We start from the raw sequence: 72,089 nt of genomic DNA, 5'->3' as shown, positions 1-72,089 counted from the left end.
ACAAAAGAACATGACTAGTAGTATTTCTTTAAGAACACATGGACGCACTGATATAATGAATTCGTAGGTATGTGGCTATGTGTGTACCAACTGAAGTGGAATGATCGATTATACTACGAGCAAACACTGGATGAAATTAGATCAAGATAGAGTCACAGGAAACGATACGTGAGCCAACAACAGAGAGGTACTCGCGACCGTGTAGTGTGCTGGCAACAACTTATGTAAACAATCACAATTTGTTGAATAAACTATTTTCCTGAAACGGCTAAACAAATCAACATTTGGCCACACAGGTATACTACTAAATAACTATAGCAACCAGTATTAGCGTGTACAATGTACATCATTCTAAATTCGTACACGTACATGAACATTAGAATTTATATGAAAAAAGAACAAATCATTTCTTTATTGGCGAAATGTTACCTGCCGTGTTACACGATGTACTTTTTATTCACGTTGTATTATATTGTATCAATAATTCTATTTTGTTTTATCATCCCAATAGAATAACAATATGGTTCACACAAAGGGAGAATATTGTATTAGGCGGATAAAGAAGTTATGCCGAATATGTGCACGTAAAGATGAAAGATCGCATATCTTCATCAAAGCTCGCAACCACGGAGAGCGTAGGTACGTACCTACGCTACGTGCGCACAATAGATCAACGCAGGTTCTAAGAGAGCGTAGAACAACTTTTAATTAGACTCTTTAGTCACGCGACTTCTCCCGAGGTGCTACGACTTATCCTTAAACAAATGGCTGGAAACTTTGCCTCATTTTCTCTCCATCTTTATCAGAATACGTGTACCCGACTAATGGTTCCACATTCAGGCTAGGATCACATTGTGTAATCTCACCTGAACAAGTAATTTAATCTCATTACTTAAGTTTTTCTGCGTTATTGTTCGCTAATTTTTTGAACAAAATTGCACCAAATTTATGACACATTCTTTTACACTTTTTGCTAAGGATTTAATTAAACCCCTGCTGTGAGTTATTACTAGCTGTTTCTGATTTAACAAAGAACTAATTTAAGCCAACACATGCATGCTCTGCAAAAACTGTACTATACTTAAATACTGAATATTTTGACCAGGTTACAGGTTAGTAAACGAATGCGAATTTTATTTCGCATTGCAGTCAACCACTTCTTATTACACAAAAAATTCGCATAAATTAAATTCGTACTTCGAAAAATGTATACATTTTTAAACATGCTTCAAAGTGTTACAGGATTGCAGAGAAAATACATAAAAACGTGAACTTTCAAACAGGTTGTCTGGCCTTGCTATTAAAATTTAATACGCGGCTAATGAATATACGAACACTTGGCCGCTAGACTTAGTCGCTTCGTTGAATAGTTAATTCACGCTGGGTGAAGTCTGAAGGTGAATGAGCGTGACATATTCCCCTCGAATAAAATAATTAAGTACAGTGACGTGTAGTGCGCGCAGCCCTAGTTTACGTGGCTGCATACGTCGCCGATAAGCAAGCTATTGATTTTTCAATCCCCTATTTCCCTTAACTAACTCCATCCTACTTTTTGCCTCATAAAATTCAACGATTCCTGAGACGTTTCCACTTCAACCACTTACGGTGTTTTGATGTATTTTGAACACGCCAATGTTAGTAAATATTGAAACCTGTAGCTGTAAATGAGCTTTATACGCTCTATTTTCATACTTTCGTATTTTCCTTAATTGGCGTACTAACAAGTTAGTTTTTCTTACCAAAAATTTCGATTTAGCTTCTGAGTGTGAAACCTTGTAACGTGAGGATGATAAATAATTAACATTTTAGTTAGATATTTCTAATAGAAATAATCATTAAATCAATCTAAGTAACCAATCGTACAATAAGGATAATATTCACAAAATATGAGCGTAATTAGAACCATTAAATGAACCGACATCAATAAACAAATACTTTTTTACAATTGACTAAGCGCATATTTATCTGAAAGTGTCGAAGTCGTTAATGCCAGGTTGTGGGGCACAAAGAGATACGAGTTGCCTTTAAAGAAATATGTTTCACGAAATATTTCACCTTATTATTCGAGAACAAAAGAAAAACATCCTATAGGCAACGATTTTCCATATACTTATGTAAATTGAAAGCGGCTCTTTTCACTTGTATCGTACTGTATGCTGTAAGGAGGATGTGAAGGGAACTCTCATGAGGTAAAATACGAATTTAAAACAACACTACCAGGGTGTCATAATGCTTACGATGTTATATGTATACTAACATTTATCCTGCTCGCTGCTAACCCTCAACTAATATAGTGATTAAAAAAGTAAGTTCATTGTTCAATTTAACTTTGTGTCCTACCAATACTTTAAATTTTCTTACAAGTAGGTACGGAATAGAACTTAGACTAATTCCGGTGCCCGGGTGTCATCACTGCGAAGACCGCCCGGAGGACACGGTGGAACACACGGTTGCGGTCTGCCCTGCGTGGGCTGAGCACCGCCGTGCCCTCAGGGAAGTGATCGGCGACGGCGACCTCTCGCGTCCGGCTTTGGTTCAGACCATGGTGTGGAGCGAGGGGGACTGGGATGCCGTCTCCTCCTTCTGCGAAGCAGTTATGCTAGCTAAGGAGGAGGCGGGACGCGTGGGAGAACGAACTTCCTCACGCCCTAGCCGACGCAAAAGACACTCCGGGCGTCGGGGATCGCGTGACGATCTCCGGCCACCGTAAGTGCAGGTCTGCGGACGGCGAGCAAGGGTAGCTCGCCGCCCGACCAGAACCAGACCCGTGCGTGCGGCGCGTTGCGTTCCGCGCGCGCCTCAAAGAGCCATCAGACCACCACAGATGGGGCCCAGTAGGGCTGATGCTTAATCCGGAGCTGCGGACTACCTAGCGGGTTTACCGGGGCTCCGGCTCGACAAGCAGGAGTAGGAACAGGGTGGTTTTTAGTCAGTAAGAGTCTGACACTCCCTCTCGCTTTGCCCTGGCGAGAGAAGTCATTGGATGATTTTCCCCCAGAAAAAAAAAAGACTAATTCCGGTAAGACCGAGGGTAAAAGCTGTTAATATATTATATACTCAAGCAAGCACATAAAGTACACAGTGCAAATCTTATTCCGTACTTGATGTGCTAATGTATCTTTACATAATACGAAAACTATCCAAAGTTTCCCGTAGTTTGTTTTCATACTCTTGACTATGCATTATAAATGATGTTAGGCAGCGATTCGCCCGTAAAATTAATAAAGGTAAGTTTAGAAGTAGGTAAACACGCGCTGCTAGCGGCAGCATTATGCGAAGTAATGATTACGTGTTCACATACACATTCACAGCCATACATATACGTACATGCTGGTTGTTGACGTAAAGAGCTGCTCGTTTAAAAGCCGATGAGCACGATGTTTGGTCGGGAAGCTCCTGTATTTCCATTTTCCATCAGACTTATGTTCGCTTTACTACAACACACGTGCATCTCACTGACTTCAGCCTCATTTTACTTAGAAATTGGAAGGACGAGGGAATGCAGCGCATTTACACAGTGAATACGTAATACGGCAGCTGTACGTGCTAATGCATCAACGTAAATAAGATTGTTATTACTTACAAGCTCTCGACACACGTAACATTTTAGTTTTACATTGTTTCACCACAAAACACGGAGCAAAGTGATTTTGTTATGTTTGAAATATTATACTGGAATTATTTAGGGTTTATGTCCTCAAAACTGAAGTTCATACAATCAGTTGCTGTCCAACTGTCTGACCAGACCCCTTTTCATGTTCACGTTAGATGAATCTCTGTGCCCGGCAATAATAGAAATGAATAAATTATGGTTTAAAATGTTAAATGATGCAATGCTAAACATAGGTACTATTCCTTAAATAAAGGATATAGTTCACCATCAAAACTTCAAAGAAAACTACGAACAAACGATGTTAAGATCAAAAGGAAATAATGAGAACAGAACATTAAAACGATAAAAAAATAAACATGAAAATGTAAAAGCAAAAATCTGTGGTCACAAGTGCTACGGCGTAGCTGACACTGTGCTACGACCGCGTAGACACTACGTCTTTGATACATTTTCCAGACAGCTTTTTATAATAAATTCTATCTCATCAATTCGTGTTCATAAAATTATTTTTGAAAAATAAACAAGTCCAATTTATCATCTCTCTAAATCTGTCTGGATATTTACTCAAATACCTCATGTGTACCATTTAATACTTATTATGTTGAACGGTCCGAATTTGTATAAACCACATTCTAATTGACGAAGGGTCCCTACGTATTCAAGAGTTCTTTATTTATATTTTCGATACGTTCACTGAATCGATTTTCCTACATCTCTTTAAATAAATAAATCCGATTTAACATTTTATTGAATGAGTCACGTCACACGCACCAATACCAAACAGAATTCTATGAGACATTTTTGGAATAAAGATAGGTCATGAATAAATAAAACTTCTTAGATCGCGTGAAATAATACCTACTCGACGAAAATGTATAGTAATATGAAGACATTCTACTCTGTTCGTAGATACCATCGTAAATACAAAAGTAAGAACTATAACTTGATGCTTTTCTTTTTACTGCACATTGTAAAGTTGAAAATGTATTACGGCATGCAACTGCTTTCGGCTGCGTACAGAAAATAAAGATAAATTGTAGTGCAGAGTGGAGTGTTTACGAGAAACGTACCGAGTTTTAACGTAACATTTTTACTTTAGAACATTAACATCATAAAGAATAGTAAGTCTCGCGAGAACGTTATGTGCAATGATATACGCGAGTGGTGCGGGTAGCGCGAGCACACATTCATTTCAGCTCCCGAAGGTACGAATATAACGTGTGCACTTCGCTTTGAGAGATTGCGTGTAATTATTCACTTGTTATTAAAAAAATCCGCAAATTGCCTCGCCTTTATCATTCTGTAGGTACCTACATAAATATATTTTCTTACCTTTATTTTTTCTGTACATTTTCTTATAAAAAAGAATATCAATATCCTTTTCCAATTTAGAAACTGCATCTTTTATCTAACGCTTTATATGCTGGAGCTTCTCAAATATTGGTTCTGTTTACATATTTATGATACTGATTGTACATGCGTGGAGTGCGACGCTCTCACCTTACACGCAACACAAAAGGGATTCGTATTTATTATACAATAGTATTAAATATGCGCTGTGTGAGACTACACCCGCTGTATCGTATCTCAGACGGGTTTATGATATAGATCTCTTCTTTATGAAATGGAGAAACAACAATTGACGAGTGTTGTTCTTGGATCTAATTCTCTTACACATTTTTATAGTTTATTTATTTACATATTGTGAAGCAACTGAATAATAGACACCGAGTAGCTGACTTGTTCTAACCGAAACGATAATTCACAGCGCATGTAAATTATTTTTTCGAAACTTATTTAGTTATTTGGCAATAATTTTCTTCAACACCGAGACTTTACATCAGCATTACTCAGCACATGAACGTGGCTATATATTACAAATACCTATTCTAAAACATGGGCTTCTCTTGATAATAATATGCGATATTTAATTAGACAGTATGTTTAAAACTTGGAACATAGATTTCGCCGAAGAACATAAAACTTTCCAACTCGTAACATATTGAAGTTCAATTTATTTTATAATGAGCAGCGTTTATTGTACGCGTATTTAATTAACAGTTATCAATTAATGACAGATAACGCAGAAGGCAGTGGACCTGTTAATTTCACGGTTCGATCCCAAGTCTAATTACGTAACACTCTCGTATTCGCAGTGCCAATCATTTCGACAGTTAAACAAAGTTAATTGTGTTTGTCCAATGGTCGTGAGGGAACATTTTTAAAATATATGTTGCAGGGAATATTTCCGAAATGTAGAAACAAAAGGTTTATATTGAATTCACGTGTTTTGTAATAAGATCGGTTTTGCATTAGCCAGGTGGCCACGCTCGCAACACTGGCGTGATCTATAAACGAGAACCGTATATTTTTCCAACACGTTCGCATTGTTCCTCCTACAAAGGATTATATATGTGGCAGACATATGTTATCAGTCATTCACGTTTATTTAGTCTTTATGAATAGGATACAGATAATTAAATGAAGACCGACTCATTTATCACGTGCCGCGAGGCGTGACTGTCGGCTATATGGTGTCAAGTTCGATTCCTATATTGTTATAGGCAAAATATTAAAGAGTTTGGACTTTTTCAAAAGCAATGCAACGACACACCTTTTATCCCCGAAGGAGTAGGCAGAGGTGCACATTACGACACGTAGGTAATGTCGCTATACAGTGTACACCCACTTTTCACCATTTGTGCTATAAGCCTATGTACTGCCTACAGATATGATCACAAACAGATTAGCTCAAACTATAGTATCACTTAAAATAACATTTTATACATTATTACTTCCCACAACCCCATTTCATGTATCGATTATGTATAAATTTATTATTCCGATGTGTTCAGTAGTGGACACGAGCTTGTCGGTTTTCCAATCATAAATCTTAATAAAAATCTCCTTTTTAATATTTCTAAAAGCTTACCCGACCACCTTTTTTGTGATTTATGTATCTCTATCGTATTATACACCGTCAAATACGTGGAAAAATTATGGTACGTAAGTATATCTTTAAAATGTGTATTGTTTACTCATTATTCAGTTCAAAAGCAGGTACCTAAAAATTTATCGCATACTTGTGTAGACTCCAAACAATTCAATTAACGAACCAATGATTTATGTGAAAATCTCTTTGCAATGCATTGCAGTTTTAAACCAGTAACATAGATATCGTCCTATTTACATTATTTTTTCTTCACAAACCGAGATGAAAAACATGGTATAAACCACGATTTATATTCTTGATATGAAATGGAATATATTTATTTTAATTAGCGCGCAATAACTCCATGAAAGAACGTCTCTCTGCAATGAAATTAAAATCCTTGGCAAGCAATATTCATACATAGAGCCTTTAATTATAACAGGAAAATAATAAACTACAGACGTCATCTACACCTATCTCATTACAGAAATATTGAAAACGTGATAGTCATATTTATTATTTACGTACCTTCGCCATATCTAATATGTATGTGAATTTATCAATGATAACAATTAATCGAAAGATATCAATAATGCCACTAGATTTTTTAGATTATATCAAAACCTCAAACTTTTCCACAGATGTCATCATAATTAATTATAACTATAAGCCTATAGTACCTAATTTCAATAGATAGCTTTAGGCAGAATTTAGTTCAAAACATTTTCATAGGTAGCATTTCTGGACTCCATACTACTGCTAAATATCTTTTATATTATTCTTATACATTATTTGAACTTAAGTGCAAGTTATTTACGTATATTAACTGAGTTAAATAAAGTTAACACATTGTGTAATAAAAGATTTTTTGTAGAAATAAACTATAATCGCGAAACAGTAACATATGGACTAACAATAAATAAACCATAGAAAACGTAGTAACAACGTAGTATATATCTAAACCTAAATAAGAAAACATGATACTAAGTCAATAAACGAAAGAGAAATTAATTCTACAATATTTTACAAAACAGTAACGAACCACGAATATTTAATGATACAGTACTTAATTTTAAATATGAGCCGCGTCGACGGGCTACTGAAACTCAATATTTATTTTGGATCAAACGTTGTTAGAATCTACTTGTCTGTAAACAGAAACACGCTGTAACTTAATCCGAAAAGGGGTTTTTGTATCAATAGCAATTTGCATTCATATTTAATAGGTGTTATTGTAGGCCAGGCGAGTGGCAGAACAAAAAAAGAGATATTCACTCAATGATGGTAATGGGTACGTCAATGGATTCATTCAACCATAATCAACGTTGTTCGTTGCGCAAATCAACAATGTTTTTGTTGTATTCATAAATGAGTGTCCCGGTCTTGGTAAACTCGTTTGAACAAGAAAGACGGTGCAATCTGTATACCGCTGTGGCTTTAATTTAACAACAAAAACTTGAGACGAGGGATATAAGACGCCAATCTATCTTCTCTCTTAACTGACGCAGACAAAGAAAAGATGTATGACTCGGTGAAGTTTAAATGCGAATTTTCGTAGCGTCATCCCTTTTTTTGGGTTTCGTTTTGTAAACGGTTACTGAATTATCTGTACGTACTTTGTTCAAAATGTACCTCTATAATTAGGATTTTACTCCACTCTGTTATGATAAGGGCATCAATTTGTTACCGAACAAAGCAAAGGGAGTTGGTATAATTTGAATCTAACGAGCGCTTTTGATATGGTATTCATAGTCTGAAGTTGAATGAAATTGTTAACTCGTTCCACAATTGAGGTGGGATTAGTGCACACACTGTCGACCCGCCCCGCCTCCTCTCACAACTGTGACTTGGATACACCACTTTACATTTATAAGCGTAATCTTGAAGCCTGACATGAACACCTATATTTACACCTTGGGATACATCAATAAAAGCTATTATTTAATTGAACCGTAACCATTGGAGATCATTAGCTAAGTGTATACGGACAATATAATCAGCATGTATAAGTAAGTTTTCCGCATGACAATAACATTATCACTGATATAATTAGTCGACATGCGATAGCCGACTTATCGTTACCTATACAAGGAAATATCTGCATACAAATTATATGAATATTCTATAGGTACGTAATTGCCTAATGTACAGACATTCATTAACGAATATGTACAGGTGACATGGAATCTGATAGTTGTGTAAATCACCGTAAACTAACAAGATAACTACATATAAATTACACCTAATAACTAAACTAATAATGTCGAACATCAAAGGCTAACAAAGCCATCAAAAATGTACAGCACCTACTCAATCATTCAGGAAGCTAATTGATTCCATACGTTGGATTTTGGCTTCCACATTGTTCAAATAATTTGTTTAGCATCAATATTGCATTGAGCGAGTTCTAATTCTACATGAGAGATTGCTTATTGAATTGATTACGTGGCTCGCTCTCAATCCCTTTTATTTCGAACAATTTTGTTTCCAGGTGACAACTGAGGGTAATGTATTGTAAATTCAGTTGGTGTCCAAGTTACCTCATTAGAGCTTGGGAAGCGTAAGAGCATGGTGCTAAACAGCCATAGCGATGTGTCGAGAGCAAACAAGTCGTTTGACTCGTTTATGTCGGTTGTTTGCAGGCTCGTTATGTCCTGTCCTGTCTCAATTCGTGGCGAGACATTTCCAAGCCTTCTGAGCGGAAAACTCAGATTCTATTTTTGCCATTGCCGGGGCACTTTAACGTGAATGAATCAATACTCTCACAGATTCAAGTCAACATCTTAATCTACGTGGATGTAGCCATTCAAGCATGTTGGCAAACGTTTACGTCTGGGTAGCTAACGCGTTGTATCGAAGTGTCGATCTAACTAAATGTTAGGTTACATTTAAATTTTGTTTGTATTTTACAATTCAGATTAGGCAACAAAGTGTTTCAAATTATTTCTTAACGGTTCGTTGGATTTAAACAAAATAGGTATCACGACATTTGTGGTATGCTTCAAAAAATCTGAAATGATATTGCGCTACGTTTTACAGCAAACACAAAAAAAATGAATGATCGCACGACTTCATTCGTGTCTCGAGATAGCTTGGGTTCACAAGAGACCATTAAACAATATAGATAAATAATCGATAATGTGGGTTTACCCAATCGAGATAAGACATGAGCATGAATAAAATAGCTGTAGCAAGAAATCGAAGGTAAATCTTATTCTAATAAATAAATAATCATTATCAAGGACGCGACGTTGACAATAATCGACCTTATCGTAAATTAAATAAAACATTCTATGAACTTTGAAACTTCTTATTCACACTTTATTAACAGCATTGTTCATATTTATTGAAGAATAACTAATTAAGACTCGAATAGAGCTGGAATCTACGTCGATTTTCAATGAAAATCAGAACAACTCAAAATATTAACTAAAGTACCTCCAACTATAATAGGGTTTTAGAAATTAATACATATCTTGTACACATTTATGTACAGGTATAGGTACTTATATATATGTCAAGATCAAATTCCTTAAGAATATGCATACATTACTTACATTACGAAACACTAAGGCGTTTGTTTATATGGCATGTATGCATTCTGATACAGAAAAGATAGTAGATCGTGTTACAATTATCTTGTCATTATTATCAATGATTCATACAGAAACAAACCTTGCAATTCTATTTAAATACTGTCTAAAATGACGTCAGTTCTATGTAAGTATATATTATGTATATAGGTATATGTACTACGTAAGAACGTATGATTTGAAAAGACATATATCGATTTACGCGGAGATACGTGTAATAAAAATACTTATAAGCAAATGTTACTATTATCTACTTATTACATTTGAGCTCCTCTCGAGCCGTACCTGTAGTTTTGGAAATTTATTCATTCGGTAATAACAAAATGGCGGAGTTGTTGAAAGTGAATTATTGAAAGAGAAAGTGAATCTACTAAAAGTAAATACCTAGGTGCTCTAGTGGAACACTTCTGTCGATCCTTTTGTGTGAATAGAAGCGTGTCTAATGTCAACTATTCAGTTATAATGACTATTTACTCGTACTTATACCTATATAAGACTAAAACGAAGTCTATAAGCAAGAGTTTAAGCAAAAATAAAAACTTATTGTAAACACAATTTTTGTAAAACCTTTTCTTTCTTTGAGAGTTGTACCCATTCAAACGTTAAAACAACTTTACGTTAGTAGGAAAAAAACTGAATATTTAACAGAATAAAAATGAAAAATCACACAAGTACAAAGTTTTTATCAATGAATTCATTGAATTTAAGAATCATCTCCATGAATGAATTTGTTTCACGTAGACAATTTTAAGCTAGTCTACACGATTCGTGGAAATTTACCTAAACACTTTTGTTACACTCACCAGTGTCTTAACATAAAGGTATGTAAGAAAAATATATTGATAATTTTGTCTCTTACTCATTAAAAACTATTATATGATAATTCTGTATGGATTCCTATTAGGTACATGGGACTTATAAATAGTGAAAAGTGAATGTACATTGTAATGTATAGTGTCATTACGTGCCATAATATGAGCCTTGTGAAAACATTGTACAGGGGTATTACGTGCCATAATGTGCACCTCTGCCTACCCCTTCAGGGATAAAAGGTGTGACGATCTACCTATATTATAAGTTTTATCTTTATCAAATCGTAAATCTATAAATATTATTTACTTATAATAAGTAAATAATAAATAATATTTAAAATTTATTTATTTAAATCCCAATGTTATGTCTTTATGCTACGTGCTAAAAAATGTCACTAACTGGCACGGGAACTGCGCAATTTGCCGGGTTTAAAAACCTTATGTCACTCTGGCTAATAAAGTACGCGCAAAAAAACTCGGAGTTTCAATCTATCTATTGTTAAGGAAAAAAGTACAAAAGTGTACGGTACGGTTTTATACAGGAAAAACTTGATAAATGTATTTATGTGGGTATCTATTTGAAATACGCTATAAATGTCATTTATCTATGCATGTAGTAGTCATAACTAATAGATTTTAATAATAATATTAGTTTTGAGTCTATTTTGATCCTGGATATCGGTATTTATACGTCTTAGCTACGACCAGGAGTTTCCTAGAAACTAAACTACAGCATCAACAAAGATATAACAAGAATTTGGTATTCTGAGCTTAGTGATACAAATAGGTAAATGTATAAATATATCCTTAATGTCTGTATTAAAATCAATATCGGTTTAGGTACTAAAGGTATGTCGTAGAGTCGAAAAACGTTCTCATCACAGGAGCAGTTCACATCACCTCATCTCATCAGGTCTATTAGAGGATGCCCCTTACAGGTGCTGATGGTGGCCACCAGGGTGGCTTTAGTGAAGTAAAAATCACACTCCCTAGTCTTTTATCCCCAGAAAGCTAGGCGCAAAAAAAGGTGTAATAATGAAAAACGAGAGTTGAAGCAATTCATCTGTACGAGTATTATCACGTAAGTTTATAAGTACTTAAGTGGCTGCAAGAATAGCTGCAAAGTTCAAGGCATGAAGTTCAGTAATTTCATACAACAGGTTATATCAACTATAATAAACTTATCGGCTATTTGTCTACTGTAATATGAATTAGTTGATTAATTTCACATACTTAACAAAATAATACTTTATTGTGATTATATTGGTTTGCGGCTTTTGATTGGGGCATACCACTACAGATCGAATTATTTTATGTTGATAATAAATTAATTCAATTTGTGGTCTAGATTGATTTTACATTAATGTCAACTACATTAACAAAGTCGATTATTAATTACTTTGAAGTACGTACGTACATACAACATAATATACATGTGTGTTTATTGTTACTTAATTATTAAAGTAATAGCAAATTTTGAAAGCAAAATGTCTCTAAGTTTTCTATTCATTTTGAAGCAAATAAATTGAAACATAATAAAATAAAATTATTCGTAAAAACAACAACGTTATTTTATAGTCTCAAGGAAACAACAAATGTTACTCATTTATGTAATTAACTCGCGCTGTAGACAGCCGTGGGACTAAATAATTGATCAAGGACGAATACAGAATTAGGGCGGAGACACCTGACCTACGTATTCTAAATCATGATTCACCTGACACAGGGTTGGAACTTGAAAAAGCTTTTTATACGAATCAAAACGTCAATTTCACTTTCAACTTTAATATTAATTTACACCAAAAGGGAACAACGTTTCAAATGTAAATCACAAATTGTTTTTACATTTCGATAAAGCCTTTGACAAAACAAATGGGTGCAGTCAACCAATGAAATAAAAATCCCGAAGCTGACATCGTCCGGATAAAATATAGTGATATAGGAAAGGGTGTTCTTGATAAAAGCATCGTTTTCATCGAAATATATTAGAGTGAGGGTTGTTGCTTCGTCGACCATCTCTTGCAATCTACCTGCACGGATTTACGTACTTATCGAAGCGAAAAGCCGAAGCGAGAGCTACTTTTACTATCTGAAGTGAGCACTCGGTGAGCGATAAGATTCTCGCATTTAACATTGATGATATACTGGTATCTCGAAGATCTTCCGCTTATTGGCATGCTCTATCACAAACAAAATATCAATCAGTGGCTAGTTATCTATCTGCACAAAGACGTTAGTAAATGAAGTAATTTCCTCCTTGTAAAATACAAACAGAGGAGAACAATTACTTCTAAAACTATAAACACTAAATTATCGAATCAGACAGTTGATAAACACACGTGTCGTTCGGTTGGGTTGCATTCCCATAAGCCCTCTACCAAGCATTTATAATTTACGCCGAGCGGTCGGTTTACAAGGCGGTCGGAACTAACATTTGTAATAATGTGTCGTCGCCGTACATAGTCGCCAGTCCGACAGGTGTGTACACTCGTTACTCAACGGGGGATCAGTTCGGGAAACAAACCGACACACGTACCTATTTCAAAGTAAACCACAAAAACTTTGTAGTTTGCTGCGCACTTAGATTTAGTGGAACGGCAAACCTCGCTCGTTTCTACGTTTCGTTTTCTGTTTGATATAACGAAATGACTTTTTTACAGTTTATTGGCGAACTGCAAAAAATCTCCTACAGTAATTACTTTAGTGGTAGCTTGGATATTTCTTTGTAGAATTATATGTAGTGGTACAAGTACAAAATCAATAAGAATTTTCTGTTTTATTTTTGATACTTGCCTTGCATAATTTAATTTCTACTGTTTTAGTATTATTTTCTCCTTCCGCATATATTTATTGATTTAATGTATTTTATAAGCATTATTTTTGAAAAATATTAACGTTCTGCAATTCTCCTACACATAAACTATAAGTGTACAAAATTTTATGCTCCTACGTCCGCGCAATTTTCGTAAAAACTGTTACAGCTTCACTTTAATATAAGATTTCTTCCGCATTAATTACTACTAGATTTAAACTTTTAAAGGTTCGTTTAATCTGATATTAATGTAATGTAACCATAATTAATTCTAAATCACCTCTCTACAGCGACCACGGAAATAATGAGATATTCGCTGACTGTAGCGATGAGCGCATGGGAGCTTTACTTATTGGATGAACCAATTTCATGGTTAATTTGCGATTCTGATTATTATCATCATTCATTTAAGGATCGAACTTTTATCATGATTGCGCTTTTAAAATACTCAAAATAATCATAATACTTTATGTTTTAACATTGTTATTTCAATCCTATAAAGAAACTACAGAACAGTTTAAATAAAAGATTGAACCTACAAGGTATAATAAACTAGATTTTAGAAGAAATTTCATGCTTAAAAAGGGCTTAAAATGCTGTTGTATCTGTATACAACGGAGAATCAGGCGCCACCGGGAAATTCGCCGTCAGACATGAAACGTACATAAGTAAAATTGTTAAGATATATTTAGAGCGGGCTGCACTCAGCTGGGCGAGAGCTCAGTTAACAGCAGATTGAATCATAAAGCAACATTGACGTCATCGCTTGCTCCACTGTATCGACTTTCAGGCAAAACGTTAGCGAAAGTGCCCACGAGATAAACACGTCGCTAGCCAACTATGAATCGAACACAAATAAGTACCTAGCATAATAATGGATTACATTTAATTTATAGTCGAAACACACCCACGTGTGTGTTGCGAAGGGAATAAACAACTATAACATACAACACACATATTCTTAGACGAAGAATATAAACAGAGACAAGTTAATGAAATTATCTAAAAGGCTATAAAAATGTAAGCCTGTACACATTAATTAATACGTGTTACTTATACGCAAATATTGTTTCGTTAAAGCAGCGTGTAGGTAGACTAATTTATGATTTAATTAAACTTAGCACGAAACACTAGAGTCTGTCAAAAGCATTCAAACATGAAGTTAATTTGGTAAAATAGTTTGCCAAACAAACAAGCTCGTAAAGCGGCAACCATCGGCCATCGCCTTGCTTTGTATTCGTGTTCATAACTCGAAGTTATCATTCATAGTAATCAGATGCGGCGCGAGCTCTTGTATTGCTCGAGACCAGTATTATGTTCAAACGATAAAGGAATTGAGCCATTATTAAAATAAAACGTTTCAGTAAACCCTACGCTTTACGTGAAAGAGGAAAGAAATTAAATACAAGAACCGTTTAAATCGACGAAAGCCCAAATCGTTCGTACGCTCCCGTTAACGAATCACATTAGCATGTAAATGTAAAACAGGTAGCAGAAAGAGATATTTTACTACATTTTAATCAGAATTGATACACTGCTTTTCATTTATTTTTAAAGCAATAATAAAGAAAGTAATTATGTTTTAATATTAAATTGAAAGTGGAAAACAGAGAGACAAGACACACCAAAACACATCTGAAAAAGAAGAATGACATAGTATAAAATTGTGTCCAAAATCGATATTTTAGGTGAGACGAGCAACGAAATTGACTTCACGATGGCAATAAAATATTTTTAGAATATCATACCTAAATGAAATAAATGAATGATTGTGAAATAAAGAAAATATTTTACTATTTTAAACCAGTACTATTCAGAAAACTTTTTTCAGACACGTATGTTTCACTGGAGCTGGAAGCACTTTTAGTATTTATCTATAAAGTGTCCAAATAAAGCCGATACAAGTAATTTGTACGAATAAACTGTCCTGTTCAGAGCTTTGCGCAATTTGATGGAGGTGTGGTCTCGTAGAGTTGGCAGACGACAACGCCTACGTGGCACTCGAAAGCCGATATATACGTAAATTGATAAGTCACCGCGTTCGTCACGTATCTCGTCACGCTATTTGTCTCGAGTCCAAAGCGAGAAACAAGATTAAGAGGTAGTGATGTCGAATAAACAAAACTGATTTACAACTCTTTTTTAAAAGAATATCTGTGATAGAATTGTTTATGACTTTAGAATAGACTGATAGTTCAAAGACTACAGAACTAAATCATGAGGTTTGTCTTATAATTGACGCTTTGTGGAGACACTTAATTCCATGCCCATTAGACAGACATGACATGCGTGTAGTACTCTGCAGACAATACACTATACATTGCTTGTATGACACAATGCTTGCAGTTCAGACTCTTTGATAAGTGCATTCTCCCTACTATTTTCATTACTCAAAACGTTGCCAGTCATAGTAGAACCCAAAACAGTTTGAGATCTATTTACTCACTTCGGTACTTGAACACTCTTTACAAATCCATTTGTGGGCTATTGTCATATCTTATCACGTAGATAATAACTACAAAACTGTACAAGTACCTTCTTTATATCTTTGTATCTATCTGTGAGTGTTTTCCGCTTTAAGTGGCCAGTTAAGGTGACCTAAATCGAAGTACTTACAGGTATAATTACGGATTCCTCGCATAAATCAGACGCCATTTCTCGTACCGTTAACAGGTTCCTGTATTAAACGTAATGTAGACACGCTTGGTGTAATATAGGTAATGATTTGTGGCTGCCACGTCTGACGCCAGCGAAAGTTACTGGAGGACGACCATTTCCAATTCAAAGTGACTTTTCATTCCACTACGTGACACACGGGAGAGCTTTCTCGTGTTTTTCTTCGAGTGCCTAATAGTGTAAACTATCGAAGCGACTACCAATTACTCATATATCCTTTCATCTTTACACGACCGCGCCGAAGCCAAAAGTAAATCGTTTTAGCTTTTAAAGTAGATTTAACTTAAAGCAACGCGCAGCAAATAAAAATGGTTTGGTTAAGTTTAACTAAGTAGGTACCACTTGTAATGGTAGTAGGTACAACGTATAACCCTAATTACGAAAGGATATTATCTAAACCATTAAACAATTATGTTGTATCAAATGTAAGTGAATTTAAAATTCTCGATAAATCATACGAGAATCAAACGCTGAATTATAAAAATATAAAAGCTTTTAAGTCTTTAAATGGACGTCTGAGATAATCCCATTAAAACATTCGAGAGTTTTTTAAGAATAAACATTTTAAATTGTCAATATTCAGACTGACTCTTCAGCAAAATACCCGCTAGTCTAATAGAATAGACAGTCTACAGAAGACATTCAGAAAATTTCAGTAAACTTACAAAAACCGAATGATCGTTGTTTTTCACACGCACTTTCCTAGACAATTAGTCATCACCGAATAAAAGTAACAACTAAATATAAAAAAGAATCTTCTCATCATTACCAGATAATTTAAATAATCATAAATTTTAGTTGAAGTAAAATTTAACAGCTGTAGACAGCTAGTATTCTATATATTTATTGCGTCAAGGCTCACGGTGCGCCCGCGCTTTGCGAGAAACGACACCCAGTTCTTAATGTGCGCACACGTCTCGTTACGCACAACACCACCAGTGATTGATGGTAAACAAACATCATTGAAAACATCATCGTAGCTAGATATTTTGATGTGTGTCTTCACAACCAACATCCAACAGATCTTGTATATTTACATTCTCTTTGAAATATTTCTGATGCGTAAAAGAGACAGTTACGATTGTTTGTCTTTATTCATCTGATATTAGATTATCCGATTAACGTGAAACTATCTACGACTGAGTATCCGCGTTGTCATGGTGATAGCTATATTAATGGATATCCATGGAAGCCATTGTACACAGGGATATGATATTAATATAATGACATATTTATGTGCTGGAAAATTGATGATATCGTTTACATTGAAACATGTTTAGCATCCAAGAATATTTATTTTAGACGTTTTTAAACGCATTTATAATGTTTTGAATGATGCCCATTTATTTTTACAAGCTTCTTTTATTTATTAAACGGTTATCTTCTATGTTTAAACATTATAAATCTCAAGTATCGTTGAGTAAATCATTAAGATTAAACGTCGTTGTAAAAGAACCTACAGCTTTTTTTTTAATTTTAACGCGATAACGAACTGGCCCAAGCGGATATCATTTAGCAACTACCCGCGAACTGCTAATGAAGGAGGGGAAATTATCCATTCATCACATCAGAGGGTGGGTTACAAAATTTATTTAATCTCTACGTAACTTTTTGCCTACAAAACCATCTACAGTTATAATTAAGACAAAATGACACCATTGTTTGTTAGCTTGGCCATTGAATATAAAACTAGTTCCAATGTAAATTGTGTTACTTTGCTTAACATTTTCTTTTTCTAGAGAGATAACAATAAAATGTTAATAGTGATATATTATTATTTTCTCAGAAAATGCGAACGATTAACGTTCAGATCTTCGTCAAGATAATTCTAATTATGTTTTGTAATGAAAACGTAAGTATTATTCATTCAAGTACATTGTTTGGAACAGACTTATTCGGTTACTTATTTCCTAATTCATTCAGAGTACTAATCTATATGCATTTTATTGTTAAACTTATTTATTATACCAACTACGATTTTTACACCGGATTGGTAGTTCCGTGTTTCGTTTTTATTAAAGGTATGCAAATGACATGTAAAAAATATAACAAAATACGAAACAATTTAATATCAACATTTTGATTTCCAAGAGTTCATTAATAAGTGTGGCGATTTACCTGCCATGGCAACATGGATTTATTTCGCCCCACAAATTATTTCCGAAATCCGGGGATTATCCCGGTATAAAAACCTAATTGGAGAAGGCTAGTGCGTGACATAAGGCGGGCAAACTGCGCCGAGGGGGATACACCAATCAGACCTTGATACATGCCACACGAGCTAATAACATGGTATTCTATTTTTACGATGCCGGTATTGTTGTATTCGGAGCTCTTCATTACAAAATTGTGCCAGCTCTGTAACAAGCTCGTACCGTGTCCTCGTGGACCTCATTTCGTTATACTTCATACAAGAGAAACACACCTCTCTGTATTGAATTTCAAATCGATATCAAACCAACATACAAAACCAATACCTCAACACACACGATTTATGTTTTTATTTTCATAAAATATAAACTCCACGCAGCTTACAAAAACATTCCTGTATTTTTAGCTTTTTTCGTCCTTTCCAGAAATTGATGGAGCTAAAAGGTGACAAGGTATACTCGTAGGTACTGCTTTATTCCAACATTGATTGAATATTTTTATAAGCGAGCCACTTAGTGAGTAGTAGGTGTAGGCCGCGGCTCATTAGCCATCTGACGTATTGTGCTATCATTTTATATCGTAAAATATAAAAACGTTGAAAACGAGCATGTTTAGAGCAATAACAACGCATTTTTAGTTTAGCGTAGGTAAATATTTAGTTGAAACGATGTTCGTATTCTTTCCGGTGAATAACTGAGTTATATTCAGTTTTATAGTCGCTTAGTTATAAAATGATCTGTAGCTACATCTGCGATATGAAACGAGAATAGCCATGGTGTTTTAATCTATTGTTGGATGAGTACCTATTGGAAATTGTGTAGAGTTTGCTCTGAATCTGATCGATTGACTAGCTTTCTGAAGTTCAATTTGGTTAGTTAGTGTATGTCAATCCGCCTTATAGCCACACTCGAATAGTATTTGTCGAATGTGTGTCAATGTTCATTGGGAGTGCGGTAGAGATTAGCATTTGCTGGGTTTATGAGAGGTGTTTCTACCTGCCTGCCTGTAAGGTACAATCTCTTTGAATTTCATTTGTAAAAATGGAATAATATAAATTCAACCCCGCGGTAAGTGTCGCAAGTAAAACACAATAATTGATTACTTTACAACTTTTCAAAGAGGTCTCCCTCCTCAAATACCTGGTACAGGTAATGAATATTTAACCATGTTTAAATAAAAGGAAAAGGCCTTCATTTGTCGCCTTAAATACCTTCCCTTTTACTTATATTTTATTACTCTGCTAATTGAAGAAGTTTTGGTGTCTAGGAAAATTATTAATACAATCAGTAGGTACCCTGAGTATTCAACTACGGTCATAACACAATTTTTTCAAATACATGAGGCTTTATATTGAGGAGATATATGTTTTATTTGACCCATATTCAATTTACTTAACCAAGATTTTAATTTAGTGTTATCGTAACGTCCTCATTCAGTTTAATTATCATACTAAATTATTCATCTACCCACCTTTTTGTCTTATTCTAATTTCTAAGGAAATTTTATGAACTTAACAAGTTGTTTACACGAGTTTGATCACAGGGGCATTTTATTAACTTTATTTAACCAAACAAAATATATATTGTGTACACTTACCAAGACACGTGGAGTAAGTAGCGTGCAAGCCGAGCTGTTAGCCGGCAGCGGCGGCCGCATGATGATCACCACACATGACGCCGCACCATCACCAGTTCGGTCCAGGTGCACCTTACACTCACTGTTCAAATTGTTAGTCTAAATCAGATTTTAAAATTGTCCTCTGGCGGGAACGGGAGGGTAGTAGCAACGCGTACGCGAACTGTTTACAAGAATCGCGCGAACGAGTGTCGGGAACGACAAGGAGAGCGCACGCCGCCGCTCGGAGGCCGCGAAGCCGACTGTCGGATGGCAGGCACGAGCCCGCGAGCCGCGTGTACAGGGCGGGCGGCCGCGCCCCCGCCGCTCTTGCTCCGCGCCCAATGCCTTAAATTCCTCGCATACCGTCCCACACTTTTAAGCGCACCTAAGTGTTTATCGAAGCGCGTGCGATCGCGTTAAAAGATGTCTAATCGTTCTCGACACGTACGCCGACGTATTTCACGTTCAACACTCTCCGTTTTCAATATATTCAGGGAATCAGCGTTAAATATATTGCACACTATTTTCAAAGGAACGTTAACATATTGTTTTGTTGTTACAATATATCATATGAGGAAACCACATTGACCTAGGCAATATATTTATATTGTAGGAGCTCTTTCAACACAACCAATTCAACCAAAATGTACAGAGAGCTAAATTTCCTTATGATAAGATTTCTGATTTAACACCAGTTATAAAATGTTTCACCCTTATTCAATGAAAAGTACTTTAGAAATTAAAACATAATACCGAAATATTACAAAAGAATTCTCGAACAAATGGCCAACTTCAACCGTTAACATGCCGCCTAACAATTTATTTCTAACGCATAATTTTGTAACTCATTTGCAATTATAATCGCCCCGTACAGAACTCGACACCATAATTAAAATATTCAAAAAATACACATTTTAATTCCAACACTAATTATTAAGAATTATTCATAAGATAAAGGAAACATCTGAAGTGGATATTATGTTTATAACATTTAAGAAACTAAACTTTCTTTTTTAATTTGTCCTTCTTTCAAAGAACATAATCGAATGGAAAATAAATAATTATTTGTTTATTTTAAAACACGCCTAATACAGATGACTGTAGGTCAGAATTACAACGGTCTGGGAACAGAACCAGGGCCGGAATATCCCGGACTTATTGCTGAGCGCTTCTCATAATAAAAGGGGAAGCAAATTACTCCGTGCGAGCTGGAGGAATGTCAACGACATGCAATGAAAGCCTGCGTCTGAATGTCCGGTGAAAAAATACGAGCCAACAAACTTTTCTTGTTGTACACTAAGAAAATAACAAGAAAAGATGTCTGTCGGCTCCTTATTGTTAGTACTGTTGTCAAAGTTTACCTGTATTCCGTATTGTATTCTTTTTAAACTGTTGCTTTAATAAATGTGTTAAAACGAAATTTTGTCTTGTATGTGGTTCTTAAAATATGAATACATGTATGTAGGTTATGGCCTTTTTAAGTTTTAAACAACACTAACTTCACTATTACAGGTACTCCTTGTTACTATTTAGTCATAGGTACTAACAATACCACCGTTTAAAATACTAGAGTAAAAGAAAAAGTAAATATCGCGTGCCTAATGTTTGTAGTAAGAAAACGAGGTCCCTCTAGTCGCCTGATAACAAATAAAGCAATACAAGCAAACCAGTTCCAACTTGTATCTACATACGTATTTATCTGACTTCTATTTTATCGACCTCATTTACAACAAAAAGGTTTTCAGTACACAAAGTTTCAACTTTGTATTTATCTTACAAAGTCAATTAATTCAACATACCCTATTTACAACTTCACTTTAGTTAAGTAAACTAATTAATAATAATATGTTCAAAATCGTAGTTGAGGCAGCCGCGTAACAAAACCAATTAGAACTATGTATTTGGTATAAGCGACGCGTCGCGTTGCGTAGGCTTGCTACAGGCTACGGGCCTGCAGCCTACGCGCTACGACGCGGCGACGCTACACCGCGCGTAGTTTAAATTTCGTAGAATTTGCTACGCTGAGAAACATTCAGAATAACTGAGTATTTCGAAAGTCATACTACACCTACACATAGGTAATATTATTTTGATTGATTTACTTGAATAATACTTTTTAGTACATTATACAACTTTACATATTACGAGTAACTGTGAAAAATAACTGAAGTTAAAAGATTTGTGTTTTAGTAAACAAAGAGTCAACTTCAACAAAGTTGGTAGATGATGGTGATTTTTACTGAATATATTGCTTACTTACCGTTTCCACGACGTCGCATCGATTTCACATATGAGTTTCTGAACTCGTAGGAAGTTTGCAAGCACTTACCTGAAAGGAAATTCATTTCACATTATTTAAATTATTTATGTTTTTAGTTTACCAAGCATTATACCTAATGTTGGTTATGGTAGGGTTAACAATTCTGAGTCATATTGGCAAAGTACTTATAATGTGCTTTGTTTACATCGATCACCATAAAATAAGTATTATAATTTCTTATCGATAAATAAATAAATAAATAAAACTTCATAGGCAATTCTAGACAAAATATTATTTCAGTATAAGAACACAAAAACTTGAAATAAACAAAAATACGACAACGGGGAACCACCCTATTGTATGCGTAGTACAGGGAGGATTGTTCAAACAATGGAGGAGGGACTGCAACACGAACACCTCAGACTCTTAATGGAGCAGTATTTAAAAAGGACTACTGTTCAATGACGTGTTTACATGTCGTCTGCACCCCCCGCCCACTACCCTCCCACCACCTTCATCTTACAAAGACGTTAAGATATTCTAGAATTTGTCTGTATATTTTATTGATACGTGTCACCGTCGTAGTGGCCCCGAGGTTTAAGACGTCCGTCATGCATGAGGGTGTAGTTTCGTAACCTACCAACGGCAAGTACCAATGTGACTTTTTCCGAGTTATATGAACTTTCTAAGATTATTTAGACACCACTAACAAACGGTAAAGGAAACATCGTGAGGAAACCTGGGCTTATAATTTCTGATTATAAGTTTGAAATCGCATTGAGCAAGCGTGGTGATTAATGCTCAAACCTTCTCCGTGTGAGAAGAGGCCTTTGGTCAGCAGTAGCCACTTATACGCTGTTGATGTATGTATGTACGTGTCACCGTTACTTTCTTATTAGTAAAGTCATTAGTAACTATTACCTCCATGACTATATACATATACACATAAACTAAAGCTTAAGTCTCTAAGTGGTAGACAGAAACCACAAAACAGGAAGTTTCTTGTATATTTCTTTGGCTTCTTAATAACGGGTGTCCCAATAAGAACGCAAGATTTAAATTTGGCGGTATTCGAAGTATCATTGTTAGACATTTGAACACGTGTTATTTTTTGTTAGTATAAGGTACGAGGTTAGTAAAAATGGAGCGCTACACGATTGAAAATGAGCCAAGTCAAGCGCAAACAGTCAATCATGGTGTTCGGTATCGTAAAATGATAACCAGTCTTTTCGTACCTCGAATTGAAGAAATGGATTTGGAAGGCATGTGGTTTCCACAATATGGCGCCATATGTCATACAACCAGAGAAACAATTGATTTGCTGCATCAGTCATGTCCCGGTCGTGTTATTTCACGTTTTGAAAACCAGAATTGGCCACCTAGATCATGTGATTTATCACCATTAGACTTTTTCTTTGGGGTTTCTTAAAGTCGATGGTTTATGCGAATAAGCCGACGACGACTCAAGCCTTAAAAAGAAATTGGACGCTGTATTAATGAAATACCGCAGCATTAATGCAAAACGGTCATTGAAAATTTCATTGAAAGATCGCGTATGTTGCAGCAAACCAGCGGCAGCCATCTGCCCGATGTATTGTTCCATAGATAACCTCATCCTCTCTACTTTACGATATTATAAAGCTTTCACGATTCTTTTAAAAATATCTGCGTTTTATTTAAAATTTAAATCTTGCGTTCTTGTTGGGACACCCTTTACATTCGAACATCCGGATAAACAAGGTGCTGTTTTTAATGTTATCATAAAACCATACCTTATTTTGCAAAGAAGTAAGCTATGGTGAATATACCTAATACAGAACTACTTTCGACCAGATCTCTGATTGGCCGACTCCAATGAACCAACCAATCAGAGCGCCGAACACGCTGTCATTTCGATCTTGTTAAACGTAAAGCAAACTCGTACTAAGACCCCAGTTATATTACGACTCCTGTAAAGCTTAAGCCTTTTCTATTGTACAGGAAGATTAAATGAAAATTAATCGTATTTAAAGAATTCATTCAAAAAATAAGAATTCAAAAGCCGTTTAACGAAGTAAAAGAATAATTATCTTCACATTGTGTAAGGAGGTCGCGGTGGTCGGGCTTCCTAATGTCAATGCGAAGACCTTGCAGTGAATTTATCGGATTAAGCTGATACTTAAGAAAGATAAATAAATGTTTCCTAAGTACCTTTGTATTTTGTATTTGACCAGAAAGCGAAAAGATCAAAAAATAATTCTGGGTAATTTTCAAGAAATTACGTTTTCGTTTTATATTTTTGAATACGACAGGAGTTTTTGAAGTTTGGTACTGTATTATAATATACCAAAGATTCTTAAAAAAAGTCTGCATAATTTAACCTATTCCCTTGAATAATGACTGTTGCTCTTAAATATTTAGGTACTGTTTTTTTTTTCAAATGATTTTGGAAAAATGTTATAATCCCCATGCATTATGCAAGACAAGGGTTTCGTGATGCAACTATGTAGTCGTTTGCATAACATTGTTTGTTGTTTCATGGTTTTGTTCGACGACTGACTGATATTAACTATGCTGTCTGAACCTGAATTTTAATCTGAATGTTAACCCGAAAAGGAGAGAAAGACGTAGATTTGAAAATATCAACCACAAAATGAAACTTTACTCTCACACTCACAGAGTTGGTAAACACTTAAAATACGCATTTTCATTTTGCGCTCTTTTCACAAACATTGAATGGCGTTGCAACACAAAACATTGTGAAGTGGCTCCGGAGTGCGTGCATTAAGCTCGGCCGTGCATGAATAATCGGAGTTATGAATGAGTGATGCAAGCGAGGCTAGTGCGTACAGATCGACGTCAGAACGTGATGGGGACAGGGACAGGGCATGACGTCACGGGCAGCACGCCGCCGCCAGGTAACCTGGCTGACTTGCTGCCACTAAGTTAACTCACGTTTCTCTTATGACGTCACTCGGGAAATGAACACGGCAGCCCAGTTTGGGATCAATGGCCAATCTACAAAATAGAAAAATCTGATTCATTATCGTGCGCTCCGAGTCGCTACTTCGCTTGCAACGCTGCGATCACTCAGCTTACTTTCTGCGTTCCTAGTACTCGCTTTATCAGGACTTCGTGCAATAACATCGCATCGGCGGCGCGTGCGCAGGTGCGCACTGTTCATAATAACTACTCTGTGTGACAGCGAGGTGCGTTCTGCGTTCTACACTGGGTAACCGTGGAATCAATTAAGGAGTTACCTTCTGCATTGTTTGGGCTCCTAGTACTAAAGGTTCATTCCAATACATACCCTAAACATAATTGCCGTCTAAACTATATTTAAATATAAAAGAGTGTCGTGAGAGTACTTCTATACTCAATTAACCGTAGTCTACACACAGTACCTTAAGGTTATACTCCTGTCGCAGCTGTTGTCCTAGTACAATACAAGAATTAGTATGCCGCTAAAACGCACTCCACCAGTTTCGCCCGTCTCAAAAACGCCCACAGAAAGCACTCGTAGTGCAATTTTGTTTGCGTCGACGAAGAAACAAAGTGAGTCACCCCTTCTACACTGCGAGTCAGAACCTGATCTTCATACCCTGTCGGCAAACATAACGGAAAGGAATAAAAAGCGGAAATTTGACGGGGAAACATACGATAAATTGGTAATACTTAAAGAAATGTTCTCTTCTTTCTCCAATGAACAAGAAAAACGTTTCTAAGACTTGCAAGCAAGTATAGACTTAATGTCAAATAAATATGACGAGTTTTTATCCAAAATTGCTTATCTTGAGAAGGAAAGACAGTCGGACAAATTAATTATTAAAGAACTGGAGGACAAACTTGAAACCTTGGAACGAAAATCTCGTGGGGTTGGGATAGAAATTCGGAACATACCAAAACAAAATGGTGAAACTAAGGATACTCTTGTTGGCGAGATTTCTAAGTTAGGAGAAATTTTAAATGTAGATTTTAACACCAGTAATATAAAAGACATTTACAGGCTAAAATCAAAATATTCTTCAGATCCTATCGTACTCGATTTTACTACAGAAAAAGTCCTGAAATCTGTAAAAACTTTTAACAAAAATAAACAAAAGGGCATCAAGTTGAACACAACCCATCTAAGCTCAAGTTATAGTCAAAAACCGATATTCATATCAGAGGCTCTCACTCATAAAACCCAGAGACTGTATTACTTAGTCCGTCAATTCCGGAAAAGTCATGGGTACAGTTTCTGCTGGACAGCTAATGGTATTGTTTACCTAAAAAACAACGAAGACTCCTCACATATTCGGATAAACAACGACGCTGATTTAGAAAAACTTCGCAATACCGTTAAACCGCTGTGACGAATTATTGCTGTACGATACATACTTTGTATCATTATTATATTAACTATAAGTCTGCATGCTAATTATAAGTTTGAATCTATAGACTATTCTTACACTTACAAATTACAACTCAACGACCATATTAACCTCTCATTTTTACTCCGAGAAAGCCAATATCAATTAAAACACTTCTCAATCATAAACATAGCACAACCTAACACTATCTCATTAATACACGAAACTTACTATTCAAACATACATCGACTACACTACTCATTTACTCTTCAAACAACAATCTCAAACACTTTACACCTAATTCACACTCATAAACACTGTTTTACTATTTACATACAGGCTCTTCTCATAACCTATTCACCTACCCTGACCACACCTCCTGTCTATACTTACACTCTTATTAATCATTCGATAACGTAACTAATCTATCAGAAAATATTGACCAGTTATCCGTATCTCATTCACAAACCGCGAACCTGGAGGATTGTCAAAATATTTTTACTCTCACTTCGGCCAACCTACTTATACTGACACAAAATATACGTAGCATAAATCGAAATATACCCGGTTTAGAAGTTTTACTACAAAGACTAAAACTAAAATGCGATATAATTATTCTGACAGAGTGCTGGCTAAAAAATGCAACGTTAATCCCCTACCTCTCAGGCTACGTTCATGCAGCAACAAATATTAATCCTCTACAAAATGACGGAGTAGTTATCTACTATAAAGAAAACATTAACCTAACTATAATAGAACCTGATTTTCAGGAAAGTAATTGCCTAATAGCCACCGTTGGAAAACAAGTTGCCATAATTGCCCTATACAGATCCCCTTCCTACACAAAATTAGAGCCGTTCCTTTTGTCGTTAGATAATATGTTACAATCAGTGTCTTCTTTCGAGCATATCATTGTTATAGGAGACATGAATCTAGCAATAAACTCTAACAAAATTAAATCAGAAGGGGAACGCTACCTAACCCTAGCTGCTTCGCATGGCCTACTTCCAGCGCACACTTTAGTTACACGCAGCGCTCGACAGACATGCATAGACCATGTCCTTATAAAAACTAAAGCCTCCTCCATCACCATAGTCCCTAACGCAACACTAACAGATCACCATCCCGTTTTATTTTGTTTAAACTTGGAAAAGCCACGGCAATATGCAACTACAACAAAGACCATAACTAACGATAAAAATTTAGCACAAGACATTTTACATATTAATTTTGATCCCATTTATCAAACAGAAGACCCAAACACTAGTCTAAACTACCTAACACAATGCTTACAAAAAGTGATAGAAAAGAATACAAAAAGCGTAACACTTTCTAGACGCCAAAAAATCATAAAACCCTGGATAACTCTAGGACTATTACGCTGCATGCGAAACAGAGACCAACTACACCAAAAAGCAAACTCTGATCCGGATAACGAAGTCTTGAAAATTACCTACAAACGTTACAGAAATTTCTGTAACAATCTATTACGAAGGTTAAAAAGAGCATATGAAAAGAACCAAATCCTGGACGCACAGAACGACAATAAAAAGTTATGGAAAGTCATCAAAAACATCACACATACAACAAAAACAACACAACACAATAAAGACCTACTTACTCTCTCATCTTCTCCTGAACGATCACTTCACGAGGTAAATAGCTATTTTACACATGTGGGTAGCTCACTGGCGGATAAAATCTGTAAACAAATTAATAACTCCCGGAATCTACCATCACTAAGTAATACTCATGATGAATTACCTAAATTCCCTAATTCTTTCGTCTTAACTGAGACAGATAAATATGAGGTTGGACATCTTATCATGGACTTAAAAACAGACAGTGCACCAGGATGTGATAACATCAGTAGTAGATTCCTAAAACAACATAAACACATTCTTGTACATCCTCTGGAAAAAATATTCAATGACTGCTTAAAAACTGGAGTGTTTCCCTCTTCCCTAAAACGATCAGAAGTGTGCCCGATTTATAAGAACGGAGACAAAGATCGTATAAACAACTATAGACCGATATCCATACTACCCGCTATATCCAAAGTTCTTGAAAAAATTATTAACACACGTCTTGTAAATTATCTTGAGAAAAATAAACTGCTTTCGGTAAATCAATATGGGTTTAGGCACGGAAAATCTACAGAACAAGCGGTGAATAAGCTCATAGAATTTATTAGTTCTAATCTAGACAAAGGGAAAAAATGTCTCTCTATTTTTCTCGACCTAGCCAAGGCATTCGATACGATCTCTGTCTCCCTCTTACTCAACAAATTGGAGGCGCTGGGTATCAGGGGCACCCAGCTCGATCTGTTCAATAGCTACCTCTCTGGGCGGACTCAGTGTGTCCGAGTGGATAAACACAAAAGTACACACCTTCCAATTACACACGGCGTTCCTCAGGGAAGTATTCTGGGGCCCACCTTATTCCTCGTGTACATAAATGGGCTTACAAATCTAAAACTTACCAAGGGTGAAATTATCTCATTCGCGGATGACACCGCGATGGTGTTTGCGGGAGAAAGTTGGGATGAGGTATTCACAAACGCACAAAATGGTTTCGACACGACTAGGGGATGGTTACAGAAAAACATACTTACATTAAACACTGACAAAACTAAGTATATTTGCTTCAGTATTAGGCAGGCGGTGAGCATTCGTGGCGACCTGCGAATTGTTTCACATGAGTGCATCTCCTCGGATAGTTGCGTATGTTCATCTCTGGAACGCGTTAGTACTCTAAAATACCTTGGTATTACTTTAGACAATAACCTCAACTTTAAAGAACATGTCAAAATTCTTTGTAATAGAGTACGAAAACTAATTTACGTTTTTAAAAACCTGCGTCATGTTGCGGACCCTGCACTGCTGAAGCGAATATATCAGGCCCTGTGTCAGTCGCTTCTCACCTACTGCATTTCATCCTGGGGAGGTATCTGCAAAACCACGCTAAAGGCAGTTGAGGTCGCCCAGAGAGCTATACTGAAGGTTAGCACATTTAAACCGATGCGTTTTCCTACTGCTGAGCTGTTTCAGTTGTGCGAGGTTTTGACAGTAAGACAGCTATTTATTCTAAAAACTGTACTACAAGAACACAACAACCGGCCCTACAACCCAATGCCTTTACAGAAACGTCGTAAACATCATGTATGTTGCAGATTAACCACATTTAGAACTAACTTTAGTAAAAGATTTCCAAGTTTTCTAGGCCCTTTCCTTTATAATAAGCTCAACAAAACATTACATATATACCCCTTGACCAGAAAACTATGCAAATTAAAAATACATCAATTTCTACAGAAATTAAGCTATATGGAGACGGAACAACTACTACTCATACCACACTAAAAATAAGCACAAAAAAAATAAAGATATGCTCTCTACCCATTACCCACACACTCTCCACATATTTACCTACACACACTTACATATACTCACATGCATACCCCACACCCACGCCTACACATCTCATATACCTACACCACAAACTCACACACACACACACACATACATACACACACATTCATTCATATTCATACTCACACCCACACACTCACCACATATTTATTCACTCACACCTACATATACTCATATACATACACCACACCCACGCCAACACTTCTCATATTCATACACCATACACTCACACATACACACAATCACTTAATAATTAGTTTAATAAAATTTAAATTTGTACTTACCTACTTACTATTACCGTTTAAAATTTGTACTTACCTACTCATTGCTTGGCGCCTATTATTTGTATTATAAATTCTCGAGGGGAATGGTGCTGATAGCCGAAATACAGGCTATGCCTAGTTCGGCTACAGACGCTAATCTCAATGACTTAATTGAAATGTTGCCACATTGCGTTTGTAAAGTAGTTCTAAGTTTTTGGAAATAAACATTTATTATTATATTATTATTATGTCTGTTCTTTACATAATCTCGGGACCACAGGGTCCCGGACCTTTGGAAGGCGTACGAGGAGCCGAAGCCAACTCGCAGAGGCCCGTTGAACAATTTTGATCTAAATGTAATGGGACATCAACCGGCGATTATCCCTGTATGCACTATGGAAGTACACCAAAGGACAATCCCCGGTTGATGCAGGACTATTGCGAGATATGGTAAAAGGAAATGATAGGGATATGGGTGTGGGTGGCTGTGGAATAGTTAACCGGTTAACTATGGGGACTATGGCCCCTGCCCCTGACCAATATTGAAAAATACGGATAAACAGGCAGGGGGTGACTCGCAAACTCAATAGTGGGCCCCCGGAAACGGCCGCTAGCATGTAGCGACAAGGGAAGCAACATCCGTTGAGCTGCTTGAGGAAGGATGGGCATCCCACGGCTATCAGAGCAATCCCGGAAGTACGGTCAAGACCCCTACCAGCATCTTACTGGGATACGTCCTTCCCCCAAGTGGAGCTGAAGGCAACTCCACTCTTGCGAATCTCCACTCAAACCAGCCGATTAAGGCAAGAGTGAGGTAGGAGAGGCCACTCCGGATAGTCACGAGTACCAACCGGAGTTAAAAAGTAGGGCCTCTCCCGGGAGTCAGGTCCGTGGGGTCGCCACTGCCCAACAGCTCGCCACAAGCTGCCTTGCGGACTTATTATTATTATTATTATTATCGCACTTTTTCAAGTGCTGTCTAATTAGGTACATTTTTGACTAAAGTTTGTTTATTTTATTTTCCTGATACCCTAAATCCTGATGAATATTTGATGAACACTTTCAAATGAAATTAGCACAAACCAAACTATGTAGAGAAACTATTTAGCTTTTCAACTTAGCTGAAGTTTGTCGGATAAGTTAGAAGTATCCGAGCTCTGAACTATCTACCGCAATCAGATTTGCTACGTACCCGTCATCTCCGTTCTGGTTCGCCTCGTCCGTGGCCTCGGCTTCAGTCTCCACACCATTGCAATGTTCCACTACCACTTCGGGAACCTCACTCATGTCCAACGTGCACTACACTGTAGCCGGCAGCAAGTCACCCGGCCGAGCCTCTACGAACCAATATCGCAGACTACCATGTCGCCCTTGGTAAAAGATTACCATTAGTACAAGTACTATTATTAAATTAAGCGCAGGTAACTTACCTACAGACTACATTTAACAAAATGGTTGAGACTTCAAACTTTATACAAACAGATGTTTATCGCAGAATTGATGACTGAAAGTATCTGAAACGGTTAATCTAGTCACACGTTTAGCAACTGCCTGATTAAAAATTTCCAATTTCCTCTAAGGTGATAAAGGATACGAAAAAGGTATATTTCTGTAATTTTAGATGTGTATTTGCATAAAGGAAATTAACCTGAGTAATAAATCATAAAGGACTGGTAGATCTTGATAATTATGGCAGATTCAGAAAAGTTTTTTGATAAGAAAACTTTTTGTAAATGTTACAAAATCAGGCAAGTGAAGCCACGGGTCCAGTTTAGTATAGCGATGTACCTAAGCATGCGCGGTGGATGGCAAACGGGTCACGAACGCACACTTAGGGCTTCAGCTAACGTAATCCCTTTAAGGAGTAGTTTACCTGTCGTATTCAGAATAAAATAATCACGTATGTTGTTAGAACTACATAATTAACGTAATAATAACTTGGCGAATGTTTTCATATCTCAAGTTGGTTTTAGTATCCCATCAGCCGACGTTTAAGTACTTGCTTAGGTACTTACTGTTATACAGATAAGGGTTCTCACAGAGTTTTGCAGGTGAGATGGCGGTTTATTTGTTAAATGTTGAACATTTTTACCTGCAGTGTTATTCCAAACTGATTTATGTAATAAATAATATTAACCCTATACTTGACCATGTGCACTGTAATGCACACATTTAAAAAATAAATATAGCGACCAGACACAGCAGTATTTATGTTTTATTTTACTACTACTGTATAGATAAATGTCCTAAAATGTCATAAAAAAGAGAATCAGTGTTATTTGGCAACACTGGTTGTCAGTCGGCTTCAAAATAGCAGCGCGTGCGCACACGTCGATGACTAACATGGTAAAAATCGATTATAATACTTATTTATAATCGCTTAAACTTACGTTTTATAATGTTAATCTACTCTTGAATGTGTTTGCTTGGATGATTGCTAATATTTCAAAACGATGGCGGTAATTTGATATCGTAATATTTGTTTATTTCTTGATGTGTCTGCAAATGCACATTGCCAGCTTGCTTGCATTTCTACCTTCCCTATTCTGTGTGCATTCAAATGCACATTGCCAGATCACTTAGTAGGTACTTATAATTGTAAATGGAGGAGGCTTACGTTCAGTAGCGGGCTGCAATAGGCTTATTGTATGTAATTAATAATAATGAAAGTCCATAGTAACATTTTTATTTTCCGTACAAGATCAGAGGACAAAAAATATTAGCGTTAGTCCCCAAAGCAAGAGCAGGATCTGGCGCAGAGAACATTGACGAACTAACGTTTCATCGTAATATTTCTAATCATGGCCGCAGACGTGACTCCGACACAAGCTCAGGGACTCCATCCTTACCATCTTCATTAGAAAATCTACATTGTTGTGGAGATGGGATGGCTGGTTGATGAACATGGGTGGTTTTCTGATTCAAAGTTATTGGTCCAGACGGAGAGTCTAACGTTGTAAAAACTTCACAGAATTCATTCTCTTCATCTGACAATAAATGCCCAGGCACCTATTCTCCGCCAAACGGAGTTAATTTCCACTGGCTCCTACTTTCCGAAATGTACCCGTTCCAATATCGGATCATCTTGAGCTTCTGGGCGTAACTCTCTCGCCAACGCTAAACTTCGGCTCTTATATAGAGTCGAAGGCGCATCTGGCTGGTAGGAAGCTGGGTATCCTCTCGAGGGTGAGACGGTACTTCACACCGAAACAACTGCTGAGCCTGTACCAAGCGCAGGTTCGGTCATGTATGGAGTACTGTTCTCACCTTTGGGACGGCTCGGCCAAATACCAGCTGGATGCGCTCGAACACATTGAAAGGCGTGCCAAGAAGCTCATCAATGATGATGCGCTTGTGGAGGCCCGGCTTCAAAGTCTTGAACACAGGCGCAAGGTGCGACCTTGCGCCTTTCCGTTTTACCGGATACATTTCGGAGAGTGTGCGGGGAACTGCATAACTTGATTCCTCCTAGTCCTTTCCATCATCGAACCACAAGACAATCGGCGAGGCGTCACCGCTTCATGGTAGATATCCCACCCACTCGCACGAAGCGCTTCGCTTCAAGCTTCCTTGTGCGAACTGCTAGGGAGTGGAACTCCTTGCCGGAGTCTGTGTTTCCTGGTGGGTATAACCTGGGTGTCTTCAAAGCCCGAGTGAATAGGTTGCTTATGGGCAGACGTGCTTCATCGTAGGCCGCATCATCACTTACCATCAGGCAAGATAGCGGCCAAATGTCGGCCCATTTAACATAAAAAAAAAGATTATCACACAAAGTAAAATTATATTTACTTTGTGTGAGTAACTGTTGAGATTATCACACAAAGTAAAATTATATTTACTTTGTGTGATAATCTCAACTGTTACTATCAGATTTTGTAGTAATTACGCGACTGCGACTCAAATTGTGATCTCAAATATAACTTATGTGATTCTTAAAGACTTGTTAAAATAATTAGTGTTAAGAATATTATTCCTCAAACATTTATTTTTATTATAAACTTTTTATTTTATTTTTCATGTACTACAGCAATGTGCATTCTGGGACACACACGCTTTTTTCCATTGTTATTCAGACCCCTTGGCAATGTGCATTTTAAGACACATGCAATATTACAATAACTATAGACGTAGGATTTTTTTTATTATTTTTTACAAGTTACTTGCCCATGTCAAAAACAGGGTAAGAAAAAAAAATTAAAAAAAAACACCTAAAATTCTTTGCCAAGTATAGGGTTAACAAGCTCATATGCACGGTATTTTCGAGGATTCATTAAGTTTTCCTTTCCAAATTCTTCTCGAATTTAAAATTAAACCATATTTTTGATTTCAGGAAAATCTTGCAATAAACCTTGTTTTAAGAAACACTTGTTAGATACATAAAAATGTACACAGTCGGGTAAAAGATAGTTCATAATAAATACCACCTTGCAAAATATTCGTAGTCATACTTTACCCTTTGTATGGTCACGATGTAAAAGACTACATCGCATATTTGACTATATCGTCACAGAGTAGAGACCATAACTCAAAAAGTTTAAACTTTTTGCCTGGAATTAAATGTAAATGATTTCGAAAAATTCACACGTTTTTCTGCAATTAAAAAAAGTTTGAGGACTTAACTTCTCTGATACGTAATTAACGATATTTTAGATGGAAGATACGAAAAATTTCCGCTAATTAGACTAATTCAGACTCGAAGTGTGTGAAACAGCGGGTACAACGTGTTTTCTGTCACTTCTTGTCATATTCGCAAGACGTTTTATTACATTTATTCAACTGTAGTTTCGTTTAACTACCCACTCTCGCTGGGACCAGATATTTAATGCCATCAAACTACAGAAATAAATTCAACAGTAAGACACCTTAATGATCTCTATCAAAACTTTAAGAACCAACTTCACTCCTTGAATAATAAAAGTGGCTACGAATGAGGACATAGTCTCTAAAATACACATAAAGAAATGCATAAAAGTCACAGCAGTTGCAGAGAAGTACTTCGGACGCATAGAGTAAATAAAGTAAGCTGTTCAATCAATCTGAACGGTCGGCTGTCCATAAACTTTTAATAGATTGCCTTCGATCGTCCCAGTACTTACCGTAATAACCTTGTGATTGTTTGCTCGCATACGGTATCTATTGGCGTAAGTCACGGTAACTTCTATCATAAAATTGCTATGGCGAAATATTGTGCACGTAGATACTAAACTACCTCTAATTTCTCATGGGACGTGCGCTTAGATGGGACGGTTTATTACCTAACTTCAAGCGCCTGGTGCCTTCCTTGTGAAGTCTGGCGTATTGTGCCTCGCCAGATAGCTATTAATACTAAGATGCTTTTAATACTTAGTATTGAAAATGTATCAACTGTTTACAAACTGAAATTCTATTAAGGTTTTGTTCCTTTTTAAATTCTGACATTCGGATATAAGTAGCACAAACTTAGGATACCTATCTTATTTCACTATAAATATAGATGTTGTAAATTTGTTATTATAAAACGGCCACGATTTATTGTCTTAAGTTGGGTAAGCACGTATTACGACATTTACGACCCCCAAAGGTTGAAAAGGTGATCGAATTATTATTTTCGGAACTCAACTTTCTTTCAATGGCTTTTCCCACAAGTCCCTCACAACCCTTACCTTTATACTTACCTAAGAAAATATTTTCAGTTCTCCCGTGAATAAATAAGGGAGTAAGGAAAAATTAAACAGTGTCTAGATATGTACTTGTGTACCACGTTTAGATTATAAACCTATTAATACAGGAATTGGTAACCTGGAGGAATGATTATAAATAACATTTTTAAAAACAATCATGATTTAAGAAATTACCAAAATTTATTTATAGCTGCTATTTTTCTTTTCTGAGGAATTTAGACTCATAACTTCTACACTTTTCAGGTAGGTTAGTGATCATAGTATGCATAATCTCTGTCAAATGTGTAGTCCCCATATTCGGCTCTTACGATCCACTGAAAAAGTATGGGTGGCGACAAATACCTATATATTTTACTCCATTACCAAAGGGTTTAGTAAGTATAATCTCTGTTAATACTAAAACACAAGTCTTCAATTGTTATGTCTGTACTCTGTACATGTTTGTACAAGTTGTGATAGGTTGTTAATCCTTCGCCGACGGCAGACGAACACCAAAACAACTCATTTGTCTTGGTAGTCCCAGTTGATTCAGGCAAACTTGTGCGGAATAATAAGCAGCCACGCTCCCGTATTTCTATCAGATCATCGATGTAGATGGCTGTCTCAGTTTTGTATTTTATGAACTTTCCTTATTTTTATTATTGTCCAATTATTTTATTGATTACCCGTATGTTTTTTGAAGCTTCAAGTGATTGAAGTGCGATTTCCGAATAAAAGCGTTTGGCGTAATTTTATGTCGTGTTTATATTAGGTATGCACGTAATGCACCTGCCAAAGATTTAAAGTGCGATCGCTTGTAATTCTAAAACATATATTGGTAACTAGGTACACATTAGTCATATCTACATAACTCGTAACGTCACGCCTGTGATTCTCCGAACGAGTGAATTCATAAAATGTTATTGTTCCTACATAATAGATAACGAGCCGATTACAAACATTGGTTATTGAACACAATTTCGTGATACTAAAACCTCACAGAAAACTAGCCTGAAATAACGCTTAGGTACGTTATGTTTCGCCGTGTGAGTGAGGTTACCGGAGGCCCAATCCTCTATTACATCTACCCATCCCAAACTCCCAAAAACCTGTAACACACCTTTATATGACCTATACCTGGTATTATGAGTGTCTAAGGGCGTCTCCATAGGTAGACAAGAGCAAAAGACTAAAAAGTAGAAAATCTTAAACCACACTAAGGAACAAAACACGTAGACATTCTATTCCTATACATGTATCTATAGGGTAGACAGGGCCTATCTATAGGATATTAGTCAACATTTTCGTGATAAGAAGTATATTTTTTTCCGTAACCTGCTAGCAAAACGTTTTTGCAATGTTTACAAAGTACCTACCTACGTGCGTATTGGAGTACCATTTAGGTAGATAATAAATAGGTACACCTACTGACTAAAGAATGAAATAATGATATGAATGTAGATATGATTACATATTTCATCGCATAGTCATTCAGTTAGTTCTTCGGTACTTAACCACAACTTAATACTTCCCTATGTTTTTATCATTAGGTATCTAAGTACACATGCACCGGTGTACTGAAACTCTCGTTGACTGAAATTGTTACGATTGATAAGTTCCAGGGCGATCATGATTACATACATGCAAACGCGTACATTTGTCGATTTTAAAATACTCAAACGGTGGTGCGGGTCCTGAAATTGTTTCAGTCATTTGCAGTTTAGTTATAGAGTCACTTCTTATACGAAACTAATTTTATTAGGAACAAATGCTGAAAGTAGGGAACCAGTAAACCAGGAAACCTTACCTAAGTGATAAATTCTCGGGATATGACCAATGACGTGGGCGCTTTCTATTGGGACCAATCTCAATGTCAATCCAATAAAATCTCAATAATTATTCAATGTCAAAACTATACAACAATCGTAGCTGTTATAATAGCATTCAGAGTACGGAATACAAAGTCTAACTCAATACCATTTACTTTACTTAATATATCCACGCAATATGAATGCAAGGGGGCGCTAGTGCTGCAACTCAAGTAGGTACCGTACCTAAGTACGAAATTTCACAAAAACAATGGCGATCGATCAGAATTTGATTCAAGAGTAAGCCCCCTGATTGACCATAAAGTAATTTTGTTTATATTAAATCAGTCCTCAAACAACATGGTAGTATTTACCTACTGCTACCCTCTTTTATTTTACTTAAAGAGATTCTTATTTTAAAGAAATCTGTTCAAATGATTCCTAAAATCCAAATATTAACATATTACACATTGCTCGTCAAAGTTGTAATTTTTGTGATCATTCCACCCACAGATTGCCTTGTCGGTGAACTATTAGGTAACTTTTAACCTCTTACCGCCGTACTCAGTCTTTTAATGGTTACTTAACCCAGTCCTTAGCAATTGTTTTCTATACAAAATTTCTAAGGAATTCTAAGGAATAAATTGAGTATTCATTAAATGTCTCTGAGTGTGGCAGTAAATCTCTTCAGAAATTATTAGTTAAATACATACCTGTACCTCTTATCTTATCGTACACATAGGCAAAATATATATTAAATATGTTGTCCTGTAACTCATCCGTCTGCAACTATGATTCATTTTCACAGCCAGACTGCAATGTCTCAATAATTTCAATTGAAAACAAAAATAATGACAGATTGTGAACGTGTCGGAAGTTGACTCAGGCGACGATAAGGTTTTACGTACTTTATTGTATTTTTCCTATTATACCTAATCAGACCTTATACCTGGAACTTAGTTCCGGTTATTGTTTTCTTGATATGTACCTATAAATGTTTTTATTTATATCAAAAAACTAACTAACATTAACAAAATATTAAAGTACGGAACAACCGTGCTTCGGCATGAATAGTCGGCTTGACCGAAGTTGCGTTGTGTTTAATTGTTTGAGTGAGTCCTGGAAGCCCAAAGGCCGGCAACGCACTTGTAACGCCTGTATTTCGGGTGTCCATGGGCGGCGGTAATTGCTTACCATCAGGTGATCCGTCTACTCGTTTACCGGCTTATACCTACCATAAAAAATATTTGGTAAGGAAAGGTAGATAATATTTATTAGACTTTGCAAACGGGAGAACCATGCTCCGTTAAAAAAACTGTCTCGTTTGTCTAGAGGTACTGAGCTGGATTCTGGTGTCAAGTTCAATTCTCGCCTGCTAATAAATTGCTATCTGTATGGGTAAGTACCTATTCTATCCTATTGATTCATATTTTTTTCCATTCACCAGCAATGTAGATAGCATACATCTATTGTTATCGAAGTTAAAACTGAATTACTGTAGATATTAATAAAGATACAAATGCAACACTTTAATTGTAACATTACTTCGGCGGCTAGATAAGATCGCTAGCCCGTTACCTATCTATGGAATTATGATAACATACCTTTTTACCTACTTGCAATATAAACGTGTGGCCGGATATCATATCGCATTTAGTGTGCTTATTAGGTGCGTACACGTGACATTTATTGGATGCCTCGTCACAGAGCCTCGTGTTCAAGTTCAGGTACAACCAAGGAAAAAGTCATACGTACGTACTATGGTATGAATTTAGAGTACGCTTGTACTTTTGATTTAGAATTGTAGAACAATATACTCCACTGTAAGATAACTAGGTAGGTACATCCGTAATATAGGTATGTAAGGCATACACTAAGACGACCTCCAATGCTATTTTATTTTCAGTGCAACACCTATCAGCTAAAAAGTCATACCACAAAATTATGCTTATCTACACATCGTGTAAAACATTTCTAGACCCATTTAGCAAATTGATAGTACGGATGCGTTTGTTAACGTTGATGTATAAAAAGCAACCCGGACTAGACTATTGTCAACGGCGCGATGCAACTAGCGTGACGTTATTATAACAATAAGAGAAATAGTTTATCCTGTTTAATGTTCGTAGGAGTTAGTTTGGTGCTACAATTGAAACTAATTGCAAACAGGCTGACTGGCTGCCACAAAAAACATGAGGACGTAATGATGCACGCTTTTTGTGCCGGTCAAGGTCTATAACAACAAGCTACTATCTTGATTTAGACACTTATAACTAGTGGAGGTAAAACAAATCAAGGAAATCCCATCATTGTTTAACTTTATGGGTTTTACGTTATGTTATCCGTGTCTCACAGACGTCAGTAAAAATAAATTCACCACTACAAACAAGATTACCACTTCATTATACCAACAATATAATTAATCGATGGCCTTGAATTGTTGGTCATTCATTTGATAATAAACCGCCACATATTTTAGATAATATCAAGCACTGAAAAGTAATGAATGGTGTAGAAATTATACAAATCATTGCATGCTCAAATTTATTTTACGTAACTAAGTGTTTTGTATGTACAAAGTGAGTTTTAGGTACATTATATTATCAAATTTAGATTTAAGTTCGTAAACATACATCCATCAATCAATGACTATAAAACATTATTCAATCAAATAGAACACAATACAAAAATATCAAAATTACAGTGGTATTCACTTGTGACTAATTTACAAAAAACGTCGATGGAACTTTGAACACAGCAATATACAATAATGATGCTATACTGCTCTGTTTCATGCGTAGATAAAATAATAAGAGACTCAATTATTATCACGACAATAATGGCCACATAATGTCTTTTGTCATGAACTAATATGTTAATTAACAAAGGTAATTGCGTAACTGAATACTAAGACCATCACAATGGGTTGAACAGAGTTGACCCCTGACTTTTGTCTATAAGAACTAAGTAGATAGAGACCCCAATTAACACTGGTAATTACTTATTCGTCTACACTACTACACATTACAACTAGCTATTTATTCATAAATATTTACATGACTAGTCAGATGCAGTGTTTTAAAGCAATAACATGTTATCTGATTTACTGATAAACTTAAAATTTACTGGACAGAATACTGTGTGCATCTTACTTCAAGTAAAAAAATTCTGAACTCATTCTATAACACTTAACAGAATTTAACTACTATAATAATAAAATTTTAATAACCTATATTTGTGTCCACATATTACTATACTTTTAACTGTAAGACATTGTACTTTTTCAATCAACTTGAACCCTATGTGCTTCTCATACAATACATCCAATCATTACATAACTATTAACAATTTAGAACAAAAACATGCATCTCTCAAATATTAAATCACACACATCACATCATTAAAAAATAACAATATAATAGAAAATAATAAGCTGTTGATACATCAGTTTCCAATTATTACTTGCTTTAACACATAAATAAATTATATCTATTTAACTACTTCAATGTTGGTTAAGTACACCTAGTGGAAATTGTTGCGATCTATCATTAACCATGAGTTTTTCAAATAAAGTTTTCAACTGAGAAAACTAAGTTCAACAATATGTTCTTTTAACTTGATACATCTAGTCAGGTGCCAAAAATAATGTATAACATGTGTGCATCCTCATACCTGCACACAATCTACTTGTTGAGCTCAAATTTATAAATGTACAATTGTACATCTAACATAATGTTGATAAAACTAGAACAGTATGAGTAAGAACGATTGTTTCATCCAATTGACACATAAAACATTACCTATAAACAATCAATAAATTATTATCTGAGTCTTAAAACTCTATCGAGAATATAATTATAAAACTATAAGCAAGTGTTGCCAACAATCCGAAGCAGTGATATGACATACAAACCTCTCATTGAATTGTATGTATTTGCAAGATAATGCAAATCAATATTTTTAATCATAAATGTAGTGAGTTGTAAGTACAGCAACACAACAAATTCTGCATTTAATATTGTCAAAGTACTAACTAAAATGACACTAAATAACAATGTGGCTTACTGTAAACCTTCACAATATTTGAGTAAAAAGAAATATAACTGTTTATTATGAAACAACAAGGTCTCCAAAAATAAATTATCTGTAGAAAGGTATAAAAGCAAAGCTATTATTATTATTTTACATTTAAATATCAATATTGTGCTTAGTATTTAGTGAAGTTTCAATTTACAAACAGAAAAATATTAAATTTAGATACTTTGGTAACAAACATACACACTAACTAACATGTTGGTAGATACCATGTTATCTTATCTTTGTGAAAACAATCATAAAATGATTCAGTGTGTTTGAATGATTCATACTTTAAAGTAAGTGCAAAATGAGTCCTTCAGTGTACTGTGCACTTACTATTGTAAAATCAGTAAACCCTTCAAAAGATATGAAATATATTCATGAGAAATCATACAGTCACTGGTATCTTAATTTCCTTGTTAACTATATAAAATTTGTGCTTTTTACCTAACACTCCCCAAATCACAGCAACATTTTCAATAATAATATTAAATGGGATGGTAGCTAATGCACCACCAATAAGCAAAAAGAACCTTACTGGACCAAATCTATGCAATGGGAATGATTTAAGCACACCAAAGATATACATATAAATATTCACAGCACCTATAAACCCGCATATGATGTCCAAAACCTGTGGACAAGGTATGGGACACACAGCTGCTAAGAAAACATTGCTTGTTGATAGTGGCAAGGTCACCCACGAGTAACAGGATACTGCCAGAAAGATTTTATGTAACACAGGAATTTCTTTAGAATGTACTACTAAAAGAATTCCTTGAATCCATCTCTTTCTTTGTTGCATGAAATCCCACAGTGAAAATGGTGACTTTTCCCACATTTCTCCTTCAATAAAGTTAAAAGTATAGCCTTCTTTATAGGCTTTCATAGCAAAATAACAGTCTTCTGCTACAGATCCATCAAGCCCATTGTCAAAAGACACCTTCTTTTCAGCGCTTACCTGTAAATAAATAAATACCATATATGTATTCAGAATGTTAAGGAAATTAATTGAATGCTAGTAAATGGCAATGGGCAAACCCTTTTTATATGGGATTTATAACATTTCTTGGGAAATATGAAGCATAATTATTATTACATAATTAGTAGAGATACATATTGTCTATTAAAAGTATTATGTAGTACTACTTACTTGTGTTACAACATAAGAACCTTTCCAACTGAAGAGTGGCTTGTGGAACAAGTAGAATTGTAGCCTTAGCTTTCCCATGTCATCAGCAACACGGAAACTATCAGCTAGAGTAGTCAGCCAGTTTACAATGTGCTCATTAGCATATGTGATCAGTCCTTGGCCAAACTGGTGTTGGCCATCCAGCACAAAGTTTAGTATACCCCTCACACAATTATCAGTCAACAGTGTTTCCTCATCTAAATGCACAATCCAATCATTTTCAGCAAGTATATTAACATTATCTTCCAAACAATACTGCAATGCTCTTGATTTAAATAAAGCACCTGATTTAGTCTTATATTCGGCTGGCACAACCACTTCCCTTACTCTTCTGTGCTTTGGTAAATTAATTGCTTTGTCAGTCACAACTTCGATCATGAAATTTTCCATTCCCACATCAATGCATGTGTTCATATTTCTAGTTACATTATCTCTTACTAATTTTGGAAAGTCTCCTCGTGTCACAATCCTGATACAGATGAAAGGTGCAAGCAATGGAGACCCTTTCAGTTTCACATTTCCAGGGAAAGCATTGAATAATGTCAATCCCGCAAAATTGCACAGGACTTGAGGTATTGTTAAAAGGGTAAAAAGTCTCAATAGGTATAAAATTATTGCTCCATGTACTCCATATCTCTCCAGAGGATCGAAATTTTCCTTTTCTTTGTCATCTAAGCGTATGGCTCCAGCAAATACAAGAAAATTGAATATAAATAATATGAAAAATGTGCAGTGTAGTAAATGTTTTACTCTTCCTCTTAACATTCTGAAACAAATTTATATATCATGTTATACATTTCTTGTTTGGTTGCCTACAATGAAGAGGTAGAGAAGCTACTATATGTATTTATGACATTGGATTAAGGTCATGTGTCCTTAGCATACACATTGTTTTGTTGTTATGAAGCATACATTTATATTGATATTAAATTGTTCTTATGATTGAGTAATTTAGGTTCTGATTAATCAATATCATAAATGCTGTAAAAAAAATTAAGTTTACAATTTGTCAAGGCAACTTAAAAAGAAAACTTAACCACCTTAATTTACTATCGGATAGCAGTAACAGGTACATTAACTTTCGCGAGTAAAACACACCCAGAGAAGGAAAAATACATTAATTTCTTTCCTTTAGTGGTTAGGGCAAGTCCGAATAATTCGGTGGGAGTTATCACTCATCACCTCCTCGTAACAACAAACATTTTGTTCTAAAAAGGTCTCTTGCCGTATTATTGTCCGATAATTTCGCTAAAATAACTAATTCTAGTGATTAAAATTTTTAACTTACCTTGAATCTTGTGAATTACTATGAAAAATCCAATTCCGCCAATATAAACAATTGTTAAATTGTATTAATTTGGCAAAGAAACTGAAGACACTACATACATATATTATGATATTATAAAAAAACTACACAATAAATAACGTTTTATTTTAAACACTACAAACACACGCCCCGCTCACACCACCGCTTTTGACAAACAAAGAAACAATTCCATTCATTCAATTTCTTATCTGACAGATAATCGTTGAATCATCGATCGACCTACATTTTCTTTAAATTCCAGCACCATGTCTTTTAAGCAGGATATTTTAAGTTATCGTGTGGTTGAAGAAAAAATATTTATAATTTCCAAATAATTAATTTTATTAAAAAATAATTAAATTAATCAACTAAAATCATTTAGTCTTACTTTTGAAGTTTTTAACAAATTTTGCGATAATTTTCACCATAAACAATGAACAACAGAACAATGTTTAGTATCTGTGACAAAAGGGGCGAGGACGGAGGTTGCGGGGGAGGTTTACGCAATTTGGCAGCTGTCTGATGAATGTGTTGAGTGATGTGATGGCGTGAATAGAATATTTTTTTCGTTTACAAATTGATTTGTTTCATTATCACTGAAAATTTTACATCAAATAAAAACATGTGAGCTAACAATACTAATCGATTGCTAATGAGAGTCTAGTGCTAGTGTACAATGCTGAGACAAAACCTTCGCGCAGTCTGTAAGAGAAAGTGTCTCTAATAGTAAATAACGGGTCGATAGAAATATGTCTGTCTCTGATTTATCTGTTGGATGTCGTTTTGCCGATTATTTTGCGATATGCGGCCTCGACTTTGACTCTGGATTGGAGCCTGATAGACTTTGCGGTAAGTACTAAATAAAACTGTTACGTTCTTTTTTTGTTGAACTAAAAGAAACGACAATAAAATTGTGCCTTCATTTTAGGTGATAATTTACATGTATCTCCTTTGGATCGTTCCTACAAAGGCAAAATCCTAGCCCACTATCCTGAAAACATAACAAGTAATCCATTTGATGAACATGCAGTTTGTATGGTGAGTGCTGTAATAAATTGTAGTAGGATATTGCTCATGACGTCTTTGTTCTTCTGAATGCAATATCAAATTAATCAAAGAAACAATATTTCAAACTCATAATAAATATTTAGTTACCTCTACAGTTACATTCCTTCATTTAATTTAACCAGTTGTTAATAAAATTGTAAATTAAAACTGGTGAATGTGTATGCTTGCAGCTTTGTCTACCAGCTGGCCTTCAATTTAGAACACAAAAACATTCTTTAGAGCCCAAGTTTCACAGCTTTGTAGTCACAAGAGAGAATGCATCTCGATACTATGGATTCAGTCTTATTTTTTATGAAGAAGTTAGGAACAGAAACATCTGCAGTGCCATGCATACATTACAGGTAAATATCTATTTAATTGTAGTAATAATACTCATTTATACCTATATTCAAACAATTTCATAAACTTCTGTTAAACTTTTAGGCAATGTATATCACAGAGTTATCTAGTGGTCAGACTCCTCCTGGCCACAGAAAAGCTTCAGGCAAGGAAAGTTCCCGGTCGCTTCCAAGATCTTTCAAACTCACGCCTCATAGTGGTGCCGCACTGACATATTATGATATTGCCAAAGACAAACTGTATGTCGCCAAAAGTATAGCACTTATATGTCAATATCCGTATGTGAGAGTAGCACAGTTGTTTTTAGAAAATTTATTCAGGTGAGTGTCTCACAAATATGTAAACAAGTTATCTCATTAAATAAATTGGAACCATTCGATTTTACAGCCAAAACTTTCATTTAAACCACTACATTAATATGTTAATAATTTTATTCTTATTCATCTTTGAAATAAAATTTAATATTGTTGATTTATTTATTACCAAAACATTATTAAAAAAGAAATCACAAATATGTATGATATTTATTTGATCTTATGATTTTCTTATAAGATGTGTGTAATAAAACCTTAATTGTTGAACTTCTACATATACCTTTAGTTGCATAGCACCACTGGGACCAATGTATTTTATAAGTTCAAAATTGAATATTTACTGTTTAATAACAATAGTGACTTTTCACAAATCAACAGCTTGTTGCCAAGTATGTAATTAGTTTACTTATTTTGTTTTGTAGATCTCTCCCAAGGCAGCCCGGCCCAGGCCTCAGTCCTGAGTCTTATGTTTATAATTTATTATATGAAGTACCTGTGCCACTTCCCGGTCAAGCTTTACGACTATATGTGCCTCCCTCTGAACCTCATTTGGATCCAATTCCTGTTGTAAGTATAAAATGTATTCTTATTAGAAACTCGTTTTCACTTATAGCAGGTCAATAGACTTGCTCCTAAAACAGGCCAAAAGGCTTGCATTTATTTTCAGATTAGAAAATCTGAATTTCAATAATTTTGTATTGCTTATTAAAATTATACTATTTATTCCAGGTGATAAGAATGCCAAATCTCCCTGAAGAGTTACCTCTTTTGGATTATCCACTACGCGTTATGTTTTCTACATTAGGAGTTGAATGTGTTGTACAACTTTTTACTTGTGTTCTACTGGAACATCAAGTTTTACTCAGATCAAGTGGTAAGTGTTGTAATAGTATGATATTTAACATCTATGTATGTAATTATTTTGCATAGTAATAATAACATTATTTTTAGATTACAATAAACTAATGCTGGTAGCTGAATGCATAGTATCCCTACTACTGCCGTTTACTTGGGCGCACGTGTATGTGCCAATACTGCCGGCCCCACTCTACCACTTCCTCGACGCGCCAGTGCCATTCGTCATGGGTATAGTACAATGCACTTTATTAGAGGTCAATAGGCCACACGGCTAATTCACCGCTGCTTATCTACTTTGCTAAGAATTAACGAACACTTATAAGATTGTGTAATGAGTGTATAATGTGATGAATAAAATGTTACTTACTTTGTAACTAATGTATGTGTTGTTTATATGTATGCTCATCTAGGTGTTGAGAATTATTCAAATTCATTTACATATTCATATGCATAATTTGTATAATAATGTGTGTTAATTATTTAATATGTCTAACTTCTAACAAACAGGCCTCCATGCGGATAGTGGGGCGATGAATATGGGACCAAATGGTCCCCGAAGTATCGCGCTCGGCTCTGAGGCAGCTCTTTGTTTAGTTGATATTGATAAACCGGACATACAATTGCCTGAAGAATTGCCTATATTCCCACATAGGACACCCTTCATTGAAGAACTCAATCATGTTTTAGATAAACATCAGGTAAACACACATAACAAATATTTTAAAAATGTAATTAACTTCATGCATCTCCTTTTCCAAGCACCTGCAAAGTATGTATTAATTCATTTTTACTGATAACGACATTATCAAAAGTCTTTTAAATGGATTATTTAATAATTATTGTGCATCTGATAATTTGATTCCGATTTAGATAATTTTAAGTGCTTAATCATGTAGTTTGATAAATTGCTTTTTTCCAGATTCAAAGACCTGAAACTGAACCTACAAAGCTTGGTGTGCCTATAAATGGAACATCATACAAACATATGGGCGATAGCATGAGCAGCAGCTGTACTTTGCCATCAGGTAACGGTTAATTACCTTATTAATATTTATAAGAATAATTCACTTATTGGCAATCAAAGAAGTAGAATTTTAGGTATCTGTTACCTATATGGTTAATTTTATGAAGAAAATAGGTTCTCCCAGTATCGTCATACCAATATAATATTTGTTCAGAAACCGATTCGAATACAGCTATTTATTTTGCCGATCGATGAGTTAAAACGTAAGACGCGCAATGTACGCCACGCGTAAGTACACTTGTTCTAACAAGATTATTCTCAAGCACCTCAATCTGTAGCGTGCACACGGCAACACAATGCCATTATCTCACGTTTATCATATCATAATCCGCCGATATTATTGATATATTTGACTACAACTTATGTGTTTCGTTCTTTTTATTAAAAGAACATTATTACATCTAAATGGTGTGGGGAAAATCTTCGACACGCTCGGTGATCTGGTTTTTTTTAGTTAAGCTACCTACGTTATTTTTATTTGGTCATCCCCAATATGGAAAGCCTTCATTATAGCGCAGCGAATGTTAGAATAGGACTTTTTATTTATTTCCTGCAAAGTTACATAATCATCATTATAAGGTCTAGAACAAAGTGGATTAACTGTGTTTTTGAACTTAATTGATTTTGTATTATAATGATGTATTGCTGGTTTCAAAGCCAATTGCAGGTCTTATCAATTTTAACCATCCGTTTTTAGATAAATTCAGACCTGTAATTAAATAATAAATCAAATGATTATTAATCTTAATCATAATTATTATAAGAAGCCTATATTAATTATTACAAAGGTCAGAATAATTGCAAACTTTTTGTTCTCAACCTAATATTAAATAATTTTCATCAGGTGGTCTACGTCGGAAACACTCATTCCACGATGTATTGGAGTGGGAAGAAAGCAGGCCGCTCAATGCATCGCCTCCTGCATCACCAACACGTCGCGCGCCGCTCCGAATGGATGCTCTGCAACGAATTGTAGACATCGTCAAACGCAGTGGTAAGACACGATTAACTATAATATAAGAAAAACAAAAGATTTTCCATAATGTGATCTAACTAAACACTCTTAACTCGAGCACCATATATCATCCTGTTTAGTTTATCAATATTTGACTGGTATCATCAATTTCAAGACCAGTTTGCTGCAGTTAATCTGAATTGAAAAGACCTTGTACATGCATATAAGAAGATATAATTACGTATAGTCACGTTCTGTATTAAATTAATTCTAATTAGACGAACATCCTTATAAAGTAACTTGTTTACATTTATTTCAATTTTTTTATCTGCAGGTGTTAACATAGATGACGTAGATGCGGACACAGTAATGCCAACGACAAAGAAGAAAATTCTCAATGATGAGGAACAATATAATGAAGACATAAGGTTCAATGTTGCTATAAGAGAAACATTCCTTAATAGATTTGTGCACATATTTCTCATGTACGAGAATTTTGTTATTATGCCTGATCAGGTGAGTGACTTTTTACCATTGACTGTAGATGTTTAAAGATGTAGAAGTTATTGGTTCGCGACCTCCAAAACTGTTCAAAACTTAATCCCATTTTATTTAGGACCGTGAATCGTGGCTGTCGTCCCGTGAGTCGATGGTGAACTTCGACAAGGCATCGTTCCTATCAGACCAACCGCAGCGTCACAGGCCATTCCTCTCGCGGTTCCTCGAGACACAAATGTTCGCCACGCTGATCGATAACAAGATTATGGGCAACTGGGGAGAATATGATGCCAACCTACAAGTCTTCGAACATCGGATCAAGACTGTCAGGTATGATAATTCAGTATAGAGCGAATCACAATAACAAACAAGAATTTCTAAAATGTTAAGTTCTGTTACTGTGATTCTACCAACAATGAGTGTCCAAAACGCAGCATGTAGACTGGATTTAGCATGGGATCTGGAATAATGAATGTTGGGTAATTAATGACAATTAAGTGCACCAATCGGGCACATGCCACTGCGTACTAACATCATAAAGGAGATTATTTGAAGCAATTAACAACATTAGTCTGTAACCAACATAACATTGCAGATGCATTTAATGGGGTTTATTTCGTGTGATTGTATGACTAGGTGCACGAATATTGCGGGAACTAATGATGTATGCAAGGATCATAGTAGGTGATGCTCTAGATTCTACCCCCCTTATGAGATAAAGGCGTAACTTTATGTATGTATGTATGTTAATAGCAATAACACTTCTAGAAAGGACCAAATCGACTGTTCAATGTGAGTAACAATATCTTGTATAAGAGTCCTGACAGTAATTGGTGTATGGGGTATGAGTAGAGCGGGGCGAGGCTGCAGGCGACAGTGTGTAGTACGGTGAGCGTGTGTTGCAGGCGGCGCATCGGCGAGGGCGGGCTGGGCACGCGCGGGTACTGCGTGTGGGCGGGGGCGCAGCGGGCGCGGGCGGCGGCGCGGCCGAGCTGGAGGTGGGCGCGCCGGCCGAGCGCCTGCCGCACCGCGCGGCGTACTACCGCGCCTTCCCCGCGCGCCTCGACGCGCACGCGCTCACGCGCCCGCCCGCGCCCGACACCAGGTGCGCCCGCGACTCGTGACCTACTGGCTCCATGCGCCATGCGCCATGCCTTCACTCCCCGACCTCGCTTCCTTCGACTAACGAGTGCAGCTTTCGTGATATGATATCGTAGATTGTCGTACGTGCGCCGTATATCGACGACCTGGATTGCTGTTGAGGCTTGCATGTTGCCCCGTACACGTCATGCACCGAGCTAACAGTTTCGTTTGAAATGAACTATCTCAGTCTTAATATATATTCCAAAAACAGAATTGTCTTCCGACATTCATTTAAATTATTAAAAACCTAACATAGTAATGTTGCAAAGAAATGATAGCTCAGTGTATAAACGGCAAATTTTTTATCGTGTTTTATTTTCAAACTATTTCAATGTGTGACAGTCTCCGTCTTTGACAAGTAAACTTGCTTCATATGGCAGCATGCGACTGTACAAGCCTTGTAAAATGTATGTTATATGTTCAGCAGACTACTATTAACACTACCGTGTAGTGCGTCTTATGTAATTATTATATTGCTTCAATATAATAATAAAAGCTTTTATCGCAAAAAAGTATACCAAATATAATTTGGTAAGTGAACGAATCTCAATAATTATATTTCGTGAAGACAGAACATTTTTGAAAACCTGTGATGCAAATGCTCATACAAGAGTTCACAGTGCTTATAAACGTTGTTGGTGATGGCCATTGTTTTAAAATATCTTACCCAATATAAATATATAAAGTAGAAAAAATACTACTTTTCACCTACTCAGATATAAATAATTTAGTTTAAAAACAACAAATTTTTTTACCTGCTAAAAATGGCAGGTGTTTAACTTAACCAAGTGACTTAAAATATTTTATTAGACCTTACCTACTACATGAGGTGAGTATTGTTAAAAATTAAGTTAAATTTTATTATTATCGATGGAATATTTTACTTCCACAATGAGATTCAACTAAGAGAAAAGACTTTGAAAACATTTCAAGAGATTAATATCAAGACAGCTAATAGTAAACAACTAGTTCTTGTAAAGCTTTTGCTATAAAAAGACTTCAAAGTTTCAAGTAAATATGTTTTATGTGAAGCGAGTTTCTGACCACATTTTACATTATAAACCCTCAAATTCTTTACTATTTATCTTTAATACTGATTAAATAACAATGGTTTTATCACATCGTAATGTAAATTGATATTTACGATTACTTATGTAATATATAATCTGTAATAAACCTTGCCATTTACATTGAGAACCTTGCTCTCTTATTTTATTACAAACTGAGTAATATTAATTCTAAATATAATACTATTGTTTACTAGAATCTCGCTTCACGTTCATAGCTTAGTAAATATTAACATACATAATAAATCTTATTAATTTTAAAGTATTATATAATTGTTTTACTCGTGTCTGTAAGGATCGTATCCGAATTATTGAACATTTCATAACAATGTTGGGTTTTTAAAGGCTGGGACATAAAATGTATTGTGTTGTAAAATTCTATATCAGTGGGACAAGTAAATCAATACAGGAATATAATATTGATTGTCGAAGCCTTTAAAAATCTGACTTCATAATATTATTTCTGAATGTTGTGATAGTCAATGTGTTTAGTACTAAAAGTGCATGATTTTGTTTATACTCGTATTGCATGCAGTATGAAATACGTTCATGTAATAATTTTATGTGATTTTATATGTTTATATTGTGATACTCGAACCATGTTTTGTCCAATTCTATTTATTCATTTATATTTTGTTTCGTTGTTATGGCATAATTAATTTTTATTTACACAATTATAAAGTTTTATCATAGTAATAATATTGACAGATCTTCTCATAATGAGGTAACTCCATAATGCAATATATTGTTTGTTTTAATGTAGGCTCTATGTAAATAAGAATAAGATATAAAATAAAGTTATTTATGTGTAATACTGCGTATTTTTAAATGTTCGCAATCCTGATCCTTTTTGTAGTTGAATGGCATGCAATGTAAAAGTTGTAATAGTGTGCGCGAGTTTTGTGTTGTCTTAACTTGAATGCTTTCTATGCCTTCCTTTCTCATTTGCCTGTAATAGGTGAATAAAATAATTTGACTCTGTTTAGCTGTTGACGAAATCAAACTCGTGCATATATCGCATGTAATGAAACATCGTGTTTGCATGCAACCCGCGCGCCTACTAATACTATGCATTTTCGACACACATTCCAACTGCTTTTTGCTATGCTAGCTTTTCATATTATGCAATTAGTATAATTAGGAATTTTATACTAGATATTTAAATTCATATATTAATTTTCAGGACGAACAGTTTGAAACGTATAAAGAATGCGAAATGGCAAGTGAAGGATTGTCCTCCGGAGCTGTTGCTAGGGGACATCAGTCGGAGGCTGTCTACAGAAGTGACGCCGGCAGCTATAGCTCAGAACAACAGAGCCTTTGTAGAGAAGCTTCTGAAGGTAAAAAGTTTTTAAATAGTTATTGCACTAATACTGTTAAGTAATCATAATCGCACAGACAGACCCTCAGATTCCCTAGGTACCCTTGATTAATTATAGATATGTATCCAATGTTACTACAGACAAGTCCATCATTTGTTTTTTACCTGCCACATATTTATAAACCTATATATATAATTCATTATTTTATCATCTTTTCAATAGGAATGCAAAAGCAAAACGAAGAGGATGCTGGTGGAAAAGATGGGTACAGAAGAATCTGATCTAGGTTTGGGGTGTGAGGTATCTATAACTGGAGTCGAAGAAAGTACAATGATAGCTTCACTATGCGACCTTCTAGAGCGGTTGTGGTCGCATGGCTTGCAACACAAAATGGGCAAGTCAGCACTTTGGATGCATCTCACCAATTACCAAGAGTTAGAGCAGTGCAGCAATTCTACCAAGCCCATCGATCCTAACTACCTTACTCCTGGTAAGAACAAAAGTTATCTATTAAACACGCATCACGCATTTTCAGTATTTATTTAATACTAAGTTTAACTCTACTAATATAAATTCCAACCAATTTTTATACTTTTCTAAATTATATGGTCCATAAATCATTTTTTTTCGCCCCATTACATTACTCCAATTAACGTTTTCTCCAAAAATTTGGCTACTTTAACTATATCCCAAAATTTAATCGCAATACCTTTTCTTCCCCCCAATTGTTCGTTGTTTAATTCCCATCACTAGCCATATAAGTTTATGTAACCAACTAATATTTTGTCTGTGTAATAACTCATTATCATTGTGCTTGGAACATGCAGCTTTGGCTTGGTGTGTGTTGCGTAAAAGACTGGACTGTAAGTATTTCTTCTTTAACATATACAAGCTTTGAGTACTGATTGAAATTAATAAAACTATTCTCAATATAGATCTGTCGTCTGTGGGTGCTGAAGTAGAAGCTCATCAGAGTACAAGTTCCGGGAGTCGCTCCCGAGATAGTTCGCGAGGAGGGTCACGGGATAGTTCCCGGGATCGTCTCAGCAACTCGGGGACTTTGGAAAGAAAGTCTTCTCAACCTCCCAACCCTTTACGTCCGTTGCCAGAAAGTTTGACCTTCGATATGAGGTAAGTCGTCGTTTATATTACTTAGTTGCTTTATTTCTATTACGCTGTTCATGTTTTAGTCGTTCCTACGTAAATAAAAACTTTCTTATTTATATGATGGGTAAACAACGTTTGAGTTTAATATCCTTTTGAAAGCAATAGTTTTGTTTATCGAAAACTAAACATACCCAACATTTATATTTGCTGTTACAGAAACGTACAAGCGATGACCGACATCAAAACAGAAATAGGGTACGCCCGCGCTTGGGTGCGACTATCCCTAGAAAAGAAATTGCTATCCAAACATCTTCGAGAACTCCTAGCAGACACTACGCTACTTAGGTCTCAATACAAAAGGACAGCTTTTCTTCGCTCTGAAGAAGAAAGGGAACAATTCCTTTATCATCTACTCACATTAAATGCTGTCGATTATTTCTGCTTCACCAATACTTATCCCACCACAAGTAAGTTATAATTCTTGTCGTTACAAATCTCATTTAACAAGTTAATACATCTTGCACTTATATACAGATATTTGATCTTGTGAAGTGAAAGCGAATAAAGCAAATTTTGTTTGCAGAATTGCCGTATCGAGTCCTCATCGTGCCATCTCGTAAAGCGAGCCAAACAACTGCCAACTGTTGGATCTCAATATCCGGAGCCAATGGCGAATCTACGCCTAAAATACCTATACCGCGTAACACTAATGAATTTGTTTTCCATGTAAGTTGTTTTACAGTCAAATTGTTCATATATAATGCATTTATCCAGATTTCAGTCGCAATAAGACTGGCGATAACAACTAATAAGACATTACTTTTTTAGCATAAAAATCTGGGAATTTTATCAACGTTGCGCATTGGACATGACAACTCCGGACTTTCGCCGCGATGGCTACTTGATCAAGTCTATGTGAGGAATGAAGTTACTGGACATACTTACACGTAAGTATTAATTTATAAATCAACTTTGAAAACTGAATTCCTGTGTTCTTGAATCTCGTAATAACCGTACAAACTGTGTTAGGGTAGCGAATATATAGGCGAGCTCAGTTAATCGATGTGTATGATCATATCCAGATTCCCGTGCAACCGCTGGCTGGGTACGGGCGTGGACGACGGGTCTACGGAACGACTGCTGGTGGCGGCGCGCATGCGCAGCGCTACGCGGGGCGGGGCGGGGGGCGCGCCGTCCCCCGCGCCCGCCGCCACGCCCACCACGACGCACCTGTCCACGTCCACCATCCAGCACATGATCGGTACTTGCTACCATTACATGCGCCGCGTGTTCTTTAGCGTCTCCGCGGTAACGCCAAGTGATAACCGGGCAGCGCGGCCCCTGCACTACACGGTTATGCTACGGGTCATCGCAGGAACAAACATACATCGGCAGCTTCAAATATCCCCTTCCTATAAATAACGTTTTGCAACTAACTATTCTAAGCATTTTTGAAGCACTGCTATTAAACGCTTTTGTAAAAATACTTTACAAATATTAGTGATTTTTGCTGTTAACGCAACGCGCTGCTCATTATTTTCAGATATATTTTAATAAACTTTAAAACAAATAAAATTAACCTCTATGATGTATGCAGGTGACTGCGTAAACGCGATAGTAAAGTGGCACTATCAGTCGAAGAGAGAAAAGGACGCAAACTCACTCAGTGTTCTGCTTTGTGGAGAAAACGGACTGGTTAAATGCTTGGAACAAGCGTTCCTATGCGGATTCAAGTCTGTGAGACTCTTTGGAAAGAACCTTTTCATTTGGGATTATTTTGGTAAGTTTAAAACATTATGTTATTTATTATGGGTTTCTAGCGATTGTTTCGCAGGGTTCTAATCAAAATAAAGAGCGTAACATCGGTTTCATTTTAAGAAAATGTAGTTAGTAATCATAGTCATCATATAGTTGGCTCGATTAGATTATAACTCACCATTCTATACCCTTTACAGCTAAGGTGAAAGACGAATTCAAAATGAGTCTCTGTGATGAGCCAACAGCACAGAACAACAAGAGCTGTGGCATGGCGTACAACTGCCGACAGGACCAGGAACACAGAGCCATCTGGCGATGTTACTGCCACCTTATGGACGAGATCAATTCCGTCGGCCGTACTCTTGGCAAAGACGGGAAATTCCAACTTTTCATATGCCTCAGTTTACGGTAAGAATTATATTGATTGATAAAACTAAATGTAACGTTTCTTGTTATTGTACTTACAAATCATACAAGAAGTGTAATTCTATTTGCTAAGTATACTAACGTAATTTTCTTACATTACAGTGAGCACTGGCTACATCGAATGCTCGTACCGATGTCGATGACGCGCGTTACCATCGAAATGTACGAGGAACAGAGCTTCCTACGCAAACGCGGTCTTCTTACATTCCTCAGGCAAATACTCGAGCCATTGGATGAATTCGATATTGTACTTGAACATTCTCTCACGCAAGGCATTTGAATTCATTCTATTGTACATTATTTTAAAACTCGTGGTTAAACCAGTTTTAATGGAATCATTCAATGAACCATCAATTTACCACTACAAAATATATTTTTATATGTAAACACAAATACTCACTAATCTGTTATCTTTATTTGATATTAGCAATCAGGGTCTGATTATTTTGTAGTTTTATTGTTAAGTTTTAATGTGATTATTATTTCTGTTAACTTGCCAGATCAATCCAAAGATTTTATTTTTTATAGTAACGGTGCTTATGTATAAGTTCTTATTAGTAGTAAATTTATTTTTATATCTATAGTAACTATTAGAGAATACTCAAGGCTCGAGTTATAACGAGCAATTCTGATAAATTACACTGTCAATGTTAATTTGCTAATAATAAACTTTTGTCTTATTTTAGTTGCATATACAAATTTAGATTTGTGGATGATATTTGCTGCGTATGTAGCAATGCTGCACAACCTTATTGCAGTAGCTCATTGTGTACTCTGAACATCTTGCAATGAAAATGTTGTTACAATTTCACTGAATATGCTCAGAGATGAGTTGATTGTTGGTCAGTGTGAGCTTTATCGTATCTTACTTTTACGTAATTTAAGAAGTAAGCATCTGTAATATGATGTTAAAGTTTATTCTTCTATTAATCGTACTTCAGGTATACATTAAAGCACACAGTAAACTATCCACCGCATAATTTTAAACTATGATTGATACTTCGTATGTGATTAAGTTAGATGTAAGTTGAACCATTTTGTAATGTGTGATTTTCTAAGTCGAATCTACATAGCTAAAAATGGTTAAACAATAATAATTTGTAAGTTGTAGCTACATAATATTCTATCAAATTATCAATTATATCATACATTTGCTGCTAGTGGATTCGACAGAGATCTCGAAATATCTAGATATTAGTGTGTACCCCATTATTTTGTCATTTGTTTTTGAATGCTCTTTTCGTCATATATTATTTAGCTGCAAAACTTTTTTGGTTACACGCGTTGCATAGACTCAGTGATTACACAGAGTACTAGACTGATTTAGAGACGATTCATATTCGTCTTTAAATCAGGATTTAGGATACTGATAAATAGTGGGTGATCTATCAAACTTAAATGATAAATGATGATTATCATATTGCTTGTATATTTTATCATCGTTATCAATGTTCAATTATAACACGTGTTAGGCCCGGCCCCAGTTGTAGCGCTGCGTTACGTCGCGATGACGCTACACGCTATAAAAAATATAATAGAAATCGAAGCTGCGACGACGCAACGCAGCGCAACAGACAGTGGGGCCGGGGCCTTAGTTGGCTGTGCTATAAAATCACTAACATCAGCTTTCACCCTCATTAGGCAGCTTCATTTATGTTATCCTCAAGCTTAAAATTCAATCTATGTTTTCAGAAGCTCTCTTTTATGTTAGTGTCAAAATTTATTATGAAAAATTAAAAGATATTATATATTATGTAAAACATTCGTCCGGAATAAAAGATATATTTCTTAAATTTTGAACCTAGTTAATATAGATGTTGTGCACTGTATGTGAAGCATAAATATTTCAACTCAATTGTAATATGTTAAGTTTTGCTCCCTTTTAATGGTTGTTTGTAGTTCCTGCCGTCCTGCATGTTCATAATTATCAGTATAATATTATGCTCCTTAACTTTTACAATATCGCATTATGAATAATTATTACAATGATGCATATTATATACAATAAGTTTTATTCTACATTCATTAAAACTCATGCACGGAAATTTGTGCCAAACAACTATTCAGTAGTGATAAAAACGTTCGTTTTTATTTTTCTTTACCGTATTTGTATCTATATTATTGTCACTTACAAAACAAATCAGTTCATAGTTGCAGATAGATGCATGTAAAAGTCTGACCATATCTTTCGATCATGTATACCTTGTATGTGCATATTAGACATAAAAAGCTGTTGTCAAACAAGATTTTAGAAAATAGAAATAACAAATTTGGAAAAACTCAAAGTAAAAAGAAATATTTTTCTGTGAAAATCTGTCATTTTATGCTCAGAGCATTAATAAATTGGTGAATAACATGAAATAATAATTATGCGTTCGAAGTATCCCATTATGTGACTATTTCTTCTAGCATATACTAGTAGTAGCATATTATCACCATGCAAGAATTTGATGTTTTTGTGTATTCATGAAATATGAAAACTTTACATCAATAGAAAATATACTAGTTCGACAGTTTACCAACTCTTAAATTACATTAGTGTAACTCAAAAACGATAAGGATTTTTGTCTGCAAGTCTTCCTGAACTGATTTAATAAAGCAAACTATTACCAAAGAATTCAAACTGATTTTATCTCTTACTGAAAAATATGGTTATGTCTAATAAACAAAGTTATTAAACTCCAAGTTTTATTTTATTTATACTGCTTTAATTTAATTCATAGATCACAAAACTTCCGAAAAGGCCAAATCTAGCGATACCGCTTCATTCTTGGACGGCTCTTTTTGCTTTCCATCAGATGAGCTGTCAGCTCATTTTCAGTCGTCGTTGCTAAGTCAGTGAATATCGCGGAATTTAGCCAGAAAGCTTAAATGAAGTCTACTTTGCCTCATCAATCTTCCTGCTGTAACAAAGTAGACTACGAAAATTCAAACTGATGTTTGTGGTGCAAAATCCACATTTTTTTAACTATACTAGCGCCTGTGCGGTTTCCCGCTGTCCAGCTCCTACTAAAATTGTAGCGTGATGTTTTATAACCCATAGCTTTTCTCGATTAATAGACTATCCAACACAATTACTTATATAATCAGTAGATCCGGTTTCACCGTGTGAGTGAAATTATCGCAGGCTCGAACATCCCTCATACTTAGTAATCCCTAAAAACTTTTGGGGGTAGAAAATCAACCAACAACCTCCCGCCATGGGTGAAGCGAGAGAGTGTCAAGACTCTTACTGACTAAAAATTACACCGTTCCTCTAGTTCTGCTTCGATCCGAATCTCCGGTAACCGGAGACCGTCCGCAGCTCCAGCTCCCCAAAAGGCTGGCAACACACATGTAACTCCTCCACCTCAAGTGTTGCGGGTGTCTCTGTGTGGCGGTGTCGAATACTAACAAATGGCCCGTTTGCCAAGAATTCGGTAGAGGAGAAATTGGACTTGGGATTTCGGTAACCGCAATCACCCTGCAAAACTACGCAAGCATAGTTTCAAGCCAGTTTCCTGTGAGGTCGTATAGTATCTCTTCGGTCGAGCCGATCTATTCGTACCGAAGCATATAATTGGTTAATCTCAAATATGTATCACTTATCACTAAGATAAAACTTTAAATTGAGAAATGGTAGGCAAATCAAAAACTTTAAATTGATAAATGGTAGGTTACCTGATAAACCGTTTGTTATTGTTATCATTTTATTCATTTCAAAACTAGTGGTAAATTACATATAGAATAATTACATTCTATGTTGTACACCCGCCTTAAATAGTGCGGTTTTTTTTTATAAATTATTTCATTCATTATTTGTGATGTGAACAATGGCAACATTAAACGTAAAAAATCATTTTCTTGTTTGAGTGATGAAACAAAACGTAATTCCCATTTCATTTGATTTAATTTAGGGGTCTAAAGAAACATTTTTAAATTCCAGCATTTTTATAGGAATAATGATTTACAAGATGTATATTGGATGATTTACGTCAATGAAACTATGTAAAAAAATAATAAACAGTTTCAAGATATTCGATTTCAAAATCATAGTGCATTGAGCAGATGGCGCTGTACAGCTTGTTTTGTATGCGGTCGTTCGTTCGTTCGACCGACAGATATTCGACAAGTAAGATGGCGGCGATTAATGTGAAAGGCGAAACGTTGTCGTATTTCCACTTGTAAATAAAGTTATTGGTTTGTTGAAATATTATTATCAATATAGCGACAACAGAAGACTTAATATTGTATAGTGTTAAACAGGAAGTGATCTGTTGTGAAAAACGTGAGACTTGAATTGCTTTTCATTTCACAATAGACAAAACCCGTCGCAACGAGCACTCGACTAGTCGAGGCCATATTTATGATGTTATCTGTCGTGTGAGCGTCCTCCGAAACCACATTGATAAATGGTTGTGGAAAACTAAGGCGATGGTATGTTTCTTTATGGAAATATATACTTTACATTAGCTGACACTATAAAATATGATTCTGTATTGTTCCGTCACTCTGACGCTTGTGTAGTGAAGCGCCGGATTATTTTTGTTCCTGAGGGTCGATGCTTTATTTTGTAATTATAGTTATTCTTAATCATAACTAAAGTTTAGATTATTTACAATTGTTATTCAAAGTTCCAATAAAGGTTATTGTTTTCTTATAGGATGTTTTCTCTTGTTTTTATGTTGCGTTGTTTTGGTCTAACAACTTTTTCTTTTATTTTCAGGAGTGTTTTCTATACAAGAAGAGTATGTAAATACAAAATGAGTTCCAGTGTTCCAAAATAGTGCTAGTAACTATACAAACAGATTGTGTTACAAACTATGGATAAAAGTGTGGACTTCTATTGACATATTACATACATTGACATTTGAGCAACACGGAGGTGGTAATGGATCCAGTAGGACCATGGTCAGCATATTCATACAATCGGTTAGCAGGGGTTCAGGCTGGTGCTGCAAGTGGGGATTTTCATCACCACCTAGCAAGTGGTGGCTCTGGATTAGGCAGCCAATCTGTGCCATCAACTACAAGTCAGTTGCTTCTCCAAGCAGCTCATACAACAGCATCATTAGCAGGACAACTTGGCTCATCAACTGCTTCACCTTTCAATCCTGCTGGTTTTTTGTCTCCACCAGCAGTAGGGTATGACGCAGTGTTTTCACCACTCTTTCATCATGCAAACCCCAAACCTGCACACTATAGTTCTTCTCTTCAAGCGCAGCATCGCCAAGTTATAGCTCAAGCTCAGGCTGCAGTTGCCTCCAAGCAATCTTCAGTAGAATCTGAACTATCAAGCTTAAGAGAAAATTATTCACATCAAACATTGGCAGCACAAGGAACATCATTCTTTGATCAATCATCAACTCCAGGTGGTACTACAGGATTGAGTTGGCAAGGAAATAATCAACTGCCAAGTCCATTTGGAATTTTACCTCATGAAAGTGTTGTACCTTCATCTCCAAGTCCAGCAACAACAAAAGCATCCGCAACATATGAAAACTTCAATGCACATTTTGCTGCAGCACAAACTTTAAATAATCATCTGAATTCTCAAATTTCAAGTACTGGTAAACAAACAAACAGATCTGGTTCACCGGCAACTGCATCCAAACAACCAGCAACCTCAACATCATCAACCTTTTTCCAATCTCCATCATCTTTTGGAAATCAGACTGATAATTCATATAGTACAAGCAGTGCAAAAAGTGGTCAACTTGCATCACAACAGGATTATGCAGGAAGTAAGTCCTATTCAAGTTCTGCAAGTTCAACTGCTCATTCCCAGCAATCGTGTATAGTGTCAACTCCACCAGTCACCTCTTCCTCAACTCCACCCAGTAAAGACTACCGATCTTCTTCTAGTACCACACCCAGGCCATCAGCTTCTATTTACAATTCTCAATCACCTAAAACTTCAAGTAGTGAAAAGCCATCTAGACAAATCACTAATAGCATAAGCAATTTTGTGTCTCCTACAGTCAAAGCACCTCAAGTACAGACAAAAGCTCAAAGTAAAATATATCCAGAATTAAGTAGTGAACAAAGAAAAAGTTGTGATTCTAATGAAAAAGTTCAGCCTCAGTCATCCCCAATAAGTTACTCTATTATGGATGCCCCAGGTAGACTAAATTATAGTAGCAGTACTGGAAGTTCTTCAAAATCAAATAGGATTAATAGTTCACAGTATTCCAGCACACAAAGTTCTAGTTTTAGACATTATCAAAGTGGAAATAATATAGAATCTGATTATCATGTAAGAGCTAAAAGTAGTTCAAGTACAGATACGGGTTATTCAAGTAGTAGTTCTCAAAATGGCCCAGATTGTGGTGTTGTTGTGCCAAGGAGACAGAGTCCCTCCCAAGCTGCACCTCAAACTTCTCCTCTGGACCATGGGTCTAGTCCTGCTTATCCAATGTATCACAGTCCTATGAACTCAATCAATTCTCCCCAACCACACGGTGATCATTACAATAAAGTTAATAGTACTGCACCTCGATCTCCATTAGATGCATCTGTCACACGTTCTCCATCTCAAAACACCCAAGTAGCTTATCCTTCTGTAATAACTAGGGCCTTAGGACTTGAACAAAATAAAACTTACAGTGAAAGCAGATATGAACGAAATCAAACCCAATCAACTGGTCAAAGTTGTTGGGAAGGTGACCGACAAGGTCCTAGGAAATATTCTAGTAATAGCAGTAGTAATAGTTACAATAATGGTGTAACAGAAAGTAATACTCATAATGACGAATCTGTTCCTCAGAATCAATCTTCCAGTAGGGTGCTAAATTTACCAGATAAACAAAACTATTTTGATGGTAATAATGTAGCTTTACAAGATCTCTCTAGTTGCCGGGGAGATCCTATGAGTATAGTCAAAAACTTGCAAAGTTTACAACAAAGTTGTCAATTACAAGAAGTTAAATCCAGCAAAAGTCAACCACCAGTAACAGTTCCCCCAGCACCTAACAAACTACCTTCAAGAAGAAAGAGTGTGGAGAAACCTACTCCTCATGCAAATATGAATGAATTATCAAATGTTGTTATGGCTGATTATTTGGCAAATAGAATCCCCCCACCTGCACATAGTTCCACTAGCAATCAGCAGCAAAATGGTAGCTATTTCGATTTTGAGAGGTGGAATCTGCCTCCCCCTCCACCTAAAATGTTCCCTGGTACTTCAGCATTCGGTTCACAAGCTCCTTTACATGCAACTAATTTTACGAATCAACATCAAGCACTAGCCATGCCTCATGGACACACATTAACTTACTTCCCACCCTTCCACATTGGTCCTCATCCTGATTTCCAATCGTCTGTGGAGTTAACACCACTTTCGTCTTTTAGCGAAACTCCACCTTCGGCTTCCTCATCATCTTTTTCGACGCCTGAAACACGTGAAGAGGAACAGCCTAAGGTGGTAGTACCTAATATAGAGGAAGAACTTGGTTTCCTTGCAGAACAACGGGCAAATACTGCATCATCGGTAGCACCCTCTTCACAGCAGCAGAACATTAACAGCACTTCACAAGACGCTACTTCAAAAATTATGGATAAAAAATTTAATGTTCCTGTCACGGGTCCCGGCTCAGGTTTCATGGCTTCTTACTTGAAATTTTTACAAGGAGAGCGTGATACCTCTCCTCCGCCGGCCGGCAGGGGCGCTAGAAAATCTACGTGGTCGAGAACTAATACAAATAATGCAACAAATAATAAGCCTTACACACCAAATGATCATAACAAAAGTCAGTGTGATACAAATGTCTCACAGCAAAGTGCCAATGGAGCCATGGCGTCAACAAACGTAATAAACGCAGGTATGTCACTGAGTAATCCAGTCATGAGCTCCTCTGCGAGTATGAGTGCAACAGGCTTGTTGGGTGCTAATCAATTACATGGGGCATCGAGTCTCCTTACCTCACAAACAAAAGAATTAGAGGATCCTCGATATTATAATTTAAATAAGGATAGAAAACGAAAATATGACGGCAGCGAGGAGACTGCCTACGACGCAGAGGAAGAAGCGAGAAGGCTTAACAAGCCAGTTCTCAATGTGCCTAGTACACCTCTGAATGACAAAGGGAAGAACAAAGGTCGAACAAGTATGAATAAGCCAACGCCATCGGCGGTAGTGGCGCCTCAGCCGGCCGCGCCTAAGAAGCCACGACCTCCTGCGCCGCCGCCCGTGACGCTACAAGCAGCTCCACAGCAACAATATTATTACCAACACCAGCCCGACGAAGGTGCGTTCAATTTACTAGATTTCCATTTAAGAAGTAGAGCGCGATGGTGAAGAGCTAGCCCTGAAGCTTGTATGACAGGAGCAAGCTAACTGCCTTTTGAGCAGGATACCGTGAAAACTTGTTACATTTTAACTGTGATAATGTAAATTTTTATTAGATGAAATCTATGATTATATTATTTGTAAATATTTTCTGTGAAAGAAATGTGATGTACCTATCCTAGTAACGTCGATATTTTAGGGTTAGTCTGTAACAAGATTTCACTTACATTGTTGTTAATGACACATTATTAGTGCCATTTTATTGTAAATTGTAGAATTTGTGACTCTTGTCATACTCGCTATTGAAGGGGTGCTACCATTAATAATTCCAAATTATGGTATATTTTTTTATGGAATTCATACCAGTGGGTGTCTGTTGTACATAAAATAATAATGTATTGTATTTTACAGTATTTGAGATTAGTTAGTACTTACAATAGTGTATGCATATTCTATATAGCTGAAAGTGATTTTATATTATAAGGGAAAGTAATTGCATAATACATTGACAGCTATAAGTAAGTACGAGATAATGTATTAGAAGGCCATGCCCTGAACATAAGTTTTTTGTATTTCTATTTAATTGTTATTTGTTTATGCACAACTCTCAATATTTTATGTAAATAATTTTGTATAATAGGAGAAGACATAAAATAAACATGAGTATATTACAGATAATGTGTTAAATAATTTTAATTTGTAATTATTCCTGGTAGCACCCCTCACTTCGCCAATTAGGGATAACATGTACATTAAAAATCAAATGAAAATTATGTTGCTACTGAACTGTAAAACAATTATGTAGCTATTTTGAAACAAGAATCTTATTTTAATTGTAGATCAAGTACTACTGTAATGTGTGTACATGTTATCGCAATGATGAATTTATTCATCAATTGGCCATCCTTTTCCTTTACCTATCCTACCTTAATCATAATATTGCTATTGGTAGCCAAAGATATCAGTGGTCTTCAATCTGCAAGGAACGCCAATAAGTAGAAAGTGACTTATTGGAATTTTCCTTACTTTGAAATTAGACTAACAAATGCAATGAGAAAATGATTAATATACCTCTAAAAAGGGAATATTTTTTATCATATTGCACATTAGTCTTTCATAGTGTCTTCTAGATAACTCGTTTTCACTTTGTTGGTTACTATCGAAGTCTTATAAAGACTGAAAGATGCAGAACCCGAAGGATAACAAGTAGGTACCTATTATTATAAAATATGGCGGGATCCTTTAGGTATAATACTATACTATTATATCATTTTTCTTTTACAATTCTTTAGCATGATTTTTATGTGTTAGTTACAGCACATGGTGCTAACATGGGTTATGGTTTGTATGGGGCAACAGACGACAATAAGGCAAACAGAAATATGCAACATAATATAAAATCTCACCATCAAGTTTCCAGTAGTGGCCAAGTAGACAACACAAGACAGATAGAAGAAATGCCCTATCAGGTAAGAATATTTTTTAAATAAAAGACCTTGCCAACTCTTAGTAAATTATAAAAAGTCGCTTTTAAAAAGATTCACTGCTAGTTAAATGCATCTGCATTAAAATTCCTACTATTCTTTATTTGCAGTCTGGTGAATTTATAGCATTAAAAACCGAATTGAATGACATGTGGCCAGCAATTTGGAGGGTCGATGGCAAAACGTTATTACAAAAATACGAACCGTTTGAAGAAAATGGGAAAGTGTTATATCGTAATATATCTACAGTAAGTATACACAACACCACACAACCAATACATCCACTTAGATAATCTCAATATTCTGAGACGCTCGTCAGTCGCTCTCGCCCCCGCTCACCCAAATTAAATATCAATCGTAGTAGGCATGTATGTTTTATATGTGTCTGCCTACTCTCATGAGACAAAGTTTGTAAAATTATTACTTTTTTGTCTATACAATCTTATTTACAGTATACAGTATGGAATCCGGAGAACAAAAAATTATATACGCAAGTCCCTGTCAAAGTAAGATCACAAACACATTTGGAAACAATAGTCGAATTAATTAGAAGTGAACTGCCAGCTGATGATTGTGGCTTTATCGAAAAAAGAATGTTGGAAACGCAAATGTACCAGGAAAACTTTGAAGTGTATATCCAGACATTAATATCACACGCTTTGGATCCTAATTTTCTAACAGAAATATTTCAAGAACAAGGTAATCGTTGTGTTTGTATATATTTCTATATTACTAGCTTCTGCCAGACCTTTGCTAGCGTAATTGAGCTATGAAGTATGCTAATAATGCACTTATAAAATGCATAATTATGACGTAAAATGCCTAATAGAATAACTAATTGACTATCTTAGTGTACCTAGGTAAAAATAGGATTTTCATTATTTCGGCGACCATTTTACAACTGCACAGTTTTACTTTAAAAGTCTCTTACTGCTTAAGAGGGACTGCAAACAACAGACAACAGGCATGGCTACAAAATAGTCTGGATAGCTATCAAGTGTTGATATTGATGCTTTCATTTAAGCCATTGTTGCAGCTAAACAGCAGCACAACTGCACCGAGCCACGCCCGATGCATAAAAGTTTTATTGCGTTCCGTAACCGCAGCGCGGCCGTAGCGCAACTGTCGCGCCAACTCCCACCGACGAGTGACGACCCTCACAAGTCGTCGCAGTCGTGCGTGGCCGGTCGCCAGCCTCACGCAGGCGGCGAGCCCTACACCTACTTGCTTCGTCACATTTCAGATGAATACTTTCTGTCAAACGTGAAGACGGTGGACGAGGTGACGGAGAGCATGCGCGCGCGCGTGTCGGGCGGCGCGGCGGGCGGAGCGGGCGCGGCCGGCGGCGCGCGCGCACTGGACGCCGCCGTGGGCACGTGGCCCGGCCTCAGCGTGGCGGCCGGCGCCGGCACGTGCCGCGCCTGCGCGCGCGCCGCCGTGGCTCGCCTCTTGCTCTACGGTCAGCCCTATAACCCCGCAACGTTAGAACCCGTCCAGCCCGACGCCCGCCTCGCCTACGAAAAGGTAAATGACTTAAGAATTTTCAATGTGAAACTACAGAATGAACTGGCTCGAACAAAACTAGTTCAACAAGATCAATTAAATCTGAAATGCTCAATTTATTGGAGATATTTGTAGCATCAAGTAATCTTGTCAATACGTCATTTATTTCCAGGAATTCCTCGTTTGTGCGACGTGTTGTAGTCGAGTACAACTTTATTCGAGGATATCACATCAAAAGTATCTAATGTATGCAGAGTGCAGTAAACGAGTAGCCGAAAAAAGAATGCAAAATCCTAGCAAAGACACAACTGTGATCCTGAACGAATTGTTAGCTGATGAAGTATGGCTTTCACAAGTAAGTGAATTTTTGATAGTATTTTTAGGGGCTTGTGCACATGCTCCAACTCCTGGCCGTTAAGAGCCGCGTGCGCGTGTCAGTATTTCAAACCTCAGTATATAATTTTATAGTACCAAACTCCGCATTTTATCTCATGTGTCGACGCGACCAATGTCGATTTGACAAATGTGTGCGACATTTGCGCAGCATCGTTAATATTCGTTCATCAATCATTAGCTATGCCTGTGGGCACTTTATTCAAAAGGAATGTGTAGTAGTCGCAGGTTTATAAAGTCGTGTGATGTTTCAGTTGTTCCGCGACGTGCGGCACTCGTGGGCGGAGGCGGAGGCGTGGGAGCGCAAGTTGCGGCACGCCATGTCGCGACAGATGATATAACGGCGGCATGAGCCCGCGAAACCTCAGCCTCTAGTAAATATCGCGTAAGGACAATATTTTCATTTCAATTTTATACATGTGAAAACGTGCTGTATGTATGTATTTTTTGTATCTTATATTTTTTAGCATTTAATAAGAATATTCCAAATTGTATCTTGACAGAATCTTTTCCTGTTTTTGAAAGAAGATTGTTAACATTTCGTCGATTGGCTGTTACTTAGTATTTGTGTTAAATACTCCAGTGCCATTTATTGTTTGCTTATCTTATTAACCGACTTCCTAATACATCTGTTGAAATTTATTGGGAACTGTGCTCATTTAAATTGTTGTAATAGATTATCATAAACCGAAGGCGGCCTTAGCTTATGAACATATCAATTATGGGTTTCCCTGATTGACTTAGCAAATGTTACAGCTAGACATTGTAATTTTGCATCATAATACTCTGATATGCGCATAAATCATACTTACTGGTTTAGATCATCGCTAGTATCCACATAAGACTGTTCACGTCTTTACTTTGGGTGTCATAATAAGCTAAGTAAGAATAATTCCCGGAAATATATAGGAATGCAGCTATTTATACAAGCCAGGTATTATACAAAGTAAGAGGAATAACGCGCAATCTATGTATGTTAAATAGTACATATAATATAGTATTAGTACCCCAAGTACACCTGATTGCTTTATTAGGTCTGATTAGGGTCGTTAAGGTCGTCAATCAAGTTTAAAATATGATTGGTCTAAATTAAATGTATCTTTAATATATTTTGATTGAGGTTTACATCAATACAGACTTGTAACGTTAACCTTCGAGAATAAATAACTAGACTAGAAGACAGATAACCTAACGTTAAAGCAATCGAGATGTCTTTTTTGTTTATATACTTATAGTAATATAGTAACTACATAAATAATTTGTGATATTCATTTAATTTGTGGCCTAATTAATGTATTTGCGAAGTGTTTAAAGTGAGTACGTAAACTGTTTTAAATATTTTATATGTATCTACCAACCAATATTTTACAATTTACTAATGTATCACAATTACTCATTTCTAAGCAGTTTAAAACTCGATAAAGGTTGTATTATTATTGTTACCTGTTGATACAACAAGTGTAGCTGTGTTCATGTCGTTACGGTATTTATTTTAGTTATCTCTTACGTTACCCTTAATTACAATTACAAAAATATGTTATATCTTTTAAAAATTAAGAAAACGTTTAGTGACTGACGTATGGGATATTATCGAATTGTATTCTATTTTCCGATTATTTGGATAGCAATCATAGTTGTCGCCTTATTTCAACATAGTAAAACTAGTCTCATCGACATGAATGCAGCTGCTAGAATACCAGATTTGGTCTTCCAAATCCAATTTATTATCTTTTCCTACTTTAAGTTATATATATTTTTTATTTTAATAAACACATGTGCTGCTATACTGTATATTACCTACTGATTATTATAAATTCAATAAGTATGCAATTACTTACAATGTGTCACCAACACAATCTTGATGATCTCACCCTACATTATCTTTAAGGGGCAATTATTGTGGACAATATATCCGTATTAAGCAAACTACAGTCTGTTGTGATGTTCAAATTCTAAGTAAAACATTCCTGGAGGATAATTAAATTCAATTTTTATATAAAATTTGATCCTATAAGTACTTTAAGTGACAATTTGGCACGACTGGTGTTTTCTGCCCTATAATTTATAAATGAACAAAATGTGACGATATTATATTTCTATTTTAAATATAAGTACACTATGAAAAGATATTTTGTATAATTGCTTTAGGTTGTATAGGTTTTTAAAAATGACTACGTCAATGAATGTAGTTTTATAGTAGTTATAATAGCAATGTAAAATAAAACAGGTTCTGTCTGGTATTAAAGTTAAAGAGGACTTTATTTATTTTGTTCAGATTGGACAGGTATAGGTCTATATTTGTTTTCATACCATTTCTTACTATAAGACATAAACGGCAATTTTATCGAATAAAACCTATTACTAGCTAATTCCTTTGTTTCATTAATGTCCTTCCACCAAAAATATGTCAATAAAGACCATGTGTTGTTAATTAACATTTGTTTTAGCTAAGAATTTGAGATTATAGTATGTGTGTGTGTATGTATGATGCCTGTGTTATAATGACGTTGGATTAATGACGAACAGCAGTTTGGAGATCGTGAAATCCACTAAGAATTTAAAGAAAATGTTCACCAACTGTTGAAGTAGATTCGCAATTTTTTACCTCATACGAAATATTGTATGGTTGGATAATATAATTACTCTTTAGTAGAAGTTAGAGGGAATATCTAAACAAGCGACATAGCTATGTAATTTTAGTACACTGACTCTGCCTACTAACAAATAAAATAATACATATATAGTTAGGCTCAACTCACACCGAAAGAGCGGCGAAGGGCAACGAAGCGAAGCGCAGTTTCAGTGCACTATGAATTTGAACTTTATTTTCATTACTATACCACTTAATATTGCATAAGCCGGCCGGCCGATGGCCACGGCGGAACAAACGGAACCGTTCGACTGCGCGGGAAGTCCCGAGGATGCTCGAGCTGTCGCTGGAAGTCCCGAGATTGCTCGAGCAATCGCAAGCGGTCGCTGGCAATATCCTGCCGCTCGCACCCGCTCCCCGCATGCGTCGTTGCCCGCGAGCATTCGAATTCATTCCTTGCAGTGTCACGAATACAGAAAGGATAGAAATGGGCGAAGAAAAGCTTATTTATTAACCTTTTGAACGCCAGAGCGTAAACACATCGGCGCCCCTTCTACGCCAAGCCACAAATTCAGTACAAAAACCTACAAAAAAAATAGTGATTCCAACATCTTAACGAAAAGTTATCGATAACCAATGAATCCGTGCTTTTCGTTCTATATTTTTTAAATAAATATTATTCGTTGCATTGGTCTTTTATTTAACTTGACCCTATTTGGTATCATACTATCATTAAACAGCAGTTACTAAGTTCTAAGCAACCTAAAAGCAAACATTAGAACTACAAACGAATAAATCAATAATATAATAAGGTACATCACTAATCTGGTTCGTGACGTCATCCGCCGACGTGAAGACACGTCTCTGGCGTGGCTGGCACGACTTTTGACAACTTTCTCGCATGCGAGTAGGGATGTGATCATGTGATATTGTGGTACATAAAAAATAATAATATTTTATTATTTAAAACAATTTAATCATCACTACATAGTATAAAACAAAGTCGCTTTTTCTGTCATGTTGTATGTCCCTATGAACGCTTAAATCTTTAAAACTACGCAACGGATTTTGATGCGGTTTTTTTAATAGATAGAGTAACTCATGAGGAAGGTTTTTATGTATAATACATCACCATTGCACCCATGCGAAGCTGGGGCGGGTCGCTAGTTTTACATATAATTATTAGTCGGATTCTTCGAAACTTGGCAAACTTATGTCATCCAAGTCCTTTTGCTGTTCAAATTTTAATATTACCACCGATCATAATAATAAATGTAGTAAAGCACTAGCAGACTCCCGTAGCGCTAATGACGTCACCGCTTGACGTCCATTCCCGTCTGTGGCGTACAGGTAACTGTCTATGAGCTCTTACATAGGGATGCGCGAGAGTGGACAGTAAACTATCGATTTAAGGATATCAATTATAAGTTCTTTTCCACATTTTTTTAAATATTATACATT

The 72,089-nt window shown here is 36.0% G+C and overlaps 4 protein-coding genes and 1 long non-coding RNA gene across 22 annotated transcripts in view; 2 read left to right on the top strand and 3 right to left on the bottom strand.

Annotated features, from left to right (window-relative positions):
- The window catches only part of LOC118263915 (eye-specific diacylglycerol kinase), a 148,086-nt gene extending 127,623 nt beyond the window's left edge, over positions 1-20,463 (bottom strand). For 9 of the 15 annotated variants that reach the window (XM_050705468.1, XM_050705467.1, XM_050705475.1 and 6 more), the window contains exon 1: positions 20,186-20,463. The gene's annotated coding sequence lies outside the window, so the exon portion shown is untranslated. The remainder of the gene's footprint in view (positions 1-20,185) is intronic. The other 6 variants (XR_007707302.1, XR_007707303.1, XM_050705466.1 and 3 more) reach the window with 1 other exon arrangement.
- Positions 20,464-22,369: 1,906 nt separating this feature from the next.
- LOC118263916 (uncharacterized) lies at positions 22,370-31,808 on the bottom strand. Its single transcript, XR_004782629.2, has 3 exons — positions 31,684-31,808; positions 25,401-25,463; positions 22,370-22,535 (listed from the first exon to the last, which is right to left on the bottom strand). It is a non-coding gene; the product is annotated as an uncharacterized LOC118263916 (long non-coding RNA).
- An 8,660-nt stretch (positions 31,809-40,468) lies between these two features.
- LOC118263444 (beta-1,4-mannosyltransferase egh) lies at positions 40,469-44,719 on the bottom strand. 2 transcript variants are annotated; one of them, XR_007707314.1, is made up of 4 exons: positions 44,496-44,705; positions 43,169-43,973; positions 41,668-42,976; positions 40,469-41,624 (listed from the first exon to the last, which is right to left on the bottom strand). XR_007707314.1 is itself a non-coding variant. In XM_035575448.2 (3 exons), exons 2-3 carry the CDS (start codon positions 43,970-43,972, stop codon positions 42,404-42,406), a joined length of 1,377 nt encoding a protein of 458 aa, XP_035431341.1. In that variant the 5' UTR covers position 43,973; positions 44,496-44,719; the 3' UTR covers positions 40,469-42,403. The 2 variants fall into 2 exon arrangements, 1 of the variants encoding a protein (XP_035431341.1); XM_035575448.2 differs by having other exon boundaries at positions 40,469-42,976; positions 44,496-44,719.
- A 278-nt stretch (positions 44,720-44,997) lies between these two features.
- LOC118263465 (DENN domain-containing protein 5B) lies at positions 44,998-59,077 on the top strand. The gene is given in 25 exon segments (XM_050705634.1): positions 44,998-45,362; positions 45,442-45,551; positions 45,752-45,922; positions 46,005-46,240; positions 46,657-46,801; positions 46,964-47,108; positions 47,186-47,320; positions 47,600-47,790; positions 48,012-48,117; positions 48,961-49,110; positions 49,406-49,587; positions 49,688-49,899; positions 50,475-50,532; positions 50,535-50,674; positions 52,963-53,119; positions 53,324-53,591; positions 53,929-53,964; positions 54,037-54,232; positions 54,425-54,675; positions 54,792-54,934; positions 55,037-55,155; positions 55,291-55,469; positions 55,806-55,988; positions 56,164-56,374; positions 56,495-59,077. Coding segments are annotated over 25 exon segments (4,002 nt in total). The 5' UTR covers positions 44,998-45,262; the 3' UTR covers positions 56,673-59,077.
- Positions 59,078-60,479: 1,402 nt separating this feature from the next.
- On the top strand, positions 60,480-70,407 carry LOC118282063 (serine-rich adhesin for platelets-like). Of its 3 annotated transcripts, XM_050705392.1 has the most exons (9): positions 60,484-60,808; positions 61,098-62,115; positions 63,835-64,617; positions 65,970-66,127; positions 66,253-66,390; positions 66,595-66,841; positions 67,386-67,666; positions 67,818-68,000; positions 68,293-70,407. In XM_050705392.1, exons 2-9 carry the CDS (start codon positions 61,263-61,265, stop codon positions 68,377-68,379), a joined length of 2,730 nt encoding a protein of 909 aa, XP_050561349.1. In that variant the 5' UTR covers positions 60,484-60,808; positions 61,098-61,262; the 3' UTR covers positions 68,380-70,407. The 3 variants fall into 3 exon arrangements, with proteins under 3 accessions (XP_050561347.1, XP_050561346.1, XP_050561349.1); XM_050705390.1 differs by having other exon boundaries at positions 60,480-60,808; positions 61,098-64,617; positions 65,976-66,127; XM_050705389.1 differs by having other exon boundaries at positions 60,480-60,808; positions 61,098-64,617.
- The last annotated feature ends 1,682 nt before the right edge of the window (positions 70,408-72,089 follow it).

The sequence above is a fragment of the Spodoptera frugiperda genome, chromosome 27, assembly GCF_023101765.2.
Source record: "Spodoptera frugiperda isolate SF20-4 chromosome 27, AGI-APGP_CSIRO_Sfru_2.0, whole genome shotgun sequence".
Classification (NCBI taxonomy): domain Eukaryota; kingdom Metazoa; phylum Arthropoda; class Insecta; order Lepidoptera; family Noctuidae; genus Spodoptera; species Spodoptera frugiperda.
The sequence above is the reverse complement of the archived record's forward strand: the minus strand, read 5'-3'. Positions and strand labels throughout refer to the sequence as shown.

Excerpts from the sequence above, each read along its gene's own strand:
- LOC118282063 (XM_050705389.1), top strand. The coding sequence starts at position 61,263 with ATGGATCCAGTAGGACCATGGTCAGCATATTCATACAATCGGTTAGCA. Across the intron at positions 66,842-67,385 it reads AGAAATATTTCAAGAACAAG|ATGAATACTTTCTGTCAAAC; the intron begins GTAATCGTTGTG and ends GTCACATTTCAG. Across the intron at positions 67,667-67,817 it reads CCCGCCTCGCCTACGAAAAG|GAATTCCTCGTTTGTGCGAC; the intron begins GTAAATGACTTA and ends ATTTATTTCCAG.
- LOC118263444 (XM_035575448.2), bottom strand. The coding sequence starts at position 43,972 with ATGTTAAGAGGAAGAGTAAAACATTTACTACACTGCACATTTTTCATA. Across the intron at positions 42,977-43,168 it reads GTTCTTATGTTGTAACACAA|GTAAGCGCTGAAAAGAAGGT; the intron begins GTAAGTAGTACT and ends ATTTATTTACAG.